At 32.6% G+C, this 72089-nt stretch overlaps 3 protein-coding genes across 3 annotated transcripts; 1 reads left to right on the forward strand and 2 right to left on the reverse strand.

Moving 5' to 3' along the window:
• Positions 1-984: 984 nt before the first annotated feature.
• Positions 985-8619, reverse strand: LOC133325817 (HEAT repeat-containing protein 3). The gene is made up of 8 exons (XM_061534537.1): positions 7683-8619; positions 3357-3359; positions 2356-2505; positions 2093-2250; positions 1835-1911; positions 1532-1775; positions 1329-1469; positions 985-1255 (listed from the first exon to the last, which is right to left on the reverse strand). The coding sequence occupies exons 1-8, from the start codon at positions 8617-8619 to the stop codon at positions 986-988; spliced, it is 1980 nt and encodes a 659-aa protein (XP_061390521.1). The 3' UTR covers position 985.
• A 14264-nt stretch (positions 8620-22883) lies between these two features.
• LOC133325810 (serine-rich adhesin for platelets) lies at positions 22884-42302 on the forward strand. Its single transcript, XM_061534530.1, has 8 exons — positions 22884-23109; positions 23175-23344; positions 25080-25224; positions 25293-25480; positions 25542-25631; positions 25702-25852; positions 25924-26033; positions 39300-42302. Exons 1-8 carry the CDS (start codon positions 23010-23012, stop codon positions 42300-42302), a joined length of 3957 nt encoding a protein of 1318 aa, XP_061390514.1. The 5' UTR covers positions 22884-23009.
• A 19595-nt stretch (positions 42303-61897) lies between these two features.
• LOC133325819 (sarcoplasmic calcium-binding protein, alpha chain) lies at positions 61898-71541 on the reverse strand. The gene is made up of 6 exons (XM_061534539.1): positions 71477-71541; positions 71050-71142; positions 65281-65447; positions 65041-65121; positions 64781-64933; positions 61898-62246 (listed from the first exon to the last, which is right to left on the reverse strand). Exons 2-6 carry the CDS (start codon positions 71099-71101, stop codon positions 62130-62132), a joined length of 570 nt encoding a protein of 189 aa, XP_061390523.1. The 5' UTR covers positions 71102-71142; positions 71477-71541; the 3' UTR covers positions 61898-62129.
• Between the last annotated feature and the right edge of the window lie 548 nt (positions 71542-72089).

The following is a 72089-nucleotide window of genomic DNA, read 5'->3' on the forward strand; positions in this document are numbered from 1 at the left end:
TCAGTTTTTCACTGGTAAGCGGCTCAACAAGCAAATTTAGTTATTTAGGTTTGTCATAAATGTTTATCTTTTTTTTTGGGGGGGGACAGACAGATACCCATACCAAATGTATTTATTTCGCCTCCAAATTGCATCAAACTCGGCTTAAATATTACTTATTGTCTACATTTCGTGGCAATATTTGGTAGATCATGCATCGTTATCAATAGGATTTCCAATGGCATTTTATTTGATTCAGAATAAGGGAAACGTAAAAATTGTTCAGAATAACTATAAATTTCGGAGCGAACAAATTCATGGCGAATTGATGTCCAGAATAAGGCTGAATATGTTTTGAATCAAATTGTACCAAACTTGGCATCACTTAGTACACTAATAGAACAAAAAGGTTTTCCCCTTAATTTGATGCGCACCAACCAGACGAAAAACTCCAACTGCATCGCTTCATTAACTAAGTGAAAGATAATTCCCATGGCATATGTCATCAACAAAGAGTCCGATCTGCGATAGCTCTGTTTCACCTATCTTCTTTTTCTGAATACCACACGTAAGGCTTGGTGTGATTTACTGTATCAATTTATTTTGATAAGTCATTTGAGGTTTTTTCAAATGTTGCTACTCTTCAACTGGACTTAATAGGAATATTTAATTATTTTCTGATGTCAAATAGTAAGATAGATTGGACAGTTATCTGAAACGAACATCGTAACGATAATGTGCATATGGTCTGATCGATGTTAACCTTTTAGACAACAGTCTTGATGAGCGTATTTTTGTTGTATTTGTAATTGGAACCGTCGCAACTTGCAACCACAATATATTTGTTTTTTTAATGAAACATATAGATTTACAAACATAAATTTATTCCAATTTATTAAAACATATCGAGTAAAGGCTTAATATTTTCAAAGAATCGTGTATATATAGTGATAATAACTTAGCTTATACAGATATACACATAAATCATATATAGTGGTGTTTAGTTTTAGGTACATCTAGTACCATTTGCATATTTTACAGCTTCTTTCTCTATATACTTCGTAAAACGTGATAAATTGGTTACCACAGTCTGTACAGCCGGATAACGATCCTTAAGTTCCTTACGTTGAGAACGTACCTTAGTTTTGAATTTTTTCTCCAAGTCCTTCATAATGAGAGGCAAACTAAGATCTAATAGAATTTGATGCCAATCGTTGTCAGAGAACATATCCATTAGAGCGTCAAGAGCTTCTGAAATTGTCCATACATCTTCTTCCTTCATATAAAAAAAAATAATTTAGGTGAAATAAATCCCTCGAAATAATTTATTAAAAATAACAAAAACTCACATTGGAACATGTTTCCACAATGAAGGAGATAATAACTCGTACAAGGGGTTCGTTCAACAAACAACCTAAAGTGCCCAACATACGTAGCCAATTCGCACGAATTTCTGGCATGCTGCAGTTTTTAACACCATCAAGAATAAGCTGTGTGTAGAAGAATATATATTTGTGGTTAGATGTGGTAAGTTATATTGAGTCAAACGAACCTCTAAGTCGTTTTGTGTCATTTGATTGAAAAGCTCCTTTTTCGTTTTCAAATGCTCCAACGATGCTCGCATCAGTGAAGTCGATGGTTCCAGGACTGTGGGATCTTTTGGTCCTTTGAATACTTGTTGTCCCAACTCTACCCAAACATTGTAAATGGCATTGTGACCACCCAAATCTTCGGCACTTAAACAGTTACACAAATTCTGTAGACACAAGAGAGATGAAATACGTAAATTCTTAGCCCTGTGGGCCAATAAACATTACTATCCTTGATCGATTAAATGACAGACATGTGGACTTACTTCATTAGTAGACTAATATTTGACTCCATTAATTGTTGAGCCAAACTATTTTCCAATGGCTGGGAACGTTGCCAAATCTGAAATGAATTTAATAACGTTGAGTATGTAAAGTGATAAATTGGAGTAGTTCATGTACGGTTGTTTATGATATGATTAAGTGATATACTGTCAATTTTAAGCTTTTGGAGTAGTCCATGCAATGGAGTTTTTGGAATCGCTCATGGTCATTTGGCTATCATTATCTGAAATCATCTTTACCTTTTCTACCAATACAAGCGACTTTATAGCTTCCGTAATTTCTGTCGGTAATTTGTCTCCTTCGTTGAGGTTGGTGCTACTACCGTTACTCTGTTTTGATTCATAGTCAACAATGCTTTCGTTCTCGGAGACATCATCATCCTCCATGTCAGACCAATCTGAAAAAATAGTTTTAATATAAAAATACACGAATTAAATAAAACATGCTAACCAAAAAGCAACAATTAATTTGCTATTTATTCGCCAGATAAGCAAACACTTACCTTCATCATCTGGCGAGCACAAATTTGTTATGATTTCGGCGGCAACACGTTGTGCGTCCAACAAATATCCAACATCTCGCACTGCAATATCAGCCTCAGTGGGCAGTTCCTGTCGTCTTCTGCGATTTGCTGCAGCCTCCTCACTTTCATCTATAGAAATGGGTGATATTTGTTGTAAATACTGAATTATATTGTTAATTAATTGTAAATCATTCGACTTTATATGAACAAAAATGTATCCAAATTTTTTCAATCATTCTCCACCCAGAAAATCTTTTAGTGAATACATTTCCATGATACATTTCCATGAAAGCCCTTTGCGATTTTATTATGTACCTTAAAGAACAAATTCTCATAAAACACCAAACAAATTTTCTGCTTATGAGTTAATTTTGTACGGTGTTATCTAAAAACATTAGAATTCAATTGGCTCATGCATTCTTTCTGTCAAATGTGTTAAGATTGGGGTTGTTGTGGATAAATTTTACGTGAAATAAGCACCTGTTCTATAGGGTTATGCGATATTTATACTGTGTTAAGCGTCGTGAGTTCCTCGGTTCCTCGGTTGCACGTTTGAAAGTTTCGTGAGTCCAAGTTGTCAATGTTCTTATAATATAAGGTATTTAAGTTGCAGACTCCTTCCTCAGTACTAGATTTTTTACGTTTTCTAATTCGATGAGAATCATATACAGTGGCGGTGCAGAAAATCGAAAAGAAATTAAAAAGGTAGTAGACTGCAATTTTAGGTGGAACGGAAAGGTGAATTTTTATAATAAGCACATACATTTCATGGTACTTCCATTTCCCGCTTCACTAACAGAATTATTTTCTACGGATTTAAAATTTTTAAGATTTTTCAATGGCCCGGTAAAAAAATACAAATACTTGTTAATGAATACCAATACTTGTTAATTTGCACGATTGAAAAGGCTATTTAAACTATTTTGAAGTAAATCATCATGCTTCATGATAAACCACTTGACATTGTCTGCATACATTACCAACTTTGAATAAAAGAAAGAGGAGTGGACATAAACGACTTCCTTGGGGAACACCGGAAGGAACATCAGGGAAATTGTATAAGATTGGTAATGGTAGAGAGGCGACTACGAAAACAATGTTGATATGTACTTAAGATTGGCTGAACTTTATGAGAAATTATATCAGTAATCAATTTTTCGAATTTTGGAATTGCACTTAATCTAGCAATTCCTCTATGATTCGAGACATTAGTTAAGCTTCCAGATTTGTGTAATGGAACTATATAGGATTTCTTCCAGAAGGTAGGAAAATTACTATATTTCAGGGAATAATTAAACAACAGCGTTAAAGGGATATCCGATGTATCTGAACAGTACTTTTATGAATTATGCTAGGAATGCCATCCGGACATGGACTTTTAGTTGATCTTAAATTACGTGACTGTAAAAAATGCATAGATATTTGTGTCTTTATTTGGACAGGTTAAATACGAATATGTTGTAGCGAAAAAATTTGCAAAGCAGAGTCTGAAAATTCAGAGTTTTTTCAATTGTCTGATTATTGAATTTCAAAATGGTGGGCTTTACGTAGCTTTTCTTTTTATATTAACAAAGTCATAAAAAGATTTAGGATTGGATTTGAAATTATGTTTAATATTGTTTTAAAAAGATTGTAAAGTTTTCGGGACTCTGTCGTATATTTAGACTTTTATTTTAATTTTTATAATTTTTAATATATGCGACCCATGGATATCTTTCCGAGTTTCTAACTCTAACAGTGGGAAAACATTCTTGAATAATTTTATTTAGGATATAAAATTTATATACTGATAATAGTAAATCACTATGACTCTCACAAATAAATAATGAGGCCCACTTTACGGTTGAGATAAGTGCGTTTAGCTTTCGGAAGTCCGTTTTATTATAATTAGGAACATATTTAAATGACATAGAAGAATTTTTGGTTGAATTAGGGTACCAGTCGCCGGCACAATAAGGATTTACGTATTTTAATTTTTTTCGGGATTCCGGGTGCATTTATTCCCCTATATTGTATTAAGGTTTTTGTTTACTTCCTGATGGCATTAACAAATTTTCAATTGGTTTGCATTAAAGTTAAACAAATTCACAATTAGGTAAAATAGTGATTTTTGCCAATAGTCTGCGCTAGTTTTCCAGTTGTCTTGTTCCAATAGTCGGCATGTCGTATTGTAATTTAAGAAAAAATTTTATATTTGACTGATTATTTATTATTTTCTTTACTAAATGGCTACTAAAAGACTTTTATTCTTAATTGTGCCAAGAACGTAATTTAATAGATTTATTTTATGATTATGTTACAATTATAAATTTTGCTGCCGACTTTACGAAACATTTATCCAATACTCGGCTTGGCTAATAACTCACTTTCAAGGTTAAAAATGTTTGAGATTAAATCCATGCCTACTATTGTATAAAATCACTCAAAACTGATTTTTGTCTTTAGTGTAGTTATTTAAAATTTTCCCCAATTTTGAAATTATCGCAGATGTGCTTATTTTTCACCCATATGCTGACTATAGGAAAATCGTAATTTTGTGTGTTCCTAAATAATGTTAGAATCTTTAATGTGCCTCTGTATGTTCTTAACAATTATGAATAAAAATCCTGGTGAAAAATATATAGTCTTTTAAATCGTCATGCTCACTAATTTTTTTCTTAAGAAACATGAATTGTCGCTAGTGGTAAAAAACCAAATATTTAAAAAGCTAAATTACTGCCTAATAAATGAACTTACCTCGATGAAATTTTACACAGAGATAGATGACTATATTATTGAATATTATTCATGGAAGTTTTCATATATAGTGGAAAGATTTGGAGTAGTTCTCAATTTTTCTACCTAAACTAAAGTATGTCATCTTTTTTTATAATATACAAATTTAAATTCTTATATTTTATACAATGCTGTTTATTACTAAATATTGAATATGTGACATTAATACACTTACTTGAGTAGTTAGCCACTTGCCAAACATTGAAATATATTATTATTTTTAGAATAATACCTTCTATGATATCATTAAGAAATCTTGTTAAATGGAGTAGTATAGTTTGCAATTTAAATGAAATCGGCCTTAATGGCTTCAAATTGCATTTTTGGAATAAAAAAAAGATTCTTTAGTTATTTCAAATTATATACAGCAGATACCGAGTACTGGTACATGCCGAAAGTTGTCCCTTTTCACTTAAATTTGGAAAACTGCTATTTTAGTTCCGTTTCTTAACTATTCTACTAATAATTATGTTTATGATTTTTCGACCTTTCGAATGTTTAATAAATTATAGATGGCTGATCGAGCTTGAGGTCAATATTTGTATTTATTTATTATTTTCCGATATTTCGAAATTCATTGAATTTCATCTTCAGGGAAGTTTTCAGATCTACAATAAATAAACTAATTAGAATATATATCACAGCTTTTTAATACTAAAAAATATAACTCATAAGATACGATCGCTTACTTTTCAATAACAAACATAAAATAATTAGCTTAAAACTAGTGTAGTGTGACTACCACGGTCAAAAGTTATTATTGCACTGATTGTTATTTGTTAATTGCACGATCCCCTACTACGCGTTAGATGTCTGTAGCAGTAAGCTGTGTTGTCTGTGTCTGCTTTGTTGTTTATTCGTTTTGTTGTTGGTAAACTATTGATGTGGAGCATCTCTATTGTTAGTCTCTTGTTGTAATGGTTCTCTTCTTGTAACACTTTCACGTCGTCTATGTTAGGCAAGTGATTGTTGTGTTTACAGTGTTCTGCTAACGCCGTTTTTTGTATTGAATTTGTGTTTCTTAATTTAATGTCAGATTTATGTGCTGACATTCGCGTTTTCAATTTGTTTTTTGTTGTTCCAACATATAATTTTCCGCAACCTTCTTTCTCGTTATCACCACATTCTATCTCGTATATCACATTATGTTTGTCCATTTTTGGAATTTTGCTTTTTACTTTACTATATAATGATTTTGTTGTCTTATATGAGCTATGTGCTATTGTATATTTTGTTTTGTCATAGATATCAGATTTTTCCAATCGTTCTGATATATTTGGTAAATATATCAGTGATTTATATATCTTTTTTGTTTCCGATTCTGTCTCGTTCTCTCGTTTTCTCGTTTTTTTTGTTTCGTGCTGATTTATCAAAGATTTTATTAAATGTATGGGAAAGTTATTTTGTAATAATATGTATTCGATTTTTAATTTATTTTTGTTGTGAAACTTTTTATCACTTATATTTAGTACTCTATTTATTAAGTTTTTTGCTGTATTTATTATTGTGCGTTTTGTATGTTTAGAGAAGTAATTAATTAATCTTCCTGACGCCGTCGGTTTTTGTTACCAGTCTAGACATAATCCATTATTTTTAACCCTTATTACCATGGTGTCCAAGTATGGAATTTTTCCGTTATTTTCTTCTTCCACCGTGAATTGTATTTTTCCGTTGAAGCCATTTAGAGTTGTCAGAGTATGTTGTATTGCATCTTCCCTTATAATTAAGAATAAATCATAAGCGATCGTATCTTATGAGTTATATGTTTTTAATATTAAAAAGCTGTGATATATATTCTAATTAGTTGTAATGTTTATTCTACTAATATTTAAATTTGTTCATGTTTTTACTCGAAAAGTGTTGCCGAAATGGAGTTTTTACTAGTTTTCAGTTCTAAAACTTTTAGTATTAGCGATTTTCACGTTGTCCACTTTTTAATAGCTTTACTACTACAAAAGTGCTGGAGCAGGTTATGTACTGTATTTATGCTGCACACGAATTTCACTATTTTACTAAACAAATGAACCTGAATAAAATATAACGGAAAAATGCACTCGAAATGCCGACAAATTCAAAATACGTAAATCTTTAAAATGCCGACGACTGGTACACTTACCACTTTTTAGTCGAAACCTGTTGCACACGAATTTCACTATTTTACTAAACAAATGAACCTGAATAAAATATAACGGAAAAAATGCACTCGAAATGCCGACAAATTCAAAATACGTAAATCCTTAAAGTGCCGACGACTGGTACACTTACCACTTTTAATATTAGTCGAAACCTAGTTCACTATAGAAAAACTTTCTGAAAGATTTAGTTATTTTATATATGATCGCTATTATCAAAGAGTGGGTCTGGAAAAGTGATGATTAACAACCAACACAAGCGACAATGGTTATACGCCTGCTCTCTTTACTTTTTTAATCAGTAAAAGGAGCTGAAATGTCCTTATTCCCAAATACCGATAAGTGTTAATAGTGACTAGTGCTAATCTTCAAATAAAGCTAACCAAAAATTGTACTCACCATCCTGTGTGTCCATTTTTATTTCCAACTCTGGTGCATCTTTTTTAGAGTCTTCGTTAGACAAATTACTTATCCCAGATAGAGCCGTCTGATGATTTGTATCTAAAACATCAGTTAATGATTGTAGTATTGTCCCAGCATAAGAAGCAGCCAATGCAGGAGCATTACTCAATATACCCGCAGCCATTGTACGCAAATAGGCATGACCGAAATCACCATTTAGTGACAGCAGACACAAGAAATTAGCCACATATTGATTTAGAATGTGCCAGGTCTTCGGGTTATTTTCAGTTACCACCAACAGGCATTGAGCCACCGAAATTGCTATCTCAATTCCGTATACGTTGAAGTCCAAACATCTAATAAAGCTTTCCAGAAGTTTACTTTGATTGAAGGTATCGACAGCAATTGATGTGCTTTCACATAAATTCCACAGCAAGTTAATAGCTTGCAGAAATACATCCGAACGCAGATCCATCTGATTGCACATATTTGCATCGAAACTAGGTTTCCAATCATTATTCTGTGCATATTCCGCCAACAGAGCAAGCAGGGGTGTAAGAACGTCTTGTTCGACAAGGAAGTCACACACCTCTGTTCCATTTACAGACAAATTCCTTAAAGCACCAGCGCAAGAATTGCGTACGGAATCGTCTTTCTCGCACAACAGTGGGGCAGCAATACGTACAATGTCGGTTTGGCAAATGGCTGTCACCTTTTCTTTGCTCGCTGTTAAGACTGCCAGTGACTGCAGTCCATTTAGCTTTTCTTCGATGTTGGCATTTTGTAATTGATCTCTTATGGACTCTATTGGTCCAACGCCGGATGTCTCGTACTCGTCACACGCATTCAAGAAATCATCCATTTCGTTGGCCTCCAGGCCGATCGGATTGACTTTTAATGCAAATCTCGTTTTATTCCTTCGCGTCTTCCCCATTTTAATTTAATAATGCACATAAACGCCTATTGTTGTTTAGCTGCTGGGACCCACGTGCAGTGCAGGGATATCGACAAGCAATTCTTATTATTGTTATCGATAATTAATATTTATGTATAGCATGTTAGAAAATCAAATAATCGATTTATTTTACTAAAACCCGGTATACACATTCGCAACCATGACGCAACAATAATGTGATGTATGTCAGTAGTCACACGAGAAAATTTTCTTCTCAATTTCTTTAAAAATTCCATTGTTGTTTACACAAGCAAATAATGCTTGTGTCAAATTTATGAATTTTCTAATTCTCCCCCACATTCATTTTCTTGTTTAACCATTGTTCATGAAAATTAATTAATGGAATTAAAAGATTATGTAAGGTACTCTTGAATTTCTTGAAGAAGCTATATCCGTGGATTGCAATGAAAACATACTAAAATTTAATTTATATTATTTGACAGCAAAAAACAGATATTTGTTACTGATTTTCTTCTTCCCTCGCAACATATTTTAATTTTATTAGCTGTCTTGGCCTTTCTTTGCCGACAGAAAAGATAAAATGAAAGAAAATGCAAAACTATTTTCCAGCCAATTTCAGCTTTTTTACAATGAATAACGAAATAAAACAGAATTGCAGAGTACAATTATGTCTGTATTCTTTTATTCCTCTCAACTCCTTCGCCCATAAACTCAATTTGCTTTACCATAAAAATTTGCCCGTGTGACTACTGACTATCAAAACAAAAACATATGTTTTTTTGTAGCAAGATCTATAAATAAGGTCACTCAAGATCTATAAATAAGGTCACCCATATAACAATCGAAATAGGAAAACAGCTGTTTTTTCTCAAGTCTAATGTCAAAAATGTCGACTTTGTTTACGTTTTCATAATGTAAGTCAATTCACAATAACGCATTTTGACAGCAAACATGAGTGGCGCAGATATCCAGCTCGTCTCCCTGGATGATCTTATTTATAGACCATGATTTATAGCATATTAGAAAATCAAATAATCGATTTATTTTACTAAATCCCGGTATACACATTCGCAACCATGATGCAGTAATAAGGTGATGTATCGAAACAAAAACATTTCTTTTTGTCTCGACCATCTGTCAATTTTTTCCTTTTAATATTTCACTTGGTTGGCAACATTGCACTTCGAATTCATGTAGAAATTACGCACTTTGACAGTGGACTACCTATTTATTGTGCTATGGTCCCGACAATCTGTTAAATTTGTTCTAGTAATATTTCACATGGTTGGCAACATCGAATCGAATTCATGTAGAATCTACGCACTTTGACAGTTAATTAAATTTATTTATTTATTTCAAATTCCATTAATAATACAAAGCCAATATGGCCATAAAAATGTATTTATGACAATAATTTATACCTGAGATATATAAATTATACCTAACATTAAAAACTAAAAAAAAATTAAAAAAAATGTTAAAAATTATGTTATTTGAATTTACATGAGTGTCTTAGCATATTGGCTCCCAAGCCATAAAAATGGTTTAAATTTATATATTTATAAGTCCAGCATGTAGTAACCCAACTAATAAATAGGTCAATACATCATAAAAAACTATAAACCAGCATCTAGAAAATGATGCAAAACTCTCAGCCGGAAAACGTTATTGCTTTGTGAAAATATGCGTAATTCAAGAGCAAGGAGATTCCAACACCTTGTCACGCGAACTAAAAATGACCTCGCATAAACATTTTTATAAATCCTTGGGATAATTATTTGAGGATTTCTCGAGGAATGTGAAAAAGTAAAAATACGCCTTAATGCAGGAGGTCTACCATTTTTTATCAATTTATAAAAGAGAAGAATGCAGCGATATTTTACATACATTTGAAATGAACAACCAAGAAAACTAATAACATGGGAGGAGATATGACTGCCACGAGGAACATTGAAGATGAAACGTGTAATGGTAGTCACAACTCTCTTTATTCTGTAAGTATAGTTGCCAGTTGTACCTGAATACACCTCAAGACCATATAAGACTTGGGAAAATAAGAGGGCATTTGCCAACATCAACTTCACTCGTTGAGGAAGGTAAAGGTTTGAGCCATATATTCTACACAAGGTTCCCCAAACTCTACCCGCCAAAGTGACAATATGACTTTTGAACGATAATAACATTGTCAATAATAACACCCAAGCATTTATGCTGTTCCACAAAGTTAATTTTTTCGTGATTCAAATATAAATCGAATAAAGGCAAAACACGGTTATTAGAACGTACGTTTACATTCAACCGGATTTCGTTAACCCAGTCAAATAAATCCTCATAAAGTAGGTTAACCAGTTAAAAAGTTCCAATGAATATGCCGTTTAATGCTTTAGTCTTTGAAGGGTTTACACGTAGCGAATTTCTATAAAGGAAAACAGTTTAGAGTTAATATAACCTTCCAGTAGATGTGGATCATCACAAGAGTGTTGAACATGTGGTCGAATCCATGGAAAGATCATTTAAATACAGTATAAATAAGAGTGGACCAAGGACTGAACCCTGTGGTACACCCGAGAATAGTGGAAGAGTATCAGATTCAAATCCATTTAGTCCAACAAATTGTCTTCTATTACAAAGATAAGAGAAAACGAGCTTGCAAGCAGATTTCGAAAAATTGAAATAATCTCTCAGTTTACACACAAGTAGCGCATGGACAATTGAATTGAAAGCTTTGGATAAGTCCAGAGATACTACAACACTCAACTCATCATTATTAGTGTTTTCACGAATTAAGTCAGTCAATTTAATAAGCAAATGGGTAGTATTATAACCTTGACGAAATGCATATTGGGATTCAATTATCTTATTTCTACAGTGCTGAAGCATTTGTTTTTTAATAATGTACTCCACTATCTTGGAAAGAGCTGGTGAAATAGAAATCGGACGGAGATCATCGGAAACACAAACAAAACGACATTTCGGAATAGGAACCACACGAGCCGTCTTCCAACCATTTGGAAATTCCGAAGTTGTTAAAATGCAGTTTACTAGATCAATGATCACATCAGATATATAGGGGAAAACTATTTTGAGAAATTTTATTGATATTCCATCAACACAAATTGACTTTGATTTTACTTTAAGCAAGGCTTCAACAAACTCATTTTCATCAACACATTGGAATGAAAAGGATGCACTAGAGTCAACAAAATTTTCAAAATCGATATGGGAAGATTCATTAACATAATTTGAAGAGTTAACAAAGAAATCATTTATGCAGTTAACATTAATATTTATCTCATCATGATCGTTACCCATACACCCAGAACCTCTTAGATATTTCCACATCCTCGCTGAATCCATACCGTTAAAAACTCTGCAGTAATGGTGTCTCCTTTCTCGGCGAATTATAGATTTTGCCTTATTTCTAAATTTGCAGTAAATTTGCCAATTATCTTGAGATTTATCTCTTAGAAAAGTAGAGAAAGCCAAATTCCTAATGGAAATGGCATATCTAACTTCTCTAGATTTCATCCAAAAGTCTCCATTGTACTTTATTTCTTTCCTAATAATAGGAACAAAAGCAAGAAGCGAATCAAGAAGAGAATACACATGGAAACATTTTTCATTAACATTTATACTGTTATAAATCACATTGGGATTATAGTTGTTGAGAAAAGAGTATAAACAATCCCAATTAATATTATCGTAATCTCGATATTCAATAAAACCTGGTAAGCAACTGCAATTAACTGAAAGTGGTGCCAAGATAAGAGCATGATCAGATACCGCAGGGCACTGAATTGGTCTGTGTAGTGCAGAGTGTGTTATCACCTACTAAGTCTGCTTTTCCACAGGCAGATTTTTATTTGGCAAATTTTTTGTTTTCTCTTTTGAAATTTTCGCTTGCTTTTCCATTAAAAAATTTTTCTTTGCCAAATTTGCGAATCAAAATACAAAAGAAAGGAAATAAAAGTCAAAAGTGTTTGCATTTTAAAGATTTTTTTAATATTTTATTTATTTTTTATATATTTTATTGCAAAAATTAAAAATTAAATTTCACTTGCACGAATTAAAGCAACAGGTTTGTAAACAAAAGCTTTACTGTGTGTCAGTAAAGCGAATAGGTTCAAAAGGAAATGTCAACAAAATTGTTTTCAACGAACAGAGCAAAGCAGAATTTGGGTGTACGGAAAAGTTTTATATTGAAAACGCTTAGAAACGTAAAATGCAACTCCACCACCTCTACCTGGAATTTGACGATCCCATCGGCAAAGATTATAGCCTGGAGAAGATACCGCAGAATCCAGTATATCACTTGAAAGCCATGTCTCCGAAAAAGCCAACAAATCAAATGTATTTTCCCTCAAGATACACCTTAATTCATCTATATTAACAGTGGTTTTAATGCTTCTGCAAGAGGCATTTAATTAAAAAAGTAGGAAGATGGGGAGCCAACACAAAACAATCTACATATAATAATGAATTAAAAAATTTATTAAATTCCATTTAATTAAAAAATTCATTGATAAAACAGCTAATCGTAAAAAAAGAATAAAAGAGATCAAACTTCAGCTTATATGAAATAAAGTATAATACTATTGAACTTGGATCCAATTAAGTATTCAGAGTATAAAAATCATGATTCTTACAAAGCTAAAAAATACATACGTTAATTGTATCCAAGTTTTACAAGTGGTAATTTTAGTTGGCAGGTTCATTTCTGTTTGACAGCAACAAAGAAAATCCCTTTGCATCTCGTTCTACTTCTTTACCGTCAGGTAGTACAATTTTGGCTTTAGCTCTATCTCCATTTATTATCCTGTACTTCGTTATAACATTTAGCCGACGAAGCTTGCTGCATATAGAATTTAAGTTGCTTGCATCAGGAGCATAATTAATACCAGGCAAAACATCAGAAATTCTAATACATCTTGTTTTAAAATACTGTCGCATGATATTGTCGCGAAGTTCAGCACAAATGAGTTTAACTAGAATATGTTTCTTTTTGTTAATATAGCATGTTAAGCCAACGTCCCGACGTGTAAGATCAACTTTTAAAAAGGCAGCAACAGCAATAACAATTTCAACCAAATCCGTTAAACCATCTGGTAGACCACTTATGAGAAAATCAGATCTATTCAGCCTACGGTGTAGCAGGTTATTTTCCATTTTAAGAGCAACATTTTCATCTTGAAGTAGAGATATAGTTTTTTTCGACATTGGAAACTCGCTCATTGCACTTCGATATGCCCGTCTTAATTTCTGTAAGGCAAGAATTCATTTGGGCATTCATATTTTCAATTGCGGGCTTAATAGCATTCAGCTCTTCGTGATGCGTCACCGTAAAAGAATCCAGTTTTTTTTATTAAGATTTAAAAAATCTTCAGCAGTACTACCTCTACTCTTACTCAAGTTAGAGTCACAATTCGAACAAATGAAAAAACTGGATTTAACCGATTTAAGAGCGGTGAGATCTTTGTTGGTCAGATTGACACATGACGCATGTAACCAGTTGCAGCATTTTTTACAACAAACAGATCCTTGCGTTTTGGTCACGGTTTCATTGCAAAAACCACATAATACTTGAGTCCTTGTAGATGACATTCTTAATTTGTATGCGGATGACAGCAGCAATCAGATGAACAGCAACAACTCTCAGCAAGAAGAACACCGCAAAACGTAAATAAGAATTATGCAATATGTATGTGGATGACAGCAGCAATCAGATGAACACCAACAACTCTCAGCAATAAGAACAACAACAAGCAACAACTCTCAGCAAGTAGAACACCGCAAAAAGGAAATAAGAATTATGCAATTAAGCTCCAATTTTTGTGATTCAGGTATCCACACTTAGCGATTGTCATAAAGAAATTTTAATTTGTACACACAGTTTAAACCATCAGTAACAAAATCAATATCGTTTCGCCAACTCAATATAAACAGAAGTTGTTAAAAAGGAATAAAATAAATTCACGATCAGCTGCAAACCAAATACGCGTTTACTCAGGCATAGCGTTTCCAGATTTATCAATGGTTGCTATCCTTTTTGGAAGAGTGCGATTATTTGTCTTTGGATTCCCGGTCATTACGGAAGATTCCGATTCTGTGCTAATATTTTGGATATTATAGCCAGCTTCACCGCCGTCAGCCAATGTATTCTTGGGACGGTCTTCTTTAACGTTGGGTTGGCCCAGCCTTTTCTTTGTATCAGCTCTTTTTTTGAAGGGCTTGGCATCTTCCGGATATCTAACCCTTTTCAGCGATTCCGAGAAAGTATAGGGAAGACCAGGATTATCCTCATTCTAAGCATTCGATCGTACTGCAAGAATCTACAACTTTTTACTACGATTACGAATATTCCTTTATGATATCGATGAAAATAGTAAAATCGAGTAGATTCTTGCAGTACGGGAACAGACCCTATATGAGCTCTGTCTGTTTACTCGATATTTGGTAACAATTGTTACCAAATGTTGTCTGTTTTCCCAAAAATCCAGCAAAAGAAAGTCAAGCGGAAGAGCAAGTTTGGCAGTTCAACAACAAAAAACTTACTGGAGTTTACTAAAAGAATTTTATGCAGTAAGATTTTGCAAACTCAGCCATTTTTGGATAAGCTGTTTTAATATCAAACACAAAAATTATTCAAAACATTTTTTTTAATTTGCAAAGTTCAATTTGAAGTTAAGTTGTATAAAAATTACAGAAAATGGAAGACAATTCGTAAGTAATGCAAAGTTTCATTAAATTAGAAACTAATTCTTTATATTTTAGGCAAGTTCCAGAAAGAGGGCAATGTATTGATGCAGGAAGCTTAAATGTTCCCGGGAAACATAACAAATCAATTTTTCTTTTATTGTTCATTTTATTTTTAATAGTAAATGCAATACAAAATAATTGTATTCGACCTTTGTTTGTTGCTTATTTTAGCGCAAAGAAATTGTTTACTTGAATCAGCTGTTTATTTGCTAAATCTAACTAAATGTTGTCTTTTTACTTTTCCCAGTATTATCGCAAAAGAAAATAAAAACGGCTTACTCCCTGAACTAGAACTTACTGAGTAAATGTTATGGAAAGGTAACCAGACACACCTATGATGTGGATTTACGAAATCCTGAAAATAAATTTACACTGGCTTAAAGCGAATTTACATATAACATTTAATCATGATTAAAGGCTGAATCAGGGTTTATTTTCTTAATCAGGCTGAATTTACCATGATTTACCACACAAATTTTAGTCATCGTGCAGCAGGATTTATTTTAAATCATGATCGAAATCATGGTACTACTGAGATGCAACGCGGGTTTTGTACGAAAAAATACAACTCTCTCACAATGTACCAAAATTTGCAACTGTTTTTACATGCCGTTTGTTTTTAAATTTAACGGCTGACAAATACAAAAAGACAGATCAAAGGAAAATAAAAATTAATTATAGAATTTTTGTTTTTAGTTTTTTTACTTTCCAAACGATCACAGTATTGCAAAAACATTTCCATTGTGGTAATTCTTCTATTCTTTTTCAAATTGCAAACAAATATTTTTGGCGCAAATTAATAATTTTGTGTGTATACTAACAAACATCAGCTGTTCGGCATTTAGATCATGATTAAGGGTATGTTTAAACAATTAGGGTGTATTTCTGGATTTCGTTAATCGAGTCGATTTAAAATGGTATATGTAAATGTACTTTTAGAGATCATTTCAAGTAACGGTCAGTTGATATTTGTTTACATACACACTTATATTTTTTTACACACAAAACAATTAAAAATAACTTTTATTTTACTTTGATCTTTCATTTTTGTATTTGGCAACCGTTAAATTAATAAGCAACATATGAAAACAGTAGCAAATTTTGGTACATTGTGAGAGAGTGGTATTTTTTCGTACAAAAACCGTGTTGCGTCTCATTAGTACCCTGATTTCAATCATGATTTAAAATAAACCCTGCCGCACTTTGTATGACAAATCATTATAAATGTGTATCATAAATCATTATAAATTCAGCTTGATTAATAAAATAAACCCTGATTCAGCATTTAATCATGATATGTGATATGTAAATTAGCTTTAATTTGCGTATGTAAATGCGCTATGTCGTACAATTAGTACAAGGCATGGTACAATAATACAAGGTAGGACAGCTTGAGTTGAATAACAAAAAACAACTATGTAGCTGCTGGCTTCTTCTGCCAAATATAAAATAAATATACGCAACAAGTGGTTGTGTTTATTTCACATTTTTTCAGTACATAACTAAAAACGCGAAAAGTTAAGGAAAAGTTATAATTTCTTTCCAAAATCCAGTAGGGAATACCATGGAATATTTGTTTCATCCGTAACAAAGTAATTACTTCCAGACGGACGGGTTAAAACCAACATTTTCATTTCAATTAAATTTGAATATATTTATTTTGAATACAATCCCAGTTGTTCACAAAAAAATATCAATTATCTTTTATTACACAATTATATACATGGTACAATTATAAAAGTTAACAGCAAATCCCAGCTGATTTGATTCCAACGTAATACTAGTGTCAATATGAATTTGACAAATTATTGGTCTGTTCCCGTACTGCAAGAATCTACTCGATTTTACTATTTTCTTCCATATCATAAAGGAAAAAGTTTTATCGGAGTAAAAAAAGTAGATTCTTGCAGTACGGGAACAGACCATATGTTTTTAAAAATCACCCAACAGGAAAATTGGCAAACATTCTCGAGTAAAAAGTTTACAAAGAGAACGCCATTTTGTTTTGTGTTCCCTTACATTTGGTTGAAAGTTTTACCAGTTTTGTGGGTTCAGGAACGGTTTTCGAGTAAAAAGTTGTAAAACTTGTAAAATTAGTAGATTCTTGCAGGTTCTGGAACGGAACTATAGTTATGTAGGGTATAAAATAACGAATGATATAGTACGTTTACATATAACCAGATTTCATTAACCCAGTGGGTTTCAATTGTCAATTCCTTTGCATATATGTCAAATAAATCCTCATAAAGTCGGTTAACCCGGTGAAAAAGGAGTTCTCTAGTGTCAATATGAATTTGACAAATTATTGGTATGTTCCCGTAATGCAAGAATCTACTAGTTTTTACTATTTTGCAGTACGGGAACAGACCATATGTTTTTAAAAATCACCCAACAGGAAAATTGGGAACGCATACAATTTGAAATTGTTCTTTATTAAATGTACTCCCGTATTCAATTTACTCAATCTGCCTGCTGGGAAAGCAAATGCAGGGAAGCAAATCTTTCTTCAAGGAATAACTCGCTATTCCCAGTATTTTCATATGTGTTACACAATGGCTCAATTATAAGAAAGATGTGGAAGCGAGAAATATAAATTTGATAGATTTTCATTCATGTTTTTCAATTTTTATTTTGATGATTCGAAAACATTTCATTTTCAAAATAAAAATAATTTGATGATAATTTGTTTGTTTGTTTACATTTTTCTGTCAAATGAGTTGACACTAGTAGAACTTACAACAACAAATTTCCATGTGGTTGTTGTATCGTTTTTTGTACAAGAACACTTGCTGTTACCTTCTATTATTATGCCATGAGTTATATATGGTCTGTTCCCGTACTGCAAGAATTTACTAATTTTTACTATATTTTTCGATATCATAAAGGAAAATTTGTTATCGTAGTAAAAAATAGTAGATTGTTGCAGTACGGAAACATACCAATTGCTAGTTACAGAGGTATCTAGTTACTTTATACCCTAATGCCATGTACAGACGGGCATAGTTCGCTCTCTCATTCGTCGTTCGACCCATAATTATGAAGGAATTACTTAGTTCCCCATACAAAATTGTCTGAGCGAACACCGAATTTTTTACATTGTTCAATTCGAATCACTCTCTGAATAACCAAGAAAATTGTCCCATCCCTAACAATTGAGAGCATTTATCGAAAATAAATTAATTTTGACAGCTTGAAAATATTTATAAAAATTTCAAACTTTTTTAGTAAAATTGAAAATGATGAATGAAAAGTAAAAAATTCTCTAGTTTTTATATATGTAGCAGGATATAAATTTTGTTACCTACATAATGCAATATGAATTTCTTTCCCATTGGTTCTAATTAGCGTACAAAACAAGAAACAAATGTGGGGCAACTCAAACAAAAAATTCTCCAAATTTGTATGTGTGACATTTGAATTTAGAAAATATAAAAATGTATGAAAACAACAATATTTTCAGAAAAATGGAAAACATTAATTAAAAGTAAATAGATATGGATTCATACTAAAGTCAGGAGAAAGAGAATTTTTTTCTATTTAGATCCATATATGATTCATGTAAATATGTTAGAATTTTGATGTAAAACAAGAAACAAAAAGTTTGAAATAAAAAACTCTGATGGCATGAATTAAGAATAGTTTTGTATGAACGGGTTAATTCATGTACGTAATTCCGAGAGCGAACTACGTTGTTCGTATGCCCGTCAGAACATGGCATAAAATGATACAGAAAATAGACTGTTGGATTTATTTGTCGATTGAAAAAGTTGTCTAAGCAAATCACTATTTTATAGATTACCAATGGATATAGTAATAATCAATTTTTCTCTCTTCGATATAAATTCTCTATGCCAAAACAAATAAAGGACAATTGTTTGGTCATTTTGTTTAGAATGTTTATTCAAAAGAATAACGCATACATATTGAATATATATATGTATATATATAAAAGAAACTGGGTTTCATATCCTGTACTTTACGTAAGTTTTATACAAAATTATAATTTTCACAGATTTTCTAGGGTTAGGCGTCTATCAAAAGCCTCAAATCGAAGAGCTGCCCACATATCGAAGGATTACGGGTATTCTATGTAAAGAAAGAAGATTCGATGGCGGCGTTATTTAACTATAGTTTATACGTTAAACAATGTCATTGCAATATTGTATAATTTATTAAAAATACCAAACAAATATAGTTTTAAAGAAAAACGTTTATACAAAATCATGGTACAATTATAAAAGGTAACAGCAAATCCCAGCTGATTTAATTCCAAAGTAATACTAGTGTCAATATGAATTTGACAAATTATGTTTTTAAAAATCACCCAACAGGAAAATTGGGAACGCATACAATTTGAAATTGTTCTTTATTAAATGTGCTCTTGTATTCAATTTACTCAATCTGCCTGCTGGGAAAGTTTGAGGAAGCAAATCTTTCTTCAAGGAATAACTCGATATTCCCAGCATTCTCATATGTGTTACACATATATATGGCAATGGCTCAATTATAGGAAAGATGTGGAAGCGATAGAAATATAAATTTGATATATTTTCATTCATGTTTTTCAATTTTTATTTTGAGGACTCGAAAATATTTCATTTTCAAAATAAAAATAATTTGATGATAATTTGTTTGTTTGTTTACATTTTTCTGTCAAATGAGTTGACACTAGTAGAACTTACAACAACACATTTCCATGTGGTTGTTGTATCGTTTTTTGTACAACAACACTTGCTGTTACCTTTTATTATTATACCATGATACAAAATATATAGACCACATGTCACTTCTGATTACTGAAAAAGCTGGTTACTAGTAAGGCAGGTAGGGGACAATTGTCTTCCCCATTGACATACCAAAGTTAAATTCACCAGCCATGTGCATGAAGTTGTAAATAGTGGTACTCGAACTACTGGGATGTGAAATAAATTCAAATTAAATTGAAATATATTCAAATTTAATTGAAATAAAAATATATATTTTACCGCGTTCTTCTGATATTAATTACTTTGCTCTGATTGAAACAAACATTTCATTGTATTCCCTACTGGATTTTGGGTTAGTCATAACCCTTCATTTATTTTCGCGTTTTCAGTTATGTGTTGAAAATGTCAAATAAACAAAACCTATGATTTTTTTATGTCTGACAGAAAAGCCACTGCCTACATAAATGATTTTTTGTTATTCACCACAGGTAGTCCTACAGTACGTTTACATTGTACTGGATTTCGTTATTCCAGTGGGCATTAATCGTCAATTCCTTTACATATATGTCAAATAAATACTCATAAAGTGGTTTAACCCGGAAAAAAGTTCTAATGTACATGCGGTTTTACATTGTATTATTGTTCCATGGGTGCTATGCAATGTGCCAAAAAGCTTTAAAAATTTTAATACTTAACTAATAACATCTAATAAAATTCTATACATATTATTTGAAAATATAAAGCATACGAACACATCTATTGTTTGCCTCAGCTATTTTTGTTTTTATTTGATCAAACGTAACATCTTGCTATACAATCATAACATATATTGTCATTTGATTTTGAAACATCAAATATTTAGCACCCCGCTGTGTGTATATATGAGCAGATAAGAATATACATTTCGTCTAATAGGAGCTTAAAGATAACAATTTGGAATAATTGAATTTGTTGTGTTGCCATCTACCTTTACATTCATTCGATATTTTAATTATCGATTAGACAAGTTGTTGACCGTTTAGTGCGAACTCTCCTATTAATGTAATCAATCGATTTATACGTTGACGATACCTTCGGACAGACGGGAAACACGAAGCTATCAAAGATGGACGATTTCTTCGGAAAATAATTAAAATCTGTGCTTTTAAATCGCCAATAATACGTTCCGAATTTTCTACTCATCCGAATAATAGTGACCGAAGGCCGAAGTTGAGACGGAAGGTACGAACGTGGTAATTAGCAGTTGAGCAAATGAGCCTTGGTTCTCCCCAAAGTTGCGATAATTATCGTGGTTTGTGTTTCGCTTTCTCTCCCTCTTCCGATATTCGATAATTATCGTTGTGTTCTCTGCCTTGCTGAGATTCGTTAATGGTGCCATCTCTATTGACATTTTTGTTGAAAGAAAATTTAATTTTTTCATTTGATTGTCTTATTTTTTTATAACAAAATTGAGCCAAAGGCAAATACATCCACAAGTTTTGAAAAGTACGCAAAGTCCCATGTGAATATTAAAAGTGTATCTGTTGCAAATGCTGCAAGCATTTAAAGCAAAAGAAATCGGATGCTCATTTACAGAAAAAGAAATAAAACGAAAGAGAAGAAGGAACGCATGTTAAGCAAGCCCGAAGTTGTCCGGTTTCATACGAATCACGTATGTACGTACCTTCAAAAGACGAGAAAATGTCCGTCTGTTCGTAATAGCCTTACAGTGATTGTTTTCTACCGATTTTTGTGTGCTTCGCCAAGATTTGGCCCTATCCTGGACGTATCCAAGTGGCCAGCATTTAAAACGCGAAGAACTGTGTCTGAGTGGGGAACAGGTAAATTGTTGTTGTTGCCACTGCTGCTACCACTCGAGTTGGGGTACAAGAAAAATTCTCATAGTTTTTTGTTCTATAGTAGCTAGTTGATTATTGGATGGTTGGTTGAATGTGTGTATGATGGTATGGTTTGGTTCGTGTATAGTGTAGTGCACTTGCACATACAAATCCGAATGTGAGTAAAGAACTCAGATGAAATATAAACTTAAGCAGAGACGTAGAGGAGCGTATGTTATGACAAAGGCAAATGCAAGCGGTCAGCAGTATCGAAAATGACAAAAAAGTGTACAATGTAAGAGGATCCTCCAGTTGGTGGCAATATGATATTTGCCTTTTATGTAAAGAAATACGTCAATGCCTTCATATCAACATTAGGGAGACCAGCAGAAATTTCATTCGCATTGAAAGTCATTGTATGCAGAATCACAAATACATGTCCTCAAGAAGTTTTCCTATCTTTTTGTCACATCATCAGATCCATGTACATACACAAAATGTATACAATTGACTAACATACGTTATAATTTTTTTTATTTTATATTTTTATTTCAAGTAAAGAATGTACCTATATTAGCGAATTTATCAAGTGCCATGGAAATTTTAGTATAGTCCAAAATATATTTTTAAATTCTTTCCAAAACGTTATTGATGGCGGCAGAAATTATTATAGGTGAGAGCAAGTTCGATACAGTGGACAGTACATAATAATTTGGATTAATGTTTTGATTTAGAAATTCCATGGTACTTTCTAGTTTTCGAATTTTATAGATCAATTTTTATAGATTGTGCAAATCTATTTAGTATTTGATGCCAAATTTTCGTCTCTCATCAAATAGCAAAGTTGCAACAACAACAATGACCTTTTTATTAAATTAATTTTAAAATCCTACATTTTGTAATTATTATATTCCTTGAGGAATGTAATGTTATGCATTGATATTTAGTACATTATTTATGCGAGTAAACGTATTCATAACATGCCTTCTTTATATTTAGTTTCAGAAGGAGCAGTAATAAAACGGGGCACAAAAACGCCAGAGGATTATATTTTAGAAGCGTCAAAGTACGCTCTTTTTACGAGGCCGGTTCCAATACCGGCATCGATATATATAAGTTTAGGCAGAAGATGGCCAATACTCTTTCCGTCATGACAAACGTATTGAGAAATGTGGTCAGCAAACAGCGAATTCGCTACAAGGAGAATGGTTTTAACTTGGATTTGGCATGTAAGTACTTGTCGCAGTTTGTACAAGAATTGTGTCTAAAACTTTCTATATTCCTTTATTTTTAGATGTTTGTGATAATATTATTGCAATGGGATATCCTGCCGAAAAGTACGAAAGTATGTACCGAAACCGATTGGAAGATGTTCAAAAGTTTCTAGAGGAAAATCACAAGGATCATTATAAAATTTACAATCTATGTCTGGAACGTAGCTATGATATTAGCAAATTTCATGGGGTAATTTAATTTAACAAATATGTGGGTTGTATTGTGGATAACCATTTAACTAATTTAGACAGTTTCACCATATATTTTTTATTATTACTAAAGACTCATAGCTTAAAATGGAAAAGATAATAGAAAATCGTAGGGAACAAATGCAATTTACGGACACATTTTAGAACATTTTGAACTTTGTATCATAGGTAGGCTGACCCTGTTCACAACAATATGCGTAGTTTTCGTGTGGAAATCAGTATTTTCCGAGACTCCAAATTCCCAAACTCCAAATTCCCAAAAATAATCCCACTTTTTTAAATATCTTTAAGAATACAATTCCAAAAGCCACATTATATAATTTTATATTTCTGAAGGTATTAAAAATATATACAGTAAAGTACGGTTATAGCGAACTAGTGGTGACCGAGCAAATTAGTACTTTCCGAGATATGGGACTCCAAATTCCCAAAAATATACCCACTTTTTAAATATCTTTAAGAATACAATTCCAAAAGCCACATTATATAATTTGATATTTCTGAAGGTATTAAAAATATATACAGTAAAGTACGGTTATAGCGAACTAGTGGTGACCGAGCAAATTAGTTCGTTTAATCATGGTAAGCCCTAGGATAAGAAGCATGGTATAATTGTACGAAGTAACTGCAATACTCAGCTGATTTGATTGTATATTTTGATCGTGATAGATTTGATTTGATCGTGTCAAGTTCAATATGACATTTTTGATTTATGGTTTTAAGCGAGTTATTTATACTTATTCGATTCGAGTCGATTTATGTAGAACGACCCAGCAGGAAAATTTTGTACACATTATATTTGAAATAAAAAAATACGATAATACAAATTCAGCTTTAGGGAATCAGAAAAAAACAACACCATTTTGTGAAATGTTTGACATTTATCTTTGCTATTTTCTGCAGACGATAGGAAAATATAGTATCGGCGTTTATTTTTTTCTGAACTAGTTTTACAACCATGAATTGGCATGAGTATTTCATCATGTTTTTCAATTTTATTCTTAAATCAAATTTATTGATATTTGATATGTTATGTTTACCTTTTTCGACAAATAAAACGGACACTAGTATTACAATACTAATTATATGTGGTTGTTGTTGAAAAGTTCGCCATGTCCGTAGTTCGCTATAAGAGTAAAGATTTGTATGAAAAATCTGTCTTACAACTTCGGGGCCAGGAGATGTGTTCGCAATAAAGAAAGTTGGTTATAACCGGTGTTTGTTATAAGCGTACTTTTTACCACCCTAGCAAATTTGTCTTTTAATTTCAATTTCTTTCAAAGTAGATTTACAACTTTCTCCTATGGACAAGTGGAAAATTTGGCTAGGCGAGCACAAATTCTTTTGATTTCTATTTTAAACTCAATCCTTAAACTTCACATAAGACGAACATATGAAACCCAAATGGGCTTATGTTTCGGAGTGTCAATCTTAAAGATAATTTAAAAAGTGGGGTATTTGTTGATCTTTGGAGCTCCATATCTTAGGAAGTACTGAATTCCCCCGAAAAAAGGCGCATGTTGATGTAATCAGTATCATAAGGGCTACCTATGGTAAACATTTTTTTACTTTTTAAAATTAATATTCCCTTTTTCATACTCCACATTCCTACAGATTTTGCAATGAGCAGAAATATTCCAAATACAACCCGCAAATTTGTTCTTCATATGCACCCTTGATTGTTACTTAATTTAAACCCTTTATTTTATTTTCAGCGAGTTTCAGTTTATCCGTTTGAGGACCACAACCCACCTACAATAGAATTGATACAACAATTTTGTGAAGATGTTGATTCTTGGCTAAAAGCAGATCCCCAAAATGTTGCAGCTGTGCATTGTAAAGCCGGCAAAGGTCGTACAGGTATGTTCATTGTATTTAGAAAAGTTTTTTCTTATTATTTGTTGATATTAATTTATTTCTATTTCAAGGAACAATGATCTGCTGTTATTTACTCTATAGTGGACAACAACGTACCGCAGAAGATGCTTTGGCCTGCTATGATGAAAAACGAACAAAGGATCGTAAAGGAGTTACGATACCATCGCAGCGACGTTATGTTCAGTATTTCTCCAAACTGATACGTATGGGTTTATCATATAGTCGCCGTTCACTGCAAGTATGTGTTTAACATATTCGTTTTCGAAAAATATACATTATATATATTTGAATTTTAACAGTTCTGCGAAATACGATTTTCGGGGGCCAATGCATTACACAGTCAAGGCTCTGTACATTGCTCAATTTCTGTGTTAGAAGATAAAGTTAAGGTAACGTTAAGTAATGCAGCTTTAAAAGATTTATATAAAAAAGCTTATTACCAATTTTACTATATTTTAGCCACTGCAAAATTTTATCATAGATTTTCGTAAACAGAGTGTACTGGATGTAAAATTGACAGTTTCTGGCGATATAAAAGTCGAACTAACGAAAAACACCAAAAAAATATTTCATTTCTGGTTCAATACGTTCTTTGTAACAGATACTGCGGGTAAGTTGCAAATTGGAATATTAATAATCTATATACTATAGAATTCAATAATGTGTATTTTATATTTACAGTTATTGAAGGAGAGGGCAACGATGCAAAATACATATACACTCTAAACAAATCGGAAATAGATGATGCGCACAAGGATAAAGAGCATAAGTGTTTTTCGGAAGATTTCAAGGTAAGAAGTGTAAATTTATAACCGGTTTCGTACACTGTTATTATTTTACTTTTTTTTAATATCTTATATCAATGTAACGCTAAGTACTTGCCTTGTCAAGTTGATGTGCGTTGCGCTTCGGAGTAAAATAAATTTTATCTTTTTGTGTGTGTTAACGCGATAACAAAAAACGCTCAACGCGAACCTTCTGCTTAGCCCTTAAGAGTGATTATTGGCCAAAACATGAAAATGTAGTAATACTCTAGCGAAAGTATTGACAGAATATATCAACTAATAATAGGAAAGGATGGATTTAATGTACTAAAACCAAAACATTCTCCTGTTATTCGAATAAATATTTGAATGCGAAACAATAGTAGTTAAACATCGTTTAGTGAAATGTCAGAAATATTATAAAAAAAAATGTTCACTGACCGTCAGGAATAATGATCGCAGCATCACCATTAAATACTATCTAATGCGTTAGTTTTGTTAGTCAACAGATTTTTCTGCGTTTGCTTATCGCAAGAAATTGCGTAGCACTAATATTTTATGACAACTATGACTTCCAACTGGCATATAACTTTATAACAAAGTTACTATTACGCAAATCCAAGTACGACTAGAGGGCACATATATTGTTGTTTATACAACATTTGAATTTTGGCCGAATGTTTTAACGAATTTGTTCTACGGTCTGTTCTTCCTTTTTGGTGAAAAAGTAAACATGTACTAGGGAGGTTTGAGTGACACTTCACTACCCGATACGATTTCTACACCTATTTCGATTCTTATAGACAGGGTGCGCAAAATGATTCAAAATACATACGCTATTTTTGTTTACCAAACGAGCATTCGCCAAACAAATGTTCGCGCGCACATAACAAACATAGCACACAACAACGTTTGTTGGTTGGTTGTTGTGACATTCGCTCACGAATGAAAACAAACATGCTCGAATGTTTAAAACAACAACAAGAAGAGATTGAAAATGCTCCTTCATTCATTGTAATTTTATCATTCGCGATAAATTTAAAACATTTGAATTCTCGCCGTGAGCATTCGTGAGAAAGAGCGTAGTTTAATCATTCTCCGCACCCTGGAAAAAATACAGTTCACCGATAAAACAGCTAATTACTCGTGATTATAAAAAAGGGTAAGACAAAAATTACACTGTGCTACAAAATAACAAAAAAAAAAAAAAAAAAAAAAAAAATCAGGGGTTCTAATGTAGCAATTCTGTTTAGTTGGAGTCCCTGGACCACGAAAATACTTTTGGTTTTTCTGGGTCACTTCGAAAATTAATTTTATAACGGTAAATATAGAGAAAAACGTGCTTTCATGGATTTTCAATTTGAAACTCGAATAACTTCTTTTATTTCTAATTTCTTTCTCAAAATCTCATAGCAAATGCTTACGGCTTGTGTAAACCGAATACATGAATGCCAATATGCTTTTCGTCATGGACATAATACTACTCACTTGCTGCTTCAACTAACTCACTCGATTCTTAAAACTATTAATGATGGTAGGATTAGTATTATGGTATCCTTAGATTTGTCTGAAGTCTTCAATTTTATTGATTAAATACGTCTATTAAGTAAGTTAAAAGGTGAACATAACTTTTCCAGATCTTCTTGTAAATTATTTGTTTTCGTATTTATATGAAAGGAGTCAATTTGTCGTGTTAAATTGTGCTGAATCTAGTATTCTAAAGTTGTTCTCCGGGGTACCACAGGGATCTGTCCTTGGCCCACTTTTGTTTATTTTATATATACTCCTAGTTGTTTTGCCTTCTTTTAACATTTTCTTGAACCAAATTAGAATAGATTTTGTACAGCATCATAAATCTTTTTGGTGTAATTATTGACTGTGATTTTTCGTTTAGAAGTCACATTGATGCTTGTTCGGCAAAGTATGGAGCATGTTACGCAGGATTTATGGGTCAAATTTGAAACCTTCCTTACCGAATAAAATTAGTGCTAGCTAATTCTCTTTTACTATCTCAGGTTTTGTACGGGTACAATCGGTGTAAATATTAATAAATTGAAGCGTATTGTGAATACTATTATACGTTTTGTATACAATCTTCGCATTTTTTCTCATAGCAATAATGTTTTTCGTCTGAAAATGATTTAGTATTTTCAAGAATTACTTGAATAGCATATTAAATATACTTTTATTTTGTTATTACTTAACCAGTCGGATTGTGCTACCGCTCATTGAACTGCTATTATCTTTCCATTTTTTCTATTTTTTATTGGCTTGGGAGTCATGAAATTTGAACTTATGTTAAAATTTAATTTAAAAATTAATATAGTTACATAGTTTTTATTTGTATAATTCATTTTAATAAATTGGCCACTGAAGGTATCGTATTACATATGAATCTTTAATAAATAAATAAAAAAAAATTGGAAATCGACTCAGAGAAATATTATGTTATGTTATCGGAGTTATTAAAGTTACATTTTAAAATTGTGACTCAGTTTGACAATAACCTCAAACATACACCGAAGCATGTCGATGAATGTTTACTGGAGTTAAAAATCATGGTTTTATAGTGGCTTGCAGAATCATTAAACTTCATTCATATAGAAAAATCAAACAAACAAAACGACTTTCTAAGGGTTCAGGATGCGAGGAGTCAAATCAAATTGAGCATCTTAAAGATTCAATGCCTCGTAGGTGTATTGCCTAATCAAATATAATGGTTATGCCGATTACTAGCAAAACTTACCTATTTCTAAGAGAAGATCAAAAAGTTGATTTAGTTTTGATCAATCAAAAATTGGGTAAATTTATTTTTCCGTAGAATATTTGTTATTTCAAAATAAATATAAGTTTATTTTTAAAAAGTTGCAGGTTATTTATTCAGTTGCCTTAGTAGGTTGCAGCAGCAATAATGTCTCCGAATATATGATCAGATATGAAGGGAAATTCTTTTCATCGACGATTCTTAATTCTGGCCAATTAGTTTTGATATTAGGAGGTTTACTGATGAATGAGACTTCGGAGAGGAGAATACTCGGCAAGCCAACAGTTTTCGTGAAAAAGGCACAATCGAGTAGTTGAATCCCGAGCTAAATTGTGTTTGAATTTCACGTTTTTTGCTCCTTCAAATATGATAATGTCAATAACAATGTGTATTCCAATATATACATACTCCTGTATATACAGGCTGATCATGAATATCCCTAAGGAATTCTATTCTCTAGAAAATCCATTTTCTGGAGAATGAAATGATGATGAAAAAATCGATAAAAATATGTAAATGTGTAAAAATACGGAAGACAAATTTAGCAACAACTGTATCCATGCATTTATTACGTGCTATTTTTGATATATTTTTCGATTTGTAATAGTGACTTTTTGCGTTTATTTTATATGTTTTCTTCAAAATTTATTCCAAAAAATAGTTGTTTTTCCACTACCATATATTCATATTCGTCATATTTGTTTTTTGTAGAAAACGCAAGTTTGATTGAAGGGTATCGTGAAACCTATTTTTTTGTTCATGTCATAAAAAGGGGAAACTGCGAACATACAATAATATTAGATTTTATTTGTTCTACGCTCAAGCAAAAATCTACATTAGAGTATACAGAGTTAAAGTCAATACACATTTTACTAAGAGGATCTCCCATAGAGTAATTCGTGCGGTGGAAGTCTACATATAACAGTTGATAGTGTCTACTAGATCGGACAGGAACATTTATTCTAATAGAAGAAATAGTGTCTACTAGATCGGACAGGAACATTTATTCTAATAGAAGAAATTAGGAAATCCGAAGGTATATTACCATTTAACATTTTTAGTACCATCATAGTATTCAACATAATACGTCTACTTTTCAATGTAGGCAAACGAATTAATTTAACCTGCTAGTATAAGATGGCAACACAAAACTACTATTCCAATGTAATCCTCTCAGTGCAAAAAGTAAAAATTGTTTCTGCACGGATTCGATATTATCGGAATATATTGCATAATGGGGATCCCATACAACAGAACCATATTCTAAAATAGGTCTAACAAGAGACGTAAATAGTTGTTTCGTAATATATGTGGATCCGAGAATTCTTTGGTCCACCGTTTTATAAATCCTAAGACACCATAGGCTTTATTTACCATAGATATAACATGATTGTTAAAATTTAATTTTGGATCCATTAGAATACCAAGATCAAAGAAAGAATCTACAGTTGATAAAACCGAACCATTAATAGTGATAGTAATGTTTTATCAAGAAAGAATTTCTAGAAAAACACATATGTTTACATTTATTTAAATTCAAGTCCATACAATTTAGGCTGCACCATTGAAATAGGCTATTTAAATCATGCTGGAGTAAATCAGCTTGCTTTTCAGAATGATGGTTAATGAACAACTTGACATTGTCTGCATACATTAACAATTTGGAATGCGATACAGTAGAAACAGAATCGGGCCTAGGTGACTTCTTTGCGGAACACCTGATGGAACATTAATCGATTTTGAAAGACATCCCTCAAGCAAAACTAGCTGTGTCCTATTTTGTAAGTAAGATGAAATCCCATTTATCAAATTTATACTAAAGCCAATATGATTTAATTTATAAAGTAGAAGTTTATGGTTAACCCTATCAAAAGCTTTACTAAAGTCTGTATAAATTGTATCAGTTTGTTTACGCTGAACAAATCCCTTTATCACAGTAGAAGTAAAGTGTATAAGATTGGTAATAGTTGAATGACCACTGAAAACCATGTTGATATGGACTTAACAAGGGTTGAATTCTGTGTGAAATAACGGTAATAATTAACTTTTCGAACAATTTTCGAATAGCACTTAATTTTGCAATTCCTCTATAATTCGAGACATTTGTTAGACTACCAGACTTGTGTAAGGGTATTATGTAAGACTTCTTCCAACAAGTAGGAACATAACCATATTTAAGGGAATAATTTAATATTAACGTTAGAGGTAATGCTAATGTATCTGAACAATTACTTAGAATTATGCTGGGTATACCATCAGGGCCTGGACATTTAGTAGGTTTTAAACTGCGTAGATTTTTAGAGACCTCTCGACTTTGTAAGAAGGGCATGAATATTTGATCTATCTTTGATAGTTCATAAGAATATGGGTCTTTAACCTGATAAGTAGTATTAGAATAAGTCGCGGCAAAAAAATTTGTAAAACATTCTGCTATTTCGGAGTTTTTCGAAAATTCTTGGTTATTGTATTTTAAAATTGTAGGCTTAGAAGAAACTTTTCTTTTTAGATTAACAAATTCATAAAATGATTTTGGATTGGATTTAAAATTATCCTTAACCCTACGGTCAATAACCGGGTACATTTGTACCTTTTTTGAATAAAAAAGCTGTACAATTTTTAATAATGGAGATATTTGGATAAAATTTTGAGGAATCATTCTTGAAGTATTTTCACACATAATCGAAGAAAAAAATTATAAATTTTTTCCATATATATAATTTTTACAATTTTTTAAAGTTATCACCTACGTAGATCAATAACCGTGGTACATTTGTACCCATCCAATGATAGCTCTGTACCTCATTAAAAAATTGGACTATCGTGAGGTATTTTCTTTTAAATTAGTCTACACGGATCTGGTCTAGATGTAGAAACTCAAAATTATATATACATTAAAATAATATATATTTGAATCCATGCTTAAATGATAATCTATGTAAAACAATCATAGTAAACTTGTTATAGCTTTCGAATGGGTTAAACTTTTTTAGCTATTTTTTTATTGGGATCTTATTTAGGTGTTCATCAACCCCTCTGCAAATTTTTGTGGCCCTAGACAACATGAGGTCATCAGGTCGGCTCGTGGAAGTCAGAAACTACCCTGGTTTTCCCTTGGTATACAGGGACAAAAACAATTATTATTGTCCGTAATTTTTCAATTATTCTTCATATTGGGCCTGAAACATTTTCTATAATCGAATTAATCTGATTTATTACAATCCTAAATTGGCGTACATATATAAACTATCATTAAATAACGTTTTATAGTATTAAATAATGTTAAAAATTCGCCAATCACAATCTCAAAGGAAAACTAAGGTAGTTTATAATTTCCACGAGTCGCCCTGATAGCCCCATTTTGTCCAGGGCCACAAAAATTTGCAGGGGGTGAGGAACACCTAAATAAGATCCCAATAAAAAAATAACTAAAAAAGCTTAACCCATTTGAAAGCTATAACGAATTTACTATGATCGTTATTTTTGGATGGGTACAAATGTACCACGGTTATTGATCTACGTATACTTTTTTGGTTATTGACCGTAGGGTTAATCTTGTTAAGATAAAGATTATACAACCTTCGGGATTCTATTGTATATTTTGATCTAGCAACAGAATAGTTAGCATAGTCTATAGAGGATCCGGATTTTTTATATTTTTTGAGTTTTTTTATACTTGACAATTCGCGTGTATTTAATGGATGTCTATCAGAGCTTCTAGTTCTAATAGTAGGAACACATTCAGAAATAAATTTGTTTAGAGTAACATAAAATGTATCTATTGTAGACTCGAGATCAATAGGACTCTTACAAATGCATATAGAGGTCCAATTTACAGATGAGATAAGTGAGTTGAGTTTGCAAAAGTTCGTTTTTTTATAGTTAAAAGTAGTTTTTAATGATATATAATAATAATTAACACCACACTCTTCTTCGAACTCCCTCGCAAGCGTGCGTGTGCAAATTTGAGGATTCGTGTAACTGAAAATATTGTCGACAATTCGATCGCACTTTTCCTCAATTGGCGGCTGCAATTGAGGAAAGCCATAATAAAAATCTAGAGATGTGTATCAGTTATTTGACACTGGTAAAACTGAGCCATATTTCTTTTTGTTGTACCTTTTTTTATTTTGTACTAAATTTTAATTTGTTTGACTCAAAATGTTTTAAGAGTAGTTCACAATTATGACAAATTACATATAAATATTAAAAATAATATAATTAGTGTTATTTAAAGCTTCTTCATTTGAAAATGTTTAATAATTATCCATGTGTAAAATGATTCCTGACATTCTGTACATATATACTTAGCGATGGAAAAAAGGTAAACCAAAATCGAAGAATTTTTTTCTTTGCTTGTACTTACTTAGCTGGCTTGTTACAGAATGGTTGTTCCATAAGCTGAGATTAAAAAAGATTGTCAAGCGCGTCGGTCTTGTGCGCATCTCATCCAATTTGAAAGACCACGTTCCAAGATGTTGTCTTCTACTTGGTCTTTCCATCTAATTTGTGTCCTTCCCCTTCTACGGGAACCATCAGTAGGCTCGCTTTTATATGCCTCATCTGCTTGCGCAAGTACCCATGCTTCAGATTCATATAACATCACAGGTAGTGTGAGTTTGGTCTGGGGGTAGGTGACCTTGTTTCTAAACTGCTTACTTAGACCATTGTACCATCTGTTGGCTATCACAATCCTTCTCCGAATTTCAAAACTGATGTCATTCTTTTTATTTATGGCGGTACCAAGGTATATAAAATATTTAACTACCTCGAAGCTGTTGTTCTCAAGTTCCACAGTTGGTCCGATTCTACTGGACGTCTTGCGAGTTTATACCATCAGTTCAATTTGTTCAAAAGTGGCTGTTACCGCTCGCAATGTTCGACCCATTTATCAATGTCATCGGTGTAGGCGAGTAACATGTGTTGTTTGGTGTTCACCTTTGCGTCTCGTATGACCGTTTCCAGCATGATGTTAAAAAGACCTCAGTACAAACTGTCAACTTGTCTGAATCCTCGATTGGTATTGAAGGGCTCCGATAGGTCCTTTTCGACTTTAACTGCTGACCTTGTGCCACTTAAAGTTATCGACATGGCTTTAAACATCGCTGAGTGGATAGTGCTGTCGAATTCGGCTTTATAGTCGATGTGTTTTTCGTGGGTCTTTTCCAGGATTTGGCGCAGAGTGAAAATGATGGATGGTCAATGATGGATTTACTAGGTCTGAAGCCGCATTGGTATGGTCCAATAATGTCATTGACCATTGGCTTCAATCGTTCACACAGCACACTGAATAGCACTTTATATGCGATGGGGAAAAGGCTAATTCCTCTATAGTTATCACATGCACATTTTGGTGCATGCTCCTGACCAGCATCTGACCACCCGTCTTGAATAGTTCGGCTGGTAACCCATCGGCTTCTGCTGCTTTATTGTTCTTGAGTCGATTAATTACTATTATGATCACATCTTGGCTAGGTGGTTTTCAAAATGCTTCTTCCAGATCCTTAACACGCTGTCTGTATCTGTCACCTCTACAGGAGGATGTACCTGCAACAAAACCTTCGGCATGGTGTTTTACTCGTTGGTAAAATTTCCGGACTTCATTTTGTCTCCTGTACATCTCGATTTGCCCACGATCACGTTTTTCTTGTCCTTTTTTTCTGAAAACACATCACATTACGTGTTGCAACCGTCTGCAGGGCTGCTGCGTTTTTCACATCAGATTTCGTGGTGGTGGTTTTTGGTACCCAAGTGTTGTTTTGGCTGCAGTTTGTAGGGAGTGGACAATTCTTTGCCATTGTGCTTCTATACTATTATCGGGACAAGGAGTGCTTTCGTCAAGCAGGTGGGTATGTTGAGCGGAGTAGGCCTCGGCTACCTGTTGTGTTTGCAGCTTTTCGACGTCGAGTTTCCGTGTTGTGTTAGATCGCATCTTTGCTGCAACATTAAGACGAGTGCGAACATTGGCTGCCACAAGGTAGTGGTCCGAATCGATATTCGGTCCTCGGATCGATCGAGCCTTCCGGTCTGGATGAATGCCTTCCGTCTATCACAACATGATCAATTTGATTTCTCGTTGCTTGATCGAGAGAAATCCAGGTGGCCTTGTGAATATCGAGATGCTTGAATCTTGTGCTGCTAACGACCATGTTTTTTGCTGCCGCGAAGTCAAACAACTTCATGCCGTTGTCGGATGTTTCTTCATGAAGGCTGAATTTTCCGACGTTGGGGCCAAAGTTGTTTTTCCTTCCGATTTTTGCATTAAAATCTCCTAGCTGAATTTCCATATTATGGCCAGGGCAGTGGTCATATGCTGTTTCTAGGCGATCGTAAAGTATGTCTTTGGTCTGTTCATCTTTATCTTCGGTCGGAGCATCGGCGCAAATAAGACTGGTGTAGAAGAGCTGGAGACGAGGTCTTTTATTCTCCTGTTAACTATAAATCCGCAGCCAAATTCATGTCTCGTTTCATTGCAGCTATAATACAGTGCGTAATCGTCTGATTTACTTACGCCTGTCCCTTTCCATCGCATTTCCTGTAAGGCAATAATATCGGCTTTGTACTTCTTGAGTACACACGTGAAATTACGACAGTACAGAGAAAGCCAACATTTGCCATTTTTTCTTCTTGGTTTTAGCATAAATACTAATTTAGTGAGTACAAATGTATATCATTTAAGGGGACCCCCCATTCTCGGGGTCATGTTTTTTGATTTAATTCGAATCTACACTAATTCAAGAATGTCCCTACAAAATTTCAAGTGAAACTCTCAAGAACTCTTGAAAATATAGCCGATTTATTGTGTCAGCATCAAGTGACGGCTAAAGGGCTTCTCAAACTTTAAACGCGTTTTTCTCTTTTGCGAATGGCGGGCACGATAACTCAAAAACTAATAATCCAATCGATTCCAAATTTTTACACGTTTCTCTGTGAGTGTATAGCTATCGTATGAACTAGGATAAAGCCAATCGGTAAAGATCTTCCTTATTTTTTAACTTGGTTTTTGGCAAAAATCGGCGATTTTCCAAAAATATTTTTTCAAAGGTCCACCATTTTGTTAATTTTAGAGCGAAGTCATACGAGAGCCAGACATGTACTCTTTCTAACACCGTTGGAATTTTCGGATTCCGATGTTCCAGTGAGGAGTTATCATGCCCGCCATCAAAAATAAGGACTTTTCTTTAATTACAAAAAACAACAAAAAAACAATAACAAATCTACAAATCTACTCATAGTACACAGGTGTTGTCAGTTCCTTCATCTGGTGCGTCTTCCGAGATTGTAGCTGGCAATTCCCCACTACCTACCCAAAGACCAATATCAATGGCCCCTGTCATGAAAATGGTTTTTGTGTCTAGGTTTGCGCCTGATACCTCGGCTGAGGATATAAATTACTATATCAAATCAAAAATAAATGGTAATTATTTTCTAAGATGCTACAAGCTTCGATCGGCATACTCTGAAAGTAGATCATTTAAAATAGTAGTTCATGATGATATATTTCCAAATTTGATATCGAAAGATTTTTGGCCTGCTAGAGCGTTTGTTAAAGAATTCCTAGAAAGATCAGATAATTTAGCTCATTTACCTCAGAGATCTGAGCCAGTATCAAAAAACTAGATAACCTATTTACCATATGCTATCAGAATGTAAGGGTGTTAAACACTAGATTAACTCGTTTATTTACTGATAGCATTCGTTTTGAATTTAGCATTATTGTGTTTACTGAGACTTGGCTTAAAACGTCTGTGTTAAATAGTGAAATTATGTGTTCAAAATATCAAATATTTAGAAAAGATCGTACTGGTAAAAAAGGTGGCGGCGTCCTTATTGCAGTTGATGCCAACTTTTCCACTAATTTAATTAAATTAAATTGTTGTTCTGACATAGAATTTATCTGCATATCAATTGAATTGGGTAAATTTAAACTGTTCGTTACGTGCTCATATATACCTCCTTCATCGCATCTTGATATTTATAATCAGCATTTAGCAGCACTAAACTCAATAATTAATATTATGAATGATTCCGATAGAATTTTAGTTCTTGGTGATTTTAATATGCCATCTGTAAAGTGGCTCTCATTGCCAGACTCAGAAAGTTTAACGCCGTTGACATCTGAAGCAAATGTAAACCAAAATACATTTGATATTGTTAATCGATTTTGTGAAATTAATCTCCTTCAAATAAATAATATTTTAAATTGTAATGATAGGATCCTTGATCTAGTATTTGTAAATTTTACACAATTTTTTGAATTAATTCGAATTCCTGCTATATGTACTCCAGAAGATAATCATCATCCAACATTATATATAACCATGAGCCATAATTCTACAATTAACGAAAGTTCATGTGACTCATTTAAAAATATTCTTAACTATAAAAAAGCAGATTTTCGAAAGCTTAATTCTCTTATTTCATCTGTAAACTGGACAACTGCATGTCAGTGTATGAATCACCCAGATTTTGAATTTATAATAGATACATTTTATAATACTCTAAATAAATTTATTTCTGAATGTGTTCCAACTGTTAGAATTAAAAATTCTGATATCCATGGATTTCGCGGGAGTTATCAAGTATGAAAAATTTAAAAAAAATAAACTTTTTCGAAAATATAAGAAGTCAGGCTCATCTATAGACTACGCTAATTATTCTGTTGCTAGGTCCAAATATACCATAGAGTCCCGTAGATTGTATAATAATTACCTCAACAAGATCAAAAATAATTTTAAAACTAATCCTAAGTCATTTTATGAGTTTGTTAACTTAAAAAGAAAAGTTTCCTCAAAACCCACAATTTTGAAATGCAACAATAAGGAGTTTGTAAAAAACTCTGAAATAGCAGAATGTTTTGCAAATTTTTTCGCCTCTACTTATTCATCTGCAGTTTGTCCAAATATAAGCTCATATCCTTATGAGCTATCCAAAATAGATCAAATATATATGCCTTTTTTACAAAGTCAAGATGTTGCTAAAAATTTACATACTCTAAAACCAATTAAACTTCCAGGTCCAGATGGTATACCTAGCATAATTCTCAAATATTGTTCTGACACTTTAGCAACGCCTCTTACGTTGCTATTTAATCATTCCTTAAATTTTGGTTATTTTCCCACTATATGGAAGAAATCTTTTATAGTACCGTTGCACAAGTCTGGTAGTCTATCTAACGTCTCAAACTACAGAGGAATTGCAAAATTAAGTGATATCCCAAAATTGTTTGAAAAATTAATTACTGCTGTTATTTCTCACAAAATTAAATCCATTTTAAGTCCATATCAACATGGCTTTCGTAGTGGTCTTTCAACCATAACAAATCTTATAGAGTTTACTTCAAATGTAATAAAGGGATTTGTTCAGCGAAATCAAACTGATACCATTTATACAGATTTTAGTAAAGCTTTTGATAGGGTTAACCATGAACTCTTATTATATATATATATATATTATATATATATATATATATATAAATTAGATAATATGGGTTTCAGTATAAACTTAGTCAAATGGATATCATCTTACTTACAAAATAGATCACAGTTAGTTTTGTTTGAATGAATCGATTAACGTATCTTCAGGTGTTCCACAAGGAAGTCACCTCGGGCCAGTTCTTTTTCTATTGTTTATAAATGATTTGCCAACTTCTGTAGTACATTCTAAATTGTTAATGTATGCAGATGATGTAAAGTTATTCATTACCCATAATTCTGAGAAACAATCCATTTTACTCCAAAATGATTTAAATAACCTTTTTCAGTGGTGCAGATTAAATTGTATGGATTTAAATTTGAACAAATGTAAACATATGTGTTTTTCTAGAAATTCTTCATTGATGGAGGCAATACAATATTAACGGTTCGGTTTTATCAACAGTTGAAACATTCGTGGATCTTGGTATTTTAATGGATCCAAAGTTAAATTTTAACAATCATGTCATTTCAATGGTAAATAAAGCATATGGTGTATTAAGTTTTATAAAACGATGGGCCAAAGAATTCTCGGATCCTTATATAACAAAACAACTATACACGTCTCTTGTTAGACTTATATTAGAATATGGTTCTGTTGTATGGGATCCTCAATATGCAATATATTCCGATAAAATCGAATCAGTGCAGAAACAATTCTTACTTTTTACACTTTGTCAACACATGCAGTTTATTGACATTCACAATATTCATTCAAAAAGTCAATTTTCAATTTTTTGTTAGTTACGCCTTTTTGCATTTTAGCTAACGATATATACAATTTTAATGTTTGATGAACTGGAATATACTATCAATATGTTGGTTGTTTATAGTTCGAAGCATATTGAAACCTTGGTTTTTTAAAAAGCAGCATTGTTGTTGAGCCAATGGTCTGCCCACAATTTGTTTATATCTTGGGTAAAAACTCGTTCGTAGTAGTGAAATCTGTCAATGCAAGTTTGTATTCTAGTTCCGAATAAATGACCGAAATAAAAATTGTAAAATACAACTTTATGTTTGCAGTACGAAAATAAAATATATTTCTTTTATATTTTACAGGTGGTATTGGTATTTTATGTTGATGGAAATAATGTTGTACGGGAGTGTGAAAACGCTTCCGGAGGCCAGACCATTGCAAATCATCGCCAAAGTGGGCTGGCAAATTCTAGTTTGCCGACAATACAATCCAATAATTACTCATTGCCCCAGAATAACAGCAGCGGCAGTGAAATTAACTTTATATGTGATCAGAAATCATCATCCTCCACATCGGTGAGCAGTAGTTTTGGTGGTGCCACAACCGACAATAGCAACGGTTATGAATCTAATTCAAAGCGGAGTACCCAACATAGAAGCGGTGGGCAAAATGTTAGTAATATTCACCATTCTCATCCTTATATGGCTATGCACGATGACAACAGCGTGTTGTACACTTCGTCACAACCTGTGGTAACAACAATTGCGGCACCGCCCGGATATATGATGGAACATGAACGACTACTGACAAAAAACCAGCAATGTATACAGAAAAATAATATGCACCACCTCCAGCAAGCGAATTTGCCTTCTGTGACTGCCACTTCGACGCCCAACCAGAGGCATATACAAAGACAAAATGCTGGGGCCGTAGCTGGCAGTAATGCCGACGGTGGTGGGATACTGGATATCCATAGGGCTGGTGCGGATATATTATGTCAAACGTCCGCCAACCTAAATGCCAGTGGCATCAGTGGTAACACCAATTATAACCACAGTACCCATAACAGTAGTAAAACCAGTAGTGTCAGCAGTCAATCGTCTTCTGTCATCGGTGATAATGAAGAGGACTGGGAATCCGGTGAGTCCAGTGCTAAACAGCTTGAACACATTACTTTATTACTTTCTACTTCTTCTGTAACATCTTCTCCTGCTCCAAAACAATTACTTCCAAATAACAATACAAACACCAACTTATCCCTCAATGATTCCTCGAGAAGTAAGCAAAAGATTAACATTGGCCTTCAGCCCTCTTCCTCCACTTCCTCCTCATCCTCTACGTCTGCCTCTAGTTCCACCTGTACCTCTGCATCCCACACATCTATCTCCTCCAAGTCCTCTTCCAAATGCCCTTATAACAACTGTAACACTAGCAGTAGTAGTTGTACAAATAGAGTTGCTGGTGGTGATGATGATGATGATCATAATGATAATGAAAACGTCGATGAAAGCAAACCTAAATATAAGATATCTGACTCGAACATTGTGGCCACACAAGAGCAACAGCACCAAATACAAGGCAACGTAGGATTATCTCTTGAGTCAAAAGTTAGGGACGGGCAAAAAATAGACCCTCCACCGAAGCTTGATTGTAGTGATCCGAATAGCAGAGCAGTGGCATCAACGACGCCAGTGCAAACACCTAGTACTCGACCCAAGCTAATGCATCTATTGATGCCTCCCAAAAACATCAACAATTCACATCAATCTATGCACAAACCAATTTTCAAGCGTAAATCTTCTTACAAAATGACTAAGGGTGTGCCCAACGCCGCCACCACTGGTCCGAAAGCAACGAATGATGGTTGCACGAATTCCAGTGGCGACACAACGTCATTCGAATCATCTTCTGCAACACCGGACACCGCGGTGGGCAGTATAGGAGGTGTAGCCACTACGTCGAAGCAAAAATTAAAAATCAAGCTTAAAAAAAACAAAATGAAACTGTCGCAAAAGTTCCAATGGTTCCAAAGCTATTTCCGTAGTGATCCTGTAGATTTCTGTGAAAACTTTGTGCAACAGACCACTTCAATACGGCGCAACAGTATCTGCAGTATGGCTAGTCGAACGCATAAATTGTCGACAACGACACCACCGTCGATTACTCCGCCGCCACCACCGCTGACTGGGGCGAACATTGACGGCTCTTCGTCATGTGAACAGTTAAATGACAGAGGCCCCGGTAGTGTTTCAGGGTCAACATCGAACGCAAGTATAGCTACTGGCGATCTTTGTGAAGACTACTATTCACATATTTGCGACAATCAATTAAGCTTTAGCAACTCGCCGTGTAAAAGTCCCCGTTCAATGGCGGACATTGTTGGTAGTATTAGCGGTAGTGGTGGGCATGGGGGAAGTTTCGGTAGCAGTTTTGCCAAAAGCGCAGGCAGTTTTCATCAGCAATACTTCCGGGAACGGCGTGAAACTCTGCCGGGCCTCAGTTCTCATAGTGCTCGTCGCAATAATGTAGTCATAGTTGCCGCCAAGCCCGTAAGAACGAACGCTATTGGTTTCAACATACATACCGCCACGAATTTCGAGCAGCAATCGCAATCGGTGAGGCAGGACTCCGAAGATGCCAATGCATCACCGGCCAGTATATATAACACTGCTAGTTGCTCACCTCCAAAAATTGATGCAGTTGGTGGCGAGAAAGAAATCAAAGACACACCTTTTGTATTTCCTGTACGTGACCCCAATACGGCGCCAGAAGATTCTAGTTGTAACAGCCAGCCTAAAGAATCACCGACGAAGCCTCAAACAAAGTATTCTCTTAATTTGGTTATTGTCAACGAATGTCCTTCTGATGATTTTGCTACTGCCCCAACTGGCACCACTACATCGAACACAACTCGAAGCAGCGAGATATATAATGATCCAGACTCCGATTATGGTTGTGATCAAGATCAAAACGAGTCCTCCACCATCATGCATACTTCAAATGAGGGTGAAATTATGGCGACGGATGCGACATCAACGGCCATAGATTATTTGTTTGAAACAAAACCCACAGCAACTACTTGCGCATCCATATGTAGCAACAGCAGCAGCAGTGGTTTTTGTACAAGCGAATGTTGTACTACAAACAGTAGTAGCAGTAGCTGTAACTGTAATCCCTTTGCTTTAGTTCTAGAAAGGCATGTTGCATTAGCTGCCCGTCAGAAGCAGGAGGACATAATACTTGAAGTTGATGTGGATGGTAATAGTACCTCAACACCGCTGAACACTTCGATGCCTGCACCCTCGACTAGGGAAGAGGCTTCCGATACAACGTCGTCAGAGTCAAATGAGCATAAATGTGATTAAAAGAAATGCAATTTATTTAGCGAGTGTGGCTGTGGTAACCATTTTCCACCTTAGCTTTTGAGTTTGCAACTCCAGTGGTATATTGTTTCGGGTGACTATAGGTACAAGCAATACGAGTACAAGTGACTACTACAGTCTGGATTGTCTGAGTGAGGTCGATCGATTTACGTACGGCATCAAGGACTTGTAGAAGTTATCGACATGTATGCACTGAACATATATCCATTCGTTTCCAAACAAAAACAAAACAAAAAATTGTCGAATATACATTTTCTCACAAATTCTTTTCTACTATTAAACCATTCATCCTAACGTGAATTCGAATTTATATTTTATTGAACACTGTTTGACGATATGGGTCGAAACTGAAGAACAGTGCAAATATGTCTCATCGCAACATTTTCGTCTTTTAGAAAACAAAAAAAAAAAAAAATATTCTTCGCCCATTTATGAAGCGGTCGGGGTAATTATCAGCTTTGTGATTACTTTCCATAAGTGTTTTCAAAATGTTCGCGTGTAGGCCACAATGTTCGCAAAGCCTTTGATAACTTCAGAGCTGTATTTAAAAATTACCACTTGTAAGATCTTAAACGAAAAGCCATGCAAATTGTTATATGTTGTTCTTCTTCCATCAAAATCATCAGTGTTTGCAAAATGTAATAAAATCAAATCAACTTCGATATGCAGTATACATATTTAAAAGAAGAAACACATATTTTCAAGCTTGCAAAAAATCTGTAATTGCATAGGGAAAACAAACACAAACACACACACACATATATATACACACAGCGAAGTAATATTATCCACTGCAAAAACAAATCTTCTAAACATATAAACATGCAGCGTATATACATAGATACATAAATTAAATATAATTTCTCGTCTTGTTCTTTATTTATTACTATTTCTGTTTAGTTATTTTTATAAATTAGTTTTAATATTACGTTCGAGCACTCTACGCACCGCCCCGCCCCTCAACTCTTCTTCCCCTACATCAAACCAATCAAACCCACTCCCCCGCCCCAATTTTATTTAGGTTAGTTTATAACATATATACATATATAACAAAATTAATAACAAAAATGAAAATTCTGTAATGTTCTCAATAGAAAGTAATTAAATTACTTACGTATACTACGACGATTGTAAGGATTTATCACGTAAAAATATTAATTAAAAATTATTATTTTATACTTTTATTACTCTTAGTACTACAACAAAAATTTTATTGTTTTCTTTTTCTTTCTAATAATGATTTATTACTTAAAATGTTACTATTAATACAAAACTAAACAAACACAATTACAAACAACAACAACAACAAAAAGAAAAAAACAGAAACTACACAAAACAGACAAAAACATGTTTTTTAATGTTTAAGTTTATATATATTATAAATATATATTAATTCTATTCTATAGAATCAAGTATAGCGATCTTCGTACATTTGAAACATGTTTGTTATTCGAAGGCATAATTAACAATCTAGAACCTTGAGATTCTCTTCAGGTGATTTTGTGATATTTTTGGTACCGAATTAAAATTTAAGCTTAAAATCAATTTATTGATACATTCATTTTTATTTCTACTAGTGCCATCGACTATGCGCAGAATTTACTTTCAAGATTTTAGACTGAACATGTATTGGAATATACCAAAATTGTTTTCTAATTTAACGAAGTTCATATATGATAGAAATTCATTATTTTAAATACTATTTGTTCGACAAAAATTTGGTTTTATCAATGCGTGAAACTTACCGCAGAAATTATAATTTCTATATTTTTGTTTTTAGATTTGTTAGTTTCTATTAAACAATAAAATATCGCATCTATGTTTTACAGATCATTGCAACCGTTGTGCTCAGATTGTTTGCGATGATTCATTCGTAATATAATAATGATTGGTGACCGATGTCAAATATCAATTCATTATTTTAAATCTGTACTACTCTACTGTGTACACTGCTAAAATACACACACTTCCCACTTCAATGTACGTTGATTGTTCTTGATTTCTGTAGAAAGTAATAAAAAAATCAACAATATGTTTAACAAATGCATATGTAAATACAAATTAATTTTTTGTAATGAAACCCAAAACATGATCTTTAGACGATATGATTTTATATATCGTCAATAATAATAATAATGATAATAATTATACAAATATTTTTTTTATTATTTTTAATTAATTCATAATTCTTCTTCTAATATGATGAAATGTACCGATTGATTATGAATATAATGATTTTAATTGCTGTACGACTGTTTTTATTTTTTCTAATTGCACCTAATTGTTTTATTTTTTGTTTATTCTATGTTTTGTTAATAACTTTGTAATACTGTTAATACAAACCATATTGATTTATATAAAGAATATACCGGAACCAGAGTTATTCCTGCAATTTTTCATAATCATTTGCTATGTCAAGTAATGTAATATTCTGATGATTGTGTAAATATTTGATCAAACTACAGCAAAATCAACAAGAACTGCTTCTGTTTCGTTTTAATAAAATCTTCATGTTTTTTTCTTAAAAATAAGTCTTATGTTTTTATTTCCGTAAGAGTCGAAATGCATAATTTTTTATTTTCTTGTCAATTATTCACAACAAACACAAACGACAGCAGACATACATATGTATATACATTGCAGCCTATGCATTCGAGAACCCTTAGACATACTCAATTCATACATCACATTTACCTTTAAATTGTCTCCTTCATCTAAAGATACGCTTTCGTAAATACTTATTATTGATTATTGTTGTCACTCGGGTTTTATACTTGGTACAATATGATTTTGCTACTCGACGCAATTTCCAATTATTGGAAACGATACTTTGATGAACTTTATTTTGTTTTTTTATTTCTACGACATGCTGATATAAATATACGTATGTGTAACATGTATGAATTGAAATTTGTATTTTAGCAAAGGAAAGAATGCTAAGGGCTTCAACAGCAAAAGAAACAATCAGTTCGGTAGTAAATGGTTCTATAGATGTGATACAACAACAACTACAGCAGCGACAACCTCCCTCGCCACCGCCACGGCTGCAAAAGCCAACCAATTCGGGAAATAAATTCAAAATCGGTCGTACAGCTAACTCCAAATACAATCATTCACGGGTTGGTTCTGCGGCCGCAGCCCATCCTAAATGTAATGGAATTAAGGACGGCATTGAGTCTCTGGTTGACAATGATGCTGTTGTTATACCCAAAACGCAAACAAATACTTCTTCGAATAGCATTAAAATCTCGACACCCACCAGTACCAATAGTAAGACAACAACAACAAAACGGCAGTTATGTGACATTTGCTTACGAACAAGTGATATGTCGTCAGAGCTCAAGTGCTGTTAAATCGATGCCATCTATATCTATACATTTTCCATAGACATTAAGAGGTCCTAAACTTACTTAGTGGTGAAAGTGATTTTGAAATTAAATTGGTAGAAACATACATAAACGTTTTCGTTTTATTTTTCATTTAGAAATTCGAAAAATACCAATACGGAAAATGAATAACAAAAAAGTGTGAAATTTATTATTATGAAATAAAAAATAAAAAAACATCTCTGTCTGTGACTGTACTGTACGCGCCTATATTATATACTAATAATTATTATTAAATGTACTTGTATGTGTTGTTAGTTTTTACCTAAGAAACAAAGATGAAATGAGAAATTTATAGCTATTATTATTATGATTATTATAACTTTGGACGTTAGTACCCACATTCAAATTTTGAACAAGAAACAAACAAACCAATAGTAATGATATTAAATAAAAAATAATCCTAGAAAAAATCACACATCTCAACAAAATTGTAGATCTATTATAAAATACATGGAAACTAACATGTATATTATAGTCGTTCGAGACATGAACGATAATAATGGAAGGAATGAAATATAAGAAATTTGTTAAATGTTGTAACGCAACCGTCTTTTTCTACTACATTGAAAAATAATTATAAATAATAATAATAAAAAAAACAAACAGACAAGAAAAAGAAAGAAGAATACAGAATAATTTTTGTAGTTGATATTAGTGTTTAAATTGAAGCAAACCTCTAAAACAAAAGTCTTTCTCTCAACTCAAAGAAACAAGACATTTATAAATCAAACCTCCCCCATCCCCAGTAAAGTTCCAAAATATTACAAACCTGGGTCCGTTTACTATTGTATTTGTAAAGATGTGTATGTAGATGTTATTATAGATATTTATTATTAATATTATTATACATATATAATATATACATAAATTATATGATTACCATAAGTAGATATTATTAAAAATGTCATGAAAATTGTACTGTTTCTTTAGGTAGGAAATGAAGAAAAACAAATTGGCAACTGACTGTAATGGTGTTTCCAACATTTCACATATTCTGTTTGGTCTAGTACAACCATCAATGTTATTTTCAGTTCCTCTTTTTTAAACATAATACTCTTATTTTAATGCAGTAAATGTGAACAAAAGTTTAGATACCGGTATGTTAAATTTTGGTAATTGCTGTGCTTCTTAATAGAGCTATTTCTAGAGTGCCTAAAATTTGTAAGTAAAGTTCCTTCCACGACTCGTCAGTGTTTGAGAAATTCAGATTATAACATCATTTAAGAACAAAAAATTACATTTATGACATAAATTATATATCTTTTCAAATGAGATTTTTATTTAACAGATATATTATTGCACCATTAAATCAAAATTATTTTGAAACGAAATTTCACTGTAGGATTACTTTTTGATTTTGAAAATTATCATGTCGGAATGTGATACGGTTTACATTGAAAAATGAAAAATAATTAACAATGATTACAATTATTCATAGGTACATATAATAAGAGAGAGAGACAGAGAGACAGGATTTTCGTTATATTTCATGACGATTGTGTATCTCATTTTATATTTAAAAAGTTTTCAGGTTTATTTTAAATTAGAATAACCAGTTCGTTGCGATTCATATCTTTATAACTTTAAATAGTAGTGATACGAAAAGAATTGCTGCGCACCTCCGAATGTTTTACTCCAGCAATTGACAATTAAAATTTTATCAATTTTTACTTAACGAAACAGTATCAAAGTATTTTATCTGTTTATGTGAATCTGTGTAGGAAACAAAAACATTAAACCTTTCCCAAACATAGGAATAACCAAATAGTCAGGATACAAACCATATGCGCAAAGATTATATGATTTTTTGTTTGTTTTTCTTTGTGAAAATATCAATGGATAATCAACAGAAACAACCCAATTTATATCATAACCAAAGTAACCCCACATTTCATATAATTTATTATTAATATACTGCTACATCCATACATAGTCATCAATCTCATATATTATATATTGACTAAAATTTACGAAGCGATAAAAGAAAAACTCAAAAAAGAAAATACAACAAACGATGCAGTCTTGTATTTGTAAACACAGAAACAAATACAAACGTATTTTAGTGGTTAATTTGAAACAAGAACAAAAATACACATATATATTTGAACTAATATACATCCCCATGCCCCCACATTCATAACTATGAGAGTAAAATACACAACCCAAACATGTAATATTGTCTATCTTTTTTATATCGAATACAAACAAGCAAACAACAATAATAACAAATTAATTACTAGCTCCTTATGTGAATACACTTTTTATATGTACTCGTGTTTGAAAATGGCAAGCCAATTGAATTGTACGGAGATTTTTGTGATCGATTGCTTTACTACGTGTGATTTTTTATAGAGTTCGATCGATATAACGTTATGCTGTTAACACACACCGAATAGTTGACGCCCGAGAAAGTATCCGACAATTCATTAGATCAATATTTTGTTTTAATCTTCTCATGCACATCAATGTATTCATTCCCATAACAAATCATCATCACATCACTTTTTTGTTAAATTTTTTAATTGTTTTCACTGTTCTTTTGGTTTTGGTTTATTACTTTCCTCTTACCATTCATTTACTTATATCCCAAAAATACATTAGCTCCATGCGGTCGGTTATGTGCGTTATTTTAACTGTAAAAGCTATTAACAACCAAAACAGGACAGCTAATAATTATTTGTATAAATTGTAAAATATTTATAGTTTATTAATAATTTATATTTAGATCTCTCCAAAGGTGAAGTGAAATGAAATGCTAAAAACAAAACAAAAAAATATTTTAAATAAACAAATAATAATATATAAAACAAATATACAGAAAGAAGTCTTATCCTATTGACCAATTATTTTCTATCTTCTAATAATTATTATAAATATTGGTGGTATTGGGCATCGGTGATGGCAGCTTATATTCGCATGATAAATATTACTAACAATTATATATCTTTAATCTTTAGTTAGATTTCAACATCTTTGGAAAAGGGGAACAGTGTTGTCTGACGTGTTCTTCATAGGATGTTAAGAATTTTGAAGTCTATAAGATCGTTAGACAGTGATTAAATAGGGAAGTAATTAGAATATATGAAAGTGCTGAATTATAAAAAAATAGTATTTGAAGTTGAGATTAATATTCCTGTATGGGCTAAACATTCTTATAGTTTCCATTTTCACATACAGATATTTATGCACTGTTGCCCGATAGGAATAACATACATAGGTAAATTTTATGGCGTTTGTCTTACAGGGTATACGAAGACATTAATAAAACAAAAAAAGGTAAGTTAAATTATAATTCATTATTCCAAATTGAAGTGCAAATGCAACGATTCCCTTGATATGAAATGAAGGTGATAAAAGTGTTTTATTTGATATAGACCAATATCGAGAGTTTTTAAATGAAGGTTTAAGGCTCGTGGAAATTGACGACTAAAAATTCACTTCAGAAACAATTTTAAATGTTAACTCATAAAGGTAAATTTCCGTCATTCAGTGTTTAATTTTTATTGACAAAAGACCCAATAACAGTATATATATACAGTATTTTTCGGTTAATTGCACACCAAATTTGCACATTCAATTAACCGATACCCGCTTAATTGAACTGTTTGTTCAATTACAGAAATCACGCATAATTGGGCGATATTAATTTCAATTGTTATTGTCGCTTTCTCGCGGGGTTTCCTTAGAAATAAACATATGTTTTCAATTAGTAGATATGTTTTTCATAAATGATGTCAAATATTAATGTAGATCCAGTAAGGAAATTAACAAAGTCGGACTGGGTCTACTATATGATACCCTTCACCACTTTGGTGTATTCTACATATGTACCCTGACAGACGTCGCTCTTCCAAGGAATATTTACATGATATTGAACGACCTTAAATATGTGATATTTATCTATATTTATGTGAACCGACTAACATCAATCCATACATATGTCATTCCACAACCTATGCTAAATTTCAAATTGGAAGTTTGGTGCACCATTTACCTAACATCGGAGGAAAATATATATTTGGGAGCTATACCTAAATATGGACCAAATTCAACGAAAAATTTTCAAAAACACAATTGTGTGCCAATTGGACAATCTTTGGGACTTTCGCACACAACTTACATCAAAATTGGAGCTATATGTAAATTGGAGCTATATGTAGATCCACGAAACTTAGGACAAATCATTCTAGGCTTAATTTAGTACGCTATGCAAAATTTCGCGCAAATCGAAAAATCTTTAAGGGCTTTGGTGCACAATTTACCTATATATGGGAGCTATATCTAAATCTGAACCAATTTTCACGAAATTTAGCACACAATATCCTAGTCATAATTCAGTATGCTATGCAGAAGTTCGTTAAAAATCGAAAAATATGTATAAAATAGGACGAAAATATATTGGAACTATATCTAAATTTGAACCGATTTTTCTAAATTTCAATGTAGGGTTCGTCCTTGAGCCGAATAAATTTGGTGTACCAAATTTCATCTAAATCGGATTATAAATGAGACCAGTACTTTGTTTACAATTTAACATTAACAGACGGACGGACATGCATAAATCGACTCGGAAAGTGATTCTATGCATATTCTCAAAAGGTAACAAGTGTCTATAAAAATACCAGATTATTTTTCTATAATAATACAATTAACCGGTGAAAATAAAAGGAAGTTTTTTTTGAAGACATGAATTTTTAACCAATTAAACGGGGAAATCAATTAACAGGGATCATGAGGTTCAATTAAGCGGGGAAACCAATTAACTGTAGGGTCAATTAACCGAAAAATACCGTATATACTTTTTCGGATCTAATGATTGACGACACATATTAAAACAACATATAAAATAAATCAAAATATAGCTGAAATATTGCACTTATTTGTTAGCCGAAAGTTTACAGTACTTCATGGTTTTGTATTCGATATTTATAAATGTTACCTTACCTACCTACGAAAACTCTTCGTCCTTCAAAAAGCTTTCTGATTTCCGTGCTATCGTTCCACACATACCTTGTTTAAACATTCAGTTTTCTTTTATAAAAAAATGATAATAACGAGAAAAACAATTTTAAAGATAAATCCTGGTCGCATATATTGGGCAATTCCTTTTACAGATAATCGCATTGAAGAACATCGTAATACCTTACAACACTATAGGTACTCACATTATATCGCGATTACAATGTTTGGAGCCAGAAATGAGTGCTCAGTAGGAAAGTATTGATTAGCATTTCAACAAAAGACACGTGTATATATTTTTAGTGATTAACTCTTATTTCTGATTATTAATTTCTGACTAATAACACTAACAACGTCTGCCTTACCTGTTTTGGGAATATGCTATTAATTTGTATATACAACTAGAAATCGTTTTCATAATGTTTTCTATTTTTGCTGTGTCCTTCCAGGTGAATCCACATATTTATAGATACGCAAGGAAATATACTTTCCTTAGCATTCGGTAACAAACAATACGTTGAATACAAATTCTAGGCTAGGTGTGATCAGTGTGACCTTTGTAAATATTATTTATAATTTTGTGTAAATATTTAAAGTAAGAAGTAATAATGCAGTGACATTGCAAAATTGACTCCGGACGATCTACAACTTAGCGCTGAAGCATTGCAATGAATTTCAGTTGTGACACTAAATGGAATAAAGGCGATCGAGTTGTTGAGATAAATTTAAATGTTCTCCTTTTTAATTCGTTTGCGTCTTCAATGTTTTTTATGATTTAAGGTTTTTTTAGTTTTAGTTTAGTAAATGTTAAGATTGTATTTGTTAGTTGTATATAGTTTCTATAATTAAGAACAGGTTAAAATAAAGAAATCCCTAAAATATAAATAGTTTTTATATTTCTGTTTGTCCCAGTTAACGGTTCCACAGTCTATGTCTGTCAATATTTGTAAGCTGGTTTGGTACGTAAAAGTAAGTATTAATTCATATATATATTTTATATTTTTATTTAAAACAGTTTGGTAATGAACAGTGTTGCCAAAACTCTGTTGAGAAAAATGCTAGATTTTGTTGAAAAAAATGCTAGAAAGTGCTAGAAAATTTAAAAAAGTGCCAGAAAAAAGTGCTAAAAATTAAATGAATAAAATTGTTAATATGTAATAATGAAATATTCATCAGAGACCCCATTTTTTTAAAGGCTATTCTTTGTCGATTTAGCCACGTCCATTCGATTGAGGTCGCAATATTGAAAACAGAGCATTGGAATTTTGCCCATATATTGCACTACTCCTAGGACATTTGGGATTGGAAATTAAATATATTGGTCTTTTTTGTGTATACCATACCCAATATTTGATTTTTTAAGGTTTTGGGCACATTTTCAACCTAATATGCGGTTTTGTATTTCGGATTCTCCCTGTGTAGAAAGTCTTCTTACTAAAAATTATCAACATTGGTCCACTTTTAAACGTAGCCCTCATAAACACGTTTTAAAATCGAATTGGCTTTAATTTGATATTTCAAATTGAGTAAAAAATCTCCTTATCAGAAATTATTAATATATGTACATATTTAGGGGTTGCTGGTTAACGGCAGCACCCCATTATCCCAAAGTAACTGTAATTTCGTATTTCGGGATTTTGGAGGTTAGCAAATCGAAGGATATAAAGGGACTTTGGTGCACTATTTACCTAAAATCGGCTATATCTAAATCTGAACCGATATTCATGAAATTTAACATAGATCTTTCTGAAATTTTGCAGTACCATATGCAAAATTTCAAGCCAATCGTAGGATATATAGGGACTTTGGTGCACCATTTACATAAAATCGCACGACAATTTATATGGGAGCTACATATATCGAAATCTGGACCGATTTTCTCGAAACTCACCACCCATCATTGCAAACTTAATTCAATACTCTATGCCAAATTTCGTGCAAATCGAAAGATATATAGGGACTTTGGTGCACCATTTACATTAAATCGGACGGAAATATATATGGGAGCTATATCTAAATCTTAACCGATTTTCACGAAATTTAACACACGTCTTTCTAGGCTTAATCACTATGCACAAATTTCGTGCAAATCGAAGGGATATATAGGGCCTTACCTTAAATCGGACGAAAATATATATGAAATCTATATCTACATCTGAACCTATTTCCACAAATAAATGAGCTGTGCCAAATTTAATCCAATTCGAATCAAAAATGCGAGTTGTACTTTGTTTACAATTTAACATGGACAGACGGACGGATATGCATAAATCGGCTTAAAAAGTGATTCAATGCATATTCTCAAAATGAACCGTGTGTCTATCTCGTTTCCTTTTGCCTGTTACAAACATATGCACAAATAAATAAAATAGTGTGGTGAAGGGTATAAAAATATATGTTTGCCGACATTTTTCTATTTTGGTCCTGTTCGGTACTCTTAAGTGGTTTTAACTTGGCATTCAGGATGGCCGGTGCATTAAAAACCTTATTTTCAGAAAATTTCAATGGACCGCTTTATTTGGTTTTTTCAAATAAACAATCTACTAGCAGACAATGTCATAGTCACCATATGAAGTACCTGCTTACAAATCTACTGTCACTTTTTTAACATTGGAAAATCAAATTCAACGCGTGAAACATAGGGAAATTTCAATGCGTCAATATGAAATCGAAAAACGGGAAAATTTGTTGGGATGAAACAAAAATTATAAAAAATTACTGTAAAATAAAAAAATGCTAAAAAAAGTGCTAGGTGCTAGATAACTTTTTTTGGTGCTAAACGAGTTTAAAAAGTGCTAAATCTAGCACTAAAAGTGCTAAATTGGCAACACTGGTAATGAACGACCAGATGAAACGGTTATTAATGTGTAGACGTGTGAAAAGGTATGGTTCGTATATGCAGCAAAAACATTTGAAAATTCTTGTTAGAGTAATGTATGTACTAAATACCTTACTTAACATTTTGCCTTATGCATTGAGCGACAGGGCGTAATCAACTTACAGCGACATACATTGAAAAATGTTTGGCCATGATCCAATTAACAGGTCGAGTTAGAGGCGAAATGATTTCACCCGAACTGTTAAAATTTGACTTAATCGTGTGAAAACTCAAACTCAAATGTTCTGTTCCAGTATTTTTTTTTTTTCAATAGTAAAGCTAGTAAAAGGTAACAATTTTAAAATCGCTCTCATAGTAGAAAATAATTTGAAAAGTTTGGGAACGCAAATCTAGTAAATATGCCAAAATTAGATGGCAATACTTCAAAATCAATATAACAGCCAATCAGAAGTATGCATTCCTGTTTATCAATTTTACTCGGCCAAATTTCTCGTGTAAAAAGTTTACAAAGAAATCGCCATTTTGTTTTGTGCTCTCTTAAATTTAATTCAATGTTTTACCAGTTTTGTGGGTTCAGGAACGAATTTCGAGTAAAAAGTTGCAAAACTTGTAAAATTAGTAGATTCTTTTAGGTTCTGGAACGGAACTAAAATGTATGAGCACATTACTATTATTCGTGTCGCACAGTGTTATTTGTTTTTGGTACTAGTTTTCATAATTAAGTATCAGAGGACAATAATAATCCATAAAGTTTTTATATCTGTTGAATAAGTACTGAGATATAGAGCTCTAAACAAAAAGTACCGAAGGTGCCCAAGTCTCCCCTACATCTTGTGCGCCTTAAAAAGCTGAGTAAAACTGCATTTTTAGAATTATCAATACACCCTCAAAATCGAATGTTATGACAAAAAAACCGTTTCTTTGTATTTTTGTAAACAATCTGCAATATCTCCTCTAAAAAAATCGATTTGCGTATTTTTTTTCATTTTACTAGGAAGAGGTCTATCAAACGGTATTTTATTATATTTTTTTTTAGTAAAAACTGTTGAAACGGCAGATGAAACTGTGCAAGCGGGCGCCATTTTAAATTTTTACGGATAGCAAAAATTTTGAATACTCATTTTTTTGCGAAAAATTATTTTTTTTTCATATGCCGCAAATTCTTAAAATAATCCAAACTTTGGTATTGTTAACCCAACAAAAGCCTGATTTTGGTCCTATAGAGTGATTTTTTTTAAGTAAACAATGCAGAAGATTTTTATAGAGTTTATATTTATATTCAGACATTCTGTAGAGTGCGATGTTCAAAAGAACTCCCTGGTCCTCTTTCTGTTCAACTCGAAATCCGTTTCATTGCATTTTCACAGAACTTTTCCCTTGGAATCTCTTCTCAATTTCCCACAGCTTCTTGTGAAACCTTTCACCCTGTTCGTCACTAACTGGAGATTTTTTCTTTATTTGCAATCTATTTATATATAAACATTAAGCAAATTTCATAAAAAAATAATTATTGTGATAGTGATTGTTGGTTTTATTCTAAAATAATTTATTATTTCATAAAAGAAAGATCGAGAACGTGTTGCCTTTTTAGCTTCCTGACTTCATTGCTATCATCAAGTAGAGTGATAGCCAAAATGTTAGGATGATAACTCAACCTATTTAGGTAGTTTGTACTATATATTGCAAAGTCATTTGTAACTTTAGGTACACGTAGATCCCTGTGGATGTTGTTGTTATTGACAAACCATGGGGCATTTGTTATGGTTCTAATTGTTTTAGACTGATATCGTTGAAGGATTTCAATATTGGAAGTACTTGCAGTTCCCCATAATTGAATTCCATAAGTCCACACAGGCTTTAATATATTACTAAGTTCGGATTTTGGACCAAGTAGCCAAAACATTTTTCTGGTTTTTATATTCAGCTGTTCTCTTTTTTGTTGTATATGATGTTTCCAAGTTAGACGCATGTCGATATGCTTTCCAAGGTATTTGGCACTGGTTGCTGAAGGAATTGTGATTACATCGAAGTGCACGGATGGACAATTGCCTTTTCTCAATGTATAGGTAACGTTGACTGATCTTTCGGGGTTAATATTAATTTTCCATTTTCGACACCAGCTTTCAATTTGGTTGAGTTGCTGTTGAACTAGAGCCGATGCTTCTGTTGGAGATGTACTTGCTGCTGGAGATAAACAAAGATTTGTAAAAATAAACAAAAAATCGAAATAAAACTCAAAAGTTAGAATTTCTCTTAAAGGACATCTTTGACTTCGGAAGGCTTCGAGGAAAAAACCCAGCATATTTTTGCAGTGTGTGAGAAAATATCAATTTATAGTGACAAGCGTAATATCAAATCAATTGTTTGAGTAGAACAACATTGATTTTATCGGAAAATATCAGTCGAAACAAAATGATCATGGGTAGAGAGGTATGTTGTCGTGTCTATAGCACACAGATACGATTTCCTGTACAACTCATTTTTTTAATATTGGACCGAAAAGAAAGTTATTTCTTTCCGATAGGCTAAAATCAATTAAATTGACTAACTAAAAAACATAATTTTTGGATTACAGTCGTTTTTCTCTTATGCAGAATTTTCAATTAAAGGGACTTCGGATAAGCGAAACTCTTTGCGCTTAAACGGCATTTTCAATCAATATCTGTAAAACGTGGAATTAATAAATAATAAAATAAACTGAGAAAGAACTTACTTTTTCTGTATAAATTTTGCTTGCATTGTTGGAAAAATGTGCACAATAATTTTAAAAATTACACATACAAAAATTTCATGAATTTCGTCGCCGTTACAAAAATTATACTTTTCTCTAAAACGGGGCTCGTTTCATATATATTTGTGTTCATGCAAACAAAATAGTCTTTCTCTTACACGGATTTTCAATTAACCGACATTTCTTTTAAGCGAAGTAAAGTGTTTGGAAATTCATCAGAAATATTACTTTATAATTTTTAGTTTCAATTACCCGATTTTTTCGATAAACCGGCGTTCGCTTTTCCGAATTCGACTGTATATTGTCTTATATCCACATATTTTATGCAACCTCTGTAGAATAGCAAAATCTTAGCTGTGCGCTATAGACTTATATTGGTCTACCTATGATCATTTAACAAAATCAGGGAAGAAAAGTTGCAGAAAACTTTAAAAGTTGTAAACAGAGTCACAGGGTTGCGTTACAGAACAAATAATGGAACTTTAGGTAGATATACATATGTCACTATGCTTTCTTCGGGGCTTTTGCTTAAGGCATCAGTTTCACTTCGTCGGTCGTAGGATTACCTTTTTTGTAGCAGACCTCCTATTTTTACACAATGGACTGAGGTGACAGATGTTGTACGAGAGAAGCTCGGGTTGTTTCACCTGTAGTTCCTGCTGTTGTTAAGACCACAAACTACGAGGGCAGTTCGGAAAGTTCTTAGCCTAGCACAAAAAGCACGATATAAACAGAAAAAAAGTTAAGTGTTTTGGAAACTTCCATTTCTGTTATGAGAGAAGTTGTCGACGTAATGAGTTTCTCACCTTTAATAGGAGTATGTTCACCTATTATTCCCCAGAACCTCTTAATTGTTGTTGTGGCTGCAGACTCCAACATAATTTAGTATTTTGTTCTTCATAGCGAACACCCTCTTCCAGGGTTTGTGAGTAAAGATCGGAGCCAATGAAATAATTTCTTCATTCTAGGTCATATGGAAACTTCAGTTCGGCATTCTTATTTGTTAGTTGTAACAATTAAGTTACTGATGTAATTTGGGATTCTTGATGTATCAGTGTTTTAGGCATTACATTAGACGAACTTGGGCCGTTGCAAGCAGAAAATTCGTTGTTCTAAAATTTTCTACACAATGCTATTTTGTGTCCGGCCATTTTGCAGAACTTACATTCTTTTGACATTTTGAATGTAGCCAATACGTCAATCCTAATCCAGTTTTCGGATGATAGTTCTGGCTATAATTAGAGGTATTAATTTTTGAGGTATTAATGCATGGATACGCTCGTTTACGTTATTGAGCAAATTTCGTATATTGGTTGCTGACTGGCTGTTAAAATTTTGATGGTCTTTTGTTGTCATATCTCTTTTTTAGCAACTCCCATGATGCCTTTTTATTTGCCTCCGTGACATTAGTTTTCATCGAGTTTCCACTTTTCCTCCAAAACACGTTATTGGAATGCGTTTCATCCAGACGTTCATGGAATCATCTTTTAGCCAGTCAATTTTTGGATTATTTCCTGAATTCTTCCTTTAAAATTCTCTTAAATTTCTTTGAATTTCATGTCTACGTCTTATATACCACATTTCATCCATTTGTTTTTCCCGTGATCACTTCCTATATTCTAGATCACACATTTTTACACTGTTGTTAGTTCTCAATCCATGGCGTCCCGAGTTTATCTTGTTCCTAAATTGGAAAAGGATTGTGCCAACTTTGTTTATGTTTAACTGGCCTGCTTGCCAGTCAAACATATATATATATATGTATATATGCTGTGTGCCGGAATCTTATACTCGTCAACGTAGGCGTTGATCTCTGTTCGTTCTGTTGTGATTGATATATTCTGTACTACTCGAACAATCGATTTGATATAATAAATGCCAATATCAATCGATATTTTCTCACATACTGCAAAAATATTCCGGCCTTCTTCAATAAAGGCTATCGAAATTGAATCGTTCCTTTATGGCATGTTCTGACGGGCATTCGAACAACGTAATTCGCTCTCAGAATTACGTACATGAATTAACCCGTTCATACAACACTATTCTTAATTCATGTCATCAGAGTTTTTTTATTTCAAATGTTTGTTTCTTGTTTTACACCAAAATTGTAACATATTTGCGTGAATCACATATGGATCTAAATAGAAAAAATAATTCTCTTCCTCCTGACTATAATATCAACTTCTATCTCTTTACTTTTAATTCATGTTTTCTATTTTTCCTGAAAATATTGTTGTTTTCAATACATTTTTATATTTTTTCACCTCAAATGTCACATTTCAAAAATTGGAGAATTTTTGTTTAGGTTTCCCCACTTTTGTCTCTCGTTTTGTACGCAAATTAGAACAAAGGGGAAATAAATGCATATTGCATCATGTAGACAACAAAATTTACATCCTTCTGCATATATAAAAACTACAATTTTGTTTACTTTTCATTCATCATTTTAAATTCTACTGAAAAAGTTTGAAAATTTTAAAAATTTGTTCATGCTGTCAAAATTAATTTATTTTCGATAAATTCTCTCAATTGTTAGATATGGGACAAAATTCTTGGTGATTCAGAGAGTGATTCGAATTGAACAACGTACAAAAGTAGGTGTTCGCTCAGACAATTTTGTATGGGGAACTAAGTAATTACTTCATAATTAATGCCATCTTCTGACGGACATTCGAACAACGTAGTTCGCTCTCAGAATTATGTACATGAATTATCCCGTTCATACAACACTATTCTTAATTCATGTCATCAGAGTTTTTTATTTCTAACTTTTTGTTCCTTGTTTTACACCAAAATTGTAACATATTTGCTTGAATCACATATGGATCTATCTAAATAGAAAAATAATTCTCTTTTTCCTGACTATAGCATGAACCCATATCTATTTACTTTTAATTCGTGTTTTTAATTTTTTCTGAAAATATTGTTGTTTTCATACATTTTTATATTTTCTGAATTCAAATGTCACATATGTACATATATGTAAATAAAAAATTGAAGAATATTTGTTTGGGTTTCCCCACATTTGTTTCTTGTTTTGCACGCTAATTAGAACCAAAGGGAAAAATGCATATTGCATTACGAAGATAACAAAATTTACATCCTGCTGCATATATAAAAACCAGATAATTTGTTACTTTTCATTCATCATTTTCAATTTGTTTTGATTTAGATTAGGCGAGTTTACTTGTGGCAATTCTTGTCTTTCTCTTTTGAACTTGCTTCATGCGTCTATACAAGGCAATTCGGTTTCCAAAATATTTTCATATTTGTTGTTTTTTCACATTTAAATATATATAAAATGTCAACAAATACGAAATACTCAAAACGAATTGCCTGAAAATTGTTGGTACGAGCAATTTTTTTTATTTTTATTCCCCTTACCCCTCTCTCCTACAAACAAAGACTTGCCGCAAGTAAACTCGCCTAATCTAAATCAGGACTTTTTCTGAAAAAGTTTGAAAATTTTATAAATATTTTCCAGCTGTCAAAATTAATTTATTTTCGATAAATGCTCTCAATCGTTAGGGATGGGACGAATTTCTTTGTTGTTTGGAGAGTGATTCGAATTGAACTACGTACAAAAATCGGTGTTCGCTCAGAAAAATTTGTATGGGAAACTAAGTAATTACTTCATAATTAAGGGTCGAACGACGAATGAGAGAGCGAACAACGCTCATCTGTACATGGCATTAGGTTAATTCTAATTTTTTGAGTCTTTATTTCAAATATTTATTTATTTTAAAAATTATTTACTGTTTTCTACTAATTCTAGCAATTTCTGGTGCATTCGGACCTTTATTTTTTATAATAAGGATGATTTTCTGAATGTTAGGTGTACTGTACACATTTTTTGGAAATTTTGATAAACTTTACAATTTTTTTTCAAAAAAATTTATTTGTAAATGATTCTATCTTGGTTTACATAATTTAACTAATTTAAAGATTTTTTTAAAACATTTTCAAAAAATGCAGTAAAGTAAAAAATTACACAATGTTTTAATTATGTGGCCACCTCAAAGTCGATGTTTTTTTCATAAAAACCATTATTTATGGAAAAATTGCATGCAATAATTTTCTATTTTCACACTAAATCTCTAAAGTGCAGTATATCGAAGTGTTCTGAATTAAAACATTTTCAAAAATACTTCAAACGAATCGAGGGCTGATCAAAAAATGTTTACCACAGTAAATGTTTTAATTACGTGACCACCACTGTATGTGTTTTATTCATACATATAAGAAATCCATAATATGGTGAAAAATACAGTTAATTTCGTAGTCTTATTTGAATTTTTGAGAAATCGAAACCAAACTCTGTTTGTTACTGAAGTTTACTGGGCATGTTCAAAGGTGCCCCACCTGTGGCATTTTTGGGAAATTTATATTTTGTTTTGTAGGAAATATATATGAAAGAAAATACAATAGTTATGTTTGAAATGATTGTTGGAATGCAAAAAAATTGTTTAACAAAAGAAAACTATCACTGAATTCTTCCTGCGCCCTTACAACCAAAAAAATAGAAGTTTACAATGGCACGGCGAATACATGGTCACTCATGTACATTTTGTCGACAATTGGAAAAGCTAGCCAAAAAGGTTTACGCAGATAAAGAATAAGATTGGCATATAAAAAAATCGTTGCGGGTCGGAAAAAGTTTAAACCGAGATTTTAACAGAACTGTTAAAAGGTGCTCCCCTATTGTTCATCTATTCTAACTCCACCCACCAATTTGTTCAAAGATGACCCATTACACAAACAAAAATTCAAAACAATTTGGCTGTTTTAAGGTTGGTTTTTTATTATTTATTATTCATTACCGTTACTGATACAAACATTTAGTAAAGTGTATTTTATTTTAAGAATAAATAGATATGTATATGTTTAAAAATATTTGTATATATATATTCGAAAGTATATATATAGTGTAGGTATTGTATTTCGTATAAATATAAATATATAATTGTTGTGAATAAAATTACAAAAAGAAACATTAACACTTGTTTGAATAAAATATAACAATTAACACGATTTTATAATATTTGTTTTTTTTTTGTTTTTTTTTCGTATGAAATCAAACGGAACAAATGAAACAATTTATGGATAATTAAATAGAATTATTTCCATTACAATAATTATAACGATAAAAATATTAAAAATTAAATAATTGTGAACTGTAATTAAATTTATTTTTTAATAGAATTGTTTTTTTTTTCTTTTGTGGTGTTACAAATCGTTTTTGAAAAAAAAAACATTAAATGATGATGTTCTTTGTCACAAAGAGTGTTACAAATAAAAGAGAGTTTGAGAGAGACTTTGAATTAAAAAAAAAACAGTTATATTATTGTGGGAGAGCAGATTTTTGTTGGTGTTTATTTGTTAAGATTCTTTCTCTTTTTTGTTGTGTTAATGTTTTCGTTAACAAACTAGGCTTCTTTGATTTTTTGTTTTGATTATCTTTCTTTCAGACGATTCTACAACAGAGATGAAGATGATTGTTTTGTGATGTTGTTGTTGTTTTAGGTGGTGGTGTAGTTGTTGTTGTTGATTTTACACAATAGATACATTCCGATACCATTTCTTATTTTATTTTTTCAAGTGTTTTTGTTTTTTAAAAAACGAAAAATAATTAAAAATGAAAAAATGATAAAAAATATGTTGTGTTTTTATTGTTGTTTTGTAAAAGTAACTCATTAAAAATAGTTGTAGTTGTATATATCAAATAATTAATAACTTATTTGGGGCATTATATAATGTTGTTATAATTCAAACAACAGCGAAGACATTTACATTTTTCTAAAAAAATTGGTTTTAAATTATGCTCTTTGGTTCTCCATGATGGATCGGCGATCAGCATTCGATCGCTGACTGTTGGCGACTATGGCTTTTTAGAGGGGGCCAAAGAGATAGACAGCTGGGTGGTTGTCGGCAGTGTTGCCCAAGAATTCGGCATAGAGTTCCTGGTAGCGGTCCAAATTGAGACCGCCAACTTTCTTATCGTTATCCTGTAAAAACGTAATCGATTAGAACAGAGTGCAAATGCGATTCGTCAATGTTCGTCATTAATATTAGTTCCACAAACAGATGGTATAACACCCAGTTATTTAGGTGGCTGAGAGACACTTCACATCATGACGTTGTTAGTTACTACACGATGCTTGTATTATTATTTTTAGCTATATGATAGATCCACAGTTTGCTCCGATTCCATTGTGTGTCTGTTTGAGTTATCTCCTGTCCTCAGGATGAATCGTAGCATGAAGCACTATACAAATGCAGTTATCATTTTTGTGATCGTTATCATACATTGTGATCGAAAAGACAATTTGTAGATTTCTAATCTGCATTGGATCGTTACCGAACATTATTTGAGCTATTAATGGCTTTAACAACATACAAATAAAATGCATACAAAATATTGTGTAAACGAATACGAATACATCAAAACAAAACATCGTTAGGTTTGGCAGTGCCACCACGTGGTGTGATTTCTCAATCTCACCTTCAAAATATATAAAATTGGTCGGTACCATTATATGGAAGCTATACGAAAACGTAAACGGATATTGATAAACTTTGACAGGAAGATATGAAATCTCATGGAAAACCGAAAAAATAGAGCCAATTCGGCTGAAAAAAGTATTTACCAATAACCGAATAGTTGTTGGTAACAATAAATGGGGTCTGATCAAGAATTTAGAGTAAAATCTATACTATTTGACTCTATAAACTGTATTGTGAAGATACATAAGTTCCGTTCCAGAACCTAAAAGAATCTACTCATTTTACAATTTTTGCAACTTTTTACTCGAAACCTGTTCCTGAACCCACAAAACTGGTAAAACATTTAATCAAATTTAAGAGAGCACAAAACAAAATGGCGTTCTCTTTGTAAACTTTTTACTCGAGAAATTTGGCCGAGTAAAAATGGTAAACAGGAATGCCAACTTCTGATTGGCTGTTATGTTGATTTTGAAGTATTGTCATGTAATATTGACATATTTACTAGATTTGCGTTGCCGAACTTTTCAAATTATTTTGTACTCTGAGAGTGAATTTGAAATGTTTTCCTTTTACTAGTTTTACTATTAAAAATTACTGGAACAGACCAATTATTTCGTATTTGATTTTTTTATTAAAATCGTAACATGCACAGTTAGCATTTCGAACAGCGAATGTTTTCCTTATCGGTGTAGTTTTTTTACGACGTCTTCAGTAAAGAGGTACACGAAACATTACTATTTTAGTGAATATTTTACCTAATATTTTTAATGTTCATATTTTTGCAATGAGTAATTTTTTTGTTTTTATAAAAACAATTTTTAATGATGACCAAATTAAAAGAAACCTCAATAATCCGGATTAGGGCCTCCAATCAAACCGAATTAAGTACTGTGAAAACTTAATAGGGTATCCGCTGAATATTTTAGTGTTATTAGAAAAAGAATGACAAAATTAATCCATGTTGTGGAGGGTATGGCAAATTGCAAAATACACAAACATACCCTATATGGGGCTTAATGTTTAACGTTTATTAAAAACGCTCTACAATCGATCTTCAGAATTTCGATTTGAACCTTAAGACGAACTTTCAGTGATATAGATTTGCTTAGCTCGTTATTGATATTATTTACGGTAGTAATATTAAAATCGTGCATTTATTATAATTCGATGAACAAGGAAGACATTTCACAAAATAAAGTGTTAATATTTCTTAAAAAGAATTTCTTAAAAAAGAGATGTACCATGTATTTTATTAAAAGAAAATAACACGTTGCAGATTACTTTGAAATTTCCAAACTTTCTGATCACAATATATGACAGAGCTAAAATTGTTCCAATTCCAACAATTCTGATTAATATCTCCGTAGATTTAAATGCAGATATTGTCTAGTGCAGCATTGTATTGCATTGCAGCGGGATCTTTGGTTAGGTAATACGAATAATTAGTAATGCTAACTAACATCTACTATGTTTTATATAAAAAATAATATGTACTAGAGATTAGTTGTTAAATGCCTCCTTGAAAATTAGATATGAAAAAAGTTTAGCTGTTTTTTGTCTATAAGTGAGTTGCTTTTTCAAAAACATTAAGGAGCCAATATTATGATGGATTAAAGATATTTGGAAACAAATAAACCACTTGTTTTATGCTTATGTTTTCGTTGTATTGGTTCAATTGAAAAAAAAAAATAAAAAAATATTTAAAAAAATTTGATATGTTTTAATTTTTTCTTCGATGATATGTAAAATTTTGTCAGTACCGACTTATTGGCATTAATGGTTTTGGTTTTTGAGTTCAGGTGAATTTGAAGTTTAGCGTTTTAGTAGCGGACACATTTATCTGTCAGAGAACATTGACTGTAAAATTGTTTATTCAACATTTAGCTTATTGTATTGTTATTGTTTCCCCCCTCAATTGTTGTGTTGGAAGAGTAGTGAAAACATCTTTCTTTGGGATTAGAAAGTATCCACAGTCATAGCCAATGATTCCCGTTAGTCTCAAAAAACAAAAACCTTTGTCTCCTATTTTGCTTACATTCAAGAGGGATTCAAAAGCTTTGTCTATGGGCGCAACATCTTCGATAGCCATTCTTGTAATGCAATTGTAACGGTATTCCTCAATACCAACAATGCCATCACTGTTGATGTCAAGAATTTTGAAATTGGATTCAATAAATGCTTTCATGGCCTGAAATAGACAAAAAGTAAATAAACAAATTGCAAATAAGATAAACAATTAATTGACCATCCATCGGTTGCAGAATTAACGGCTGGTAGATGCCAGCATCGACATACCTGAGGAAATTCGCTGTATTTCTTTCCAACGCAGGTCTTACGAACGGCATCTTTGAATTCCTTATTGGAAATTTTTCCATCCTATAGCCGAATCGAGTGATGTGGGGATAGAGCAAAATACATTATTGATTGAACCATGATTATTTAAGAATTTGAATAATATCGACATTTTGTTGTAATTGTTAAACTTGCATAAAAACACAACTTAAATAATTATTAGAAATTGATTTTTTGGGTTACCTTGTCGTCGTCGGCAATTTCGGAAATTTCAACCCACAAGTTCTTCATCAGTTTCTTGTACTCGGCCAAACGATTGGCACTGCAGTCGCCTTTGCCTTCCACTACACAGGCTCTCACGGCCATGCATTGGAAATCGTTTTCGTCGAGCACGCCATTGTTGTCGATATCTGGGGAAGGTAAGCAATTTGCAGGATTATATAGCTACGAATCATGCTTAAAACAGGAATACAAGAATACGTAACGAAAGAGACGAATGACGGATGCAATTTGAAAAAAAAACGGAAGAAATTATGACACAGTCATTTTGACTGTTTTTTTTTCTTCTTCAATTTCAATTACAAAAACAATTATGCTTAACACGTCTTCTTAGTATTTTTTTTTTAATTTTTTTTTCAACATATAAATGCTGCTTCATTATCTCTTTTATTTCGTCTATAAAGTGTTCACATTTTCAATTTTTATTTGTTTAACAAAACATTTAACAGTAATTAAGCAATTTCAAAATTTGTATTGCCCTTTTATTGTGTATTTAGTACTCAATAAATATATGCCAATTTTTTTTAGAAAAATAACCAACAAACACATTAAAAACCACTAAATCATGAAAACAACTCGCATTCGAGTTATTATTATTAAGAAATCGTCAAACGAAGAATACATTTACAAAAAATGTAAACCCGAATTAAATATGAGCCACATGCCACATATTTATGTGAAATTGGAATATTCTTGTTATAAAATATATTTAAAATATGAGTCGTTTTTTTTAAAGAGGTTGAATTCCATTGTTTTCTCATATTGAGATATTTAAAGGTTCGCGTTTGATTTATTTGAAAACTATTGTTAAGTGGTATTAATTTGGCTTGCGGCTTTGTGCCCTTAAACATGATAAAAATATAACGTAATATGTTTTGTAAAGTTTTCTAGAATACCAAGATTTGTATTAGAATCTAAAAATGTAATAAATTAATGTTAAAACATCGGCGGGATACTAAGTAGGTAGCGTCGATTTGAAAAACGTCTTTTGGCAAATTTAACTCGACGAAGACAGCAAAGTTTACACTGCGTTCACAGTTCCGGAGTGGCCTTTATACCAATTTCATATAATGCATTTGGGCTGTGTAAAGCAGCGCAGCGCTTTTACCGATTAATGGATACAGTCATCCCTTAACGCCTAAAAGAGAACGTATTTGTATACCTAAAAGACTTACTGATTATATTAAGCGAATTTCAAGAAAGTTCCTGAAGAAATGTTCCACAACTATTAGTTAGCAAAAATAATTACTTCTTGATTATATTTTCCGGTGTTGCCGACAGATATATGCCCTCAGCCCATGTTGTATACACTAATCCTAACTTTGTGGGGGAGGTACCAGAGAAGATGAACATATATATATATATATATATAGATGTTGCACTAAATCTATGCTTACTATATAGTGTAAATATTAAGGTCTGTTAGGTTTAGACCACACAAGATTTAGCATTCGGTTTATACTGTGGATATGTTTTTACCAAATCGGAAAATTTCTAAATTTTCACATTTTGTGGGGAGAAATCAGAAAGAAGTGAACCGATGGGTCCCTTCTTCAAACTTGATTTAGTGTTGGTATAAGTATTAGGATATGCAACCTTTGAATTAATTGAACACTCAATTCGATTGATTTAGGATATACAAAACTTCGACACTTTATGGGGAAGGTACGAGAAGAAGTGGTCCTATATATCCCATTTTCTGAGCTAATGTAGTTTTTGTAAATATATTACGATGTGATTGGACCGATGGGTCTTATCTTCAAACTTGATATAGATTTAGTAAAAGTATTATGATATGCAAAATTTGGATTAAATCGTACTCTTAATTCGATTGATATTGGCATTCAAAAATGTTCAAAATTGTGACACTTTGTGGGAGAGGTATCATAGAGAGTGGGCCGATTGGCAATATCTTCCGACTTGATATAGTTCTGGCGGAAATATAACGATATTTTAAATTTAGTTGAAATTAAATATTCCCTGCGTTCAAACGAGATTTTTAAAAATTTCTAATGTTTGACCCTTTGAATTGAGAATTGTATTAGTAATGTCGCATAATATTTAAAACGCGATTTCCATATTGTTAGTTCGGCCTATGTTTTTATTGCAAAGACAATAGATCGCCCTTTTGTTTCTTAGTTAAATATCCAGTATTTGAAATTAAAAGCTAAATATCTGAAATGTAATAATTTGTAATGTAATTGCGGTGCCAAAATACGCCCGATCTACTAGCAAAATTCATATTTAATTGTAGAATGCTAGGAATCTGTCCGAAAAAATAAATTTTTGATTCAATACATTTCATTTGAAAATACATATTCATTTTAAAATAGAATATTATAATATTCTCATATTAAAAGACACATACGACGTACATACATACTTATATGCGCATCTATGTCTGGGACACTTGGAAAGGGACACTGAATTAATGGAACGTGCAAATTCCCATATTCAAATTCAGTACGCGAACATACATACACATATTTCAAACACAAATAAGGGTGTATATGATGCCGCAACCCGCCATCCAACTACAACCACTTTAATGGGGAGCACAAAAGAATTTATTTTAGAAAAAAGACAATTGCATGCTAGTTCTTCGTGGAGGCAAGCAATCCATCCATTTGGACGGCGGACAGGGGACGCTTTTCCTTCGGAGGTTGAGAAATTATTCAATTAATTATCTCGTGAATATGAAGTGGTTGGCTTTATTCGCACCAAAACAAACAGCCAGCCAGATAGACAGTCAGACAGACACATGGGGTGGACAGTTGAATGGATGGACGAGTTTTGTTTTATGCCATTTCTTGTTGTTTAGCTTTTGTCTCGTTTTGCTCATTTGCTTTGTTTTGGTTTGACAAATATTAAAAATAGGTTCTTGTACCACCTTTGTCTGCCATTACTGAACGGGGCCTTGAATTATGGGAAATCTGCCCCGAAATAGCCCAGACGGCAGACCACAAATAAATAAGAAGGCAGCCAGATGAGAAATGGCTAATTTTGGCAAAGATTCTCTGACTTTGGCTAAAGAATGTTGTAATTTGTCTTCATTCCGCTGTCGAATAAATGTTGTCGCACGCTGTGATCTTTGCAAATGAATCTAAAAGGTGGCGCATTACATTTCACATAAAAAAAAATTATACAAAATGACCGTGTAAAGATTACATTCTATACAATGACTAGATGATGATTGTGGCGGTGGTTGGGTTGGTTAATTGGTAGATGCTGCTGCCCCAGTACCGCTAACATTGATAATATATGTATGACTTTTGCATTTTATATTTAGTAATTTGTCAATCAAAGAGATTTCATTTCTATTTTACTTGGGCCGTTTTAGTTTCTTCTTGTAATAATCTTCATTTCGCCGTGAATGCAATTGCATTAAAACAATACAATAGAATAAAATCGTTGGCAAGCATTTGTTTGCCTGGGATGTTGATATTGCATCATATACAAACTTACATACATATGTATGCATACGTATAACTATGTGCCTATGTACACATTTCTATATGACTATATTATATACAAATCTTAATTGAATATGACCTCAATCAAAAATGCATAAACAATCTAGACTAGTCAGTCGCTTGTAAACGCCCCGAAGCCCAAAATACCCCTCGGACTAAATTTGCAATACTACTGCCACGACAGGTGATAATGATGCACAGAACACGGAATAGCGAACAATATCAACGACACTTAACCAGTGGCAATAAATTATGAATTAAATGCCTCCACCCAATGCGATAGATTCGATGTGAGTGAAATAGTCAAGGTATCGAATAGCGTGAACAACCTGTTTCACCATTCGAAGCGATACGGATTCATATCAAATGGCATGGGGCAAGCGTAACCACCGTCTATTGCTGCGTTCATGTTTACATTAAGTTATTTTGTAATTTATTGGAAGGGCGAGCGAAATGGCAACAGTTCGCTTCTCTGCAAACCGAGAGTTGCTGTACGTTAAATTTTTTTCATGATCATTAAAATGATCTAACGACAAATAAGATCAAATTTTGTTATTATTACACGGGAAAACGGTTTCGACTTATTTTTAACTCGCATTCTTCCGGTTTTCAAAATTGGCGCCCAAACGATACAACGAATTGGCTAATTCATTAACCGGAATACTGTGAGAATATAATCATTTAGGAAACTATTCCGTGTGTATAGATCAGATTGGGACACATTGGTCCGATTTTCTTTTTTATGAAAAAAAATAATTTAAAGAATTGGGATTATTTCCAAAAGCATTGACTTCCAAACAGATTATGAAAAATATTACAAAATGGAACAATTTATTTTCACTGTGCATATCTTCCTAAATTTGGTAATAAGTGATTTAGACTTTTCTCGCATTTCCCAACGAAACATAAATTACCTCTTCTATATACGTCAAAGGTTCACACAATATACCAACATAAATGTGTCTGAAACAATGTGTTTATAAATTCGTTCTCAACATTCCCTTTCATATGCTGGATTCTAACTCATTCTCACACACATGCATTTTTCGAGAATTTTCGAGCATCCTATGAAAGAAATCAAAAGAAAGCCATATTTGTTTCAGTTTCTTAAGATGGGCTGGAATAGTTACTGGTAAATAAGGGAACCTTCCTACCGGGACTGGGGTAAACGACTAATGTGTGGTTTACTGCCTCAAATCCGTGAACAAACCACGTATAAATTCCGAACATCATTATTCCTTAATGACCATCACTGATCCCGAGATCAACGGAATATCCATATCTGTAGCGAATTCGTAAAATGTTCATGCACTTGGCACGGAATATTTCGTAATTCCTTCCTTCTGATGCAGTAACCTTAAGAGATTAAACAACAAAATTTCTGCAGAACATTGCTTCCATAGATTTTCAAATGGATACGTTTTTTTATTATATAATTATCACCTTTTTTAATCAAGCATTCTTGTAATTGATAATTTATTTTTAATTCTAATTGAAGCAGATCAATCGATTATCTGCTCTAAAACAAATCCCATGAATTTATAAAAGAATAAAAAAAAAAACAAAATAAACAAATTAAAGTAAATAATCATTTGTTATAGAACTCGAAAGGAACAGCCAAGAGCTCCTCTATTTTCTTCTTTTTTTTTCAAATAACGCAATTCATACATGCTTTTCACTATCGAAGCTTTTCTATTCTAGAAGCAATCAAATTAAACATGCAATACATTCTTATTTCTCAAGCTTGACTGGCGGTGGTATTAAAATACATTCGAGCCATTGCAATCGGGACATTCGACCCAAATTAATTAAGCTTCCTCTTATTCAAGCGGCAATGCACCTATAAATAAATTATTGGTAGGGACGGTTACGGGTATCTGGCCCCATGGTACTGCCAACCCTTATTCCGCTGGCGTTTTGAACATGCACAAGCACTTCCGTTATATCCACATTCTTGTGGTTATTGAAATTTTCGAAATGTTCGTAGGAATGCATTTTCCATTCAATGTTGGTTGGCTGGCTCCCGGCAACAAGAACAAAAAACAAAAACTTATTGGTTAACACCAATTCTGGCTGGTATCCGCTTGTCAAGACTAGGGAAATTTACTACCCCTCCACATTTAATTATCAATGTGAATATCCTTCTAGGAAGACAGGAACTTGAAACTTTCCATGATATATGCGTGGGGTATATGAGACGAGACACAAACGAAGTACACGTATGAAGAGAGTGGTGGGCAGCAGGCGTAGCGAAACTTACCGTACATATACCGAACAACAAAATCGACACGGTTATCCCAAGAGTAAGCCATTGTGAGAATTTATGTGGAATTCTTGTTTAACACAATTGTATCTAGAATAAATTAATGAAAATTATTGTCTGGTTTCAATTGAATCGATATGCAATGCAGTAAGCGTGTGTGCGTGTGTGGATGTGTAATTTGTTCGCTTGCATTTAAACTTCACAGTTTATCTTTTTTTTTTTTTAATTTCTATTACTAAATTTCGTTCACTGTTTTCAATTTTTCTTTTCTTTTTTTGTCAAGTTAATTTTTTCACTTTGTTATTTTTTTTTTCTAGTTTCTCAACAGGATTTCTTTTAAACTTTATAATTGTTCATGTCGTTTTCAGTTATGAATTTATTTATTTTGCGTTTTTCGCTTATTTCTCTAGTTCCCGCTAACTACCTGAGGACCCGTTCGCTTCTGATTGACAAACTGTATTTTGGTCAGCAAGAGAACTAGAGACGGTTAATTCGCCTGCCTACAACACCAGACAACAGTTCGCCCTTGCACCAGATGCAGCCGAAGTAAATGTATCGCAACACACCCGATCGGATCGGCCCATCGAACATGTTGAGCAACAACAAGACCTACCCAAATAACTACCTATTTGCGGGCCTCGGACCGATGCTGATGCCGATCGGCGACCACTAGCCCGCCGCTGCCATAGTAAAACGACGTTTGTCGTCTGCACTAAATGCTAAATAGAGTAGTACGAGCTATAGTACATACACACGAGTGAGTACTAGACAATGCTGGCTGCCATAGGCTCACGACTAAATTCAGACAATAGCAGCGATGATACAGCGAGGGGCACGGGCACAGGTTACCATTGAACATGAATAGGTGGCAATCAGTTCAAATTTTCGACATTGCCGTTGTGTTGTGTTGGTGCCCGATACGACAAGCACTTAACATCTTCGTACGCAAATTTGTATCTTTGCTGATGTCTGTCTGTCTGGCCGGCCATCCGATCGACGGGTCCGAGGGAATGTATTGGCACAAACTTAAATGTAAA

The sequence above is a fragment of the Musca vetustissima genome, unplaced genomic scaffold (genome assembly GCF_032173495.1).
Source record: "Musca vetustissima isolate MV318-11 ecotype Yass unplaced genomic scaffold, APGP_CSIRO_Mvet_v1 utg30349, whole genome shotgun sequence".
NCBI lineage: Eukaryota > Metazoa > Arthropoda > Insecta > Diptera > Muscidae > Musca > Musca vetustissima.

Bases quoted from the DNA above. Each gene is read 5' to 3' on its own strand.
- LOC133325817 (XM_061534537.1), bottom strand. From the start codon at position 8,619: ATGGGGAAGACGCGAAGGAATAAAACGAGATTTGCATTAAAAGTCAAT. The intron at 1,776-1,834 runs GTAAGTCCACAT...ATTGGCCCACAG, and splicing joins AATATTAGTCTACTAATGAA to GGCTAAGAATTTACGTATTT. The intron at 1,256-1,328 runs GTGAGTTTTTGT...TTTTATATGAAG, and splicing joins TTGTGGAAACATGTTCCAAT to GAAGAAGATGTATGGACAAT.
- LOC133325810 (XM_061534530.1), top strand. From the start codon at position 23,010: ATGGCCAATACTCTTTCCGTCATGACAAACGTATTGAGAAATGTGGTC. The intron at 25,225-25,292 runs GTATGTTCATTG...TTCTATTTCAAG, and splicing joins AGCCGGCAAAGGTCGTACAG to GAACAATGATCTGCTGTTAT. The intron at 25,481-25,541 runs GTATGTGTTTAA...GAATTTTAACAG, and splicing joins ATAGTCGCCGTTCACTGCAA to TTCTGCGAAATACGATTTTC.
- LOC133325819 (XM_061534539.1), bottom strand. From the start codon at position 71,101: ATGGCTTACTCTTGGGATAACCGTGTCGATTTTGTTGTTCGGTATATG. The intron at 65,448-71,049 runs GTAAGTTTCGCT...TACCTTCCCCAG, and splicing joins TGTTGTTCGGTATATGTACG to ATATCGACAACAATGGCGTG. The intron at 64,934-65,040 runs GTATGTCGATGC...TGTCTATTTCAG, and splicing joins AATACAGCGAATTTCCTCAG to GCCATGAAAGCATTTATTGA.